This window comes from Acomys minous (assembly GCF_964271855.1).
Source record: "Acomys minous genome assembly, chromosome: 19".
NCBI lineage: Eukaryota > Metazoa > Chordata > Mammalia > Rodentia > Muridae > Acomys > Acomys minous.
Window position 1 is genome coordinate 34,942,806 of NC_140499.1, and position 71,415 is coordinate 35,014,220.

At 44.1% G+C, this 71,415-nt stretch overlaps 2 long non-coding RNA genes across 3 annotated transcripts; both read left to right on the forward strand.

Annotated features, from left to right (window-relative positions):
- Positions 1-17,331: 17,331 nt before the first annotated feature.
- Positions 17,332-18,238, forward strand: LOC311590553. Its single transcript, XR_014776914.1, has 3 exons — positions 17,332-17,479; positions 17,638-17,794; positions 18,104-18,238. It is a non-coding gene; the product is annotated as an uncharacterized lncRNA (long non-coding RNA).
- A 511-nt stretch (positions 18,239-18,749) lies between these two features.
- On the forward strand, positions 18,750-32,719 carry LOC311590552. 2 transcript variants are annotated; one of them, XR_014776912.1, is made up of 4 exons: positions 18,750-20,186; positions 20,515-20,701; positions 24,005-24,172; positions 30,415-32,719. It is a non-coding gene; the product is annotated as an uncharacterized lncRNA (long non-coding RNA). The 2 variants fall into 2 exon arrangements; XR_014776913.1 differs by lacking the exon at positions 30,415-32,719 and having other exon boundaries at positions 24,005-26,336.
- Positions 32,720-71,415: the final 38,696 nt, after the last annotated feature.

Consider the following 71,415-nt stretch of genomic DNA (forward strand, 5'->3'; position numbering starts at 1 on the left):
CACACACACACACTTGTTGGCTCTGTTTCTTAACAATTAAACTTTATTATACAACCCAACTATCTTACACAAGAGGGGAAAAGGTTAAAGGGAAACAAGAGTGAACCTTCTGGTATCCATTCCATGGGACGGGTCCCTAGGTGTCTCTGGCCTACACGCTGGTCCAGCCTGTTCACTGATCCTTTTTTCGATCCATGTGTGCTCGAGCTCAGTCTGAACCTGCTGCCCCTCTCGTGGAGTCCCCCCCCCCCCCCCCCCCCGTCTGCTTCCTGAATTCCAGGCCCACGATGGATGCACCCAGTCTATCTCATGGTCAATCTCAGGGAGTATCCGTGGTGTGTCCAAGGGCAAAGCCCGCCAAGACTGCTTTCACCTGTGACAAAGCTTACACTCCTTCCCACACTGCAATGTGTGATTTAAGAGTTAATAATGGTGACTATTATTGTAATAAGAGAGCCTATGATACAAACAGCCAGCACAGGTCTACTTGGTAAATTACAGCCAATAAAACCAACGCAGCGTATGCATTTAATGTTACTCCATAAACGCTGGCATCGTGGAAAGGCACATACATTTCTGTCTATGTAAGCTAGCACTCACCTTACCATTCTTTTTTCTTCACAATCTTCATAAAGGTTTCCGGTAAAGCACCAAATTAGCATGTTATGTAGCTGGAGTCCTGGGCTAGAGGCTTGACTCTAGAGGGGATTACAGCAAATTAGTTCTAACCATGTGCACCAGGAAGTAATGGTGGCGGTTAGGAAAGATGTGTAGTCAATAACTTTGTTGGAAAAATGGAGACCCATCGCCTAGACATCAACTTGGTTGGATCTGGAACCACGAAAGAGACGTACAGTCCTCTAGTGAGTCTCTACAGGTATTTTCTGGAAGGACTAACTGAGGGAGGGGACTACATTCCAGTGGAAGGCCTGATGTAAGGAGGTCCAAGAGAAGCTCATTCCCTCTGCCTGCTCACCTTTGCCCCTTGCTAGTGAGGGTATCTTGTAAAGACCAGAACCCAGTTTCTAGCCTTTCCAAAGTGGACAGAGACAAGTGGCTCTCCAGGCATCCTCCAGGCCTTCCTCACAAGATTGGGATTGCTGAGGACTCCACCATCATGGGCCTAGCATGGACTAGGCTGTCAGCCTCTGCAGTGTGCAGCCACTCTCAGACTGCCAGGCACGCATCGTCTAAGTTGGTACAGCAGTTCTGCTTCTCCAGAGAACCCTGCCTGATGCAATCAATACGAGCTTTTAGCTTCAACAGAGAAAGAATTCAGCAGAGGGTTAAGAGGCGTGCTTAATGTAGTAGTCTTAGTCAAATTGCCATGCCATCTAGTTAATCCTGGTTTTGCAAGGTGATTTTTTTTTCCTGAGACAAGGTTTCTCTGTTTAATGAGATTATTGTTCCTACTATGTTCAGAGTCATCCCCTGTTTCCACCATGGGGTGACCTGTCTTTGGAATGTTACTGTTCCAGTCTAAACTAATAAGTTTAGGGCAATAACTGGGTACTTACAGAGACGTTTTCAAAGGTCTAGAGCAGAATATTGTAAAAGATGACAGTAAAATACCTCAGTGGCTTGCCTTAACTTTGTGCCCTTTGGCTATTAGGGCATGAGATGGTTAGGTACCACTAGGTTTTAGAGATATGGTACATCATTAGGTAATGTGCCTTTCACCAGTATCTTGCTTTGGATTCTCCTCAGCTCCTTATGATTTCCATTAAAAGACTGTAGAGGCAGGCTGGAGAAATGACTTAGCGTAAAGATTGTTTGCTGCTTTCACAAAGGGCCCGAGCATCTATGTAAGGTGGCTCATAGCCTGTGGAAACTCCAGCATCACACAATCAAATATGCTGGCCTCTGCAGGTACCTGAGAACACACACACACACACACACACACACACACACACACACACACACACACACAACACTGCAGGTACCTGAGAGCACACACACACACATACAATAAATAATAAATAAATAATAAATCCAAAAACCATTCAAATTAAACACACAAAGGGTAGTACAGTAATAGGCAAAGTTCATTACTAGGATAACATAAAGTGTTAATATATGATAGTGGCATGCAACCAATCTGGTATACAGAAGTTTATTTGGAGGAAGGCAAGCTGAAAGGAGTTTGGGCCTCCAGGAGGAGGCATAGAGGTGGATGAGTGGACATGTAGACAGACAGACAGGTAGACAGACAGACAGGCAGGCAGATGGGGACAGAGCCATGAGAGCAGAGGGAAGAGAGAAAGAGAGACCAAAAGAAAGAGACCGAGAAGACAGAGGGAGAACAGAGGACAAGAGATTGAGAGAGAGACTGAGACAAAGAGAAAAATAATGAGAGGACAGAGGGAAAGCGGAGAGGTCAAGAAATAGAGAGAGCTGGGGAGGTGGGCGGGGTCCGTTTATCTGGCACACATTTGGCACACATCTGGCGATGGCATCAGGTGATAACGTAAGCAGTTGCTAGGACTGTAGAGGAAGTTTAATGGAATCACCTGTACACTAACATAAAACACTCTAAAGAGTGAGCACAGGCCATGGATCCAAAGGCTCCATCTGCATTTTAGGCAGGTTTTATACTGTTTTAAATTCTCTGGAGCAGAAATCATTTCTGGAGTTGTTTTCCTGTCTAACTAATTGATAAGCCCATTTGGACTGACTTGCAGGAGCTACCAATGGCTCATCCTTTCCCCCCCCCCCCACCCCCCACCAGAAAATTTCCTTCTAGACAATAATATTTGAGGGTTTGAGCTTTGGAGATGTGTTTAGATTCCTCTGACCAATAATTACAGTCTCCGGTTCCACTCCTTGGTTATACCAGCTGTTGATGAGGGAGGGTTCTAACCCTTATGTTTTACAGTCTAGTTTTACTGCGAGTTTTTCACAACTTGATGACAGAGACTCTAACTTGAAATGAAATTTCTGCAAAGCCACATAACAGAGGAAGAAGAGGGAGGGAAAAAAAAATCAAGATTCTGATTTAGGATAGGGAGATGGGAAACACTGTGTGGAAAGCAGGGGTTTTCTCAGGTTGTTTGTGTTACCTCATCTTAAGAAAACAGAAATGAACAGCTGAGGCCGCCAGAGAGGGTGTTTGCACATGAGGAGAGGCCCCACAGGCAACAGCAAAGACGGAGTCACAAAGAAAACGCTTCTCAAGTGAAAAAAAAAAAAAAAACATGAAAGGGGAGGGTGGCAGAAGGTGCCACTAATTGAAAACTGGGGATCCAAGTACTTGATGTACTTGAATATAGGGCGGTTTAACTCTGTGCCCACCAGGAAGTCCTCTAACCTCCCTTACAGGTTCCAGGGGTTTCTCAATAAAACGTTTGTTGAAGTAAACAGACACTCCAAGAAATCCAGAAATCCGGGACAACGGGTGTTTACCGCATAAGCCTTGAAGGGAGCAATTACTTGCTGATTGTCTTGTCTTTTGTTACTAAGTCAACAAAATACAAATTGTTTGTTTTCAAATGTTCTTTGGTGTTCTAGCTGTGTTTACATTACCCACAAAGAGATAATTGGATAAAGACAACAGTGGAAAAAAAAAATCTTAGGCTTCGGCAAAGAACAGGACTGACTTAGAGTGCGTGCCTCAGCCCTGGCCAAGGTGAAGACTGTCTCTCTGGATTGCAGCCTTTCAGATGGAGACATAAGGGCTCCCAGCAAGGGAGAATGGGGGGGGGGGGGGGTTGGTGGTGGAGGGGGTGGGGGAGGGGTGAGGTGTGGGACGGTGGCAGACGGCTTGAGATATTCCTGGTCCTTGGTAAATATTCAGATTACCGATTCTGCATTGCTATTTGGTGAGCTTTCAGTATGATGTTATTATGCACTTGGAAAATAACATTTGTGCATTTAGGATCCTCTTGGGGGACAAAATAGCTAAAAGAGACTAGGGGCTGATATGGGGCAGTCTTACTTGCTAAGGCCATCTGAAGTGGAGCCTAAGGAGATCCTGGAGTGTATATTTATTTGCTGAAACAAACTACAGCACTCATTAGTGGGCAATCCTATTAAGATCATGGCGAATCTAACACAGGGCACCCCCTTTAGAACAGTGGTGCTATCTATCCCTTCCTAATGCTCCAATACTTTGATATGGTTCCTCGAGTTGTAGTGACCCCAGCCATAAAACTATTTTCATTGCTACTTTATAAGTCTAATTTTGCTGCTGTTATGGATCAGAATATAAATATCTGTGTTTTCCTGTAGTTTCAGGTGACCCCATGAAAGGGTTATTCGATCTCGACCCACAGGTTGAGAACAGCTGCTCTACAAGATCCCAAATATTGTTTGTCTGTAGTCATAAAATAATTGATAGATTTGACCAGCTACTGCAAGAAGTCACAACAAAAGTCATACATATTTTTAGCCCTTGGGAAGCCAAGCTGTTCCATCTCTCCCCATCTCTTCCCCAAACTCACTGTGTTCCACTCACTCTGACGTCCACGAAGTCACTCAACATTTCCAAGTGCTTGCGAAACTATAGTACACATCCTTTCTACAAATCCTTAATACGGAAAGAAATGAGCACATTCCTTGAAAAAAAAATGTTTTTGTCTCACCAGGTTCAATGTTACCCTCCCAGGAGGCATTCATCCATTGGTCACGTGTTCACTGAACCCCAAGTTACTTCTCCCAAGGTTCTTGTTCATTCGTTTTGTTATTAATACCGTACAGGTTCCCAAGAGGTGTGGGAACCAATGAAGCCTGGAGCATTTGTTCAGTCTGTTTGCCCTGTTCCAATGCACAAATTTATGGAAACCCTTTACACTATAATTTTAAGAAGAGAACAGCCGGGAAATTTTAGAGAGAACGTTCTCAGGGAAATCTAATTAACTGGGCAGATTTGATTCTCAGAAAAATATTGCCTTTGTCCGAGTTCTCTCTGGGGTCCGTTCTACAAAACAAATTAGGCCCGTGAAGAGAAGTCCGGTGGAATTCAACCCCAGAGGAAGCTTGTTATTTTTAAAAGTAAAAGAAAGAAATTGAAACTTCAGCATTTTTATAGTCATAAGTAGTGACCAAGCAGAATCTTTACAGTGGAAAAGACATCGGAGATTACAAAGGAAAGTCATCATGTTGTTAGTGAAAGGCAGCCCAAATACTTTGCTGAGTTGGCTCATGGTCACACATACCCTTAGCACTGGGTGGAGAAAGAAGCCAAGGACTCCATGTCTAAGGACCGGTCTCTCTCTGTCCCATCATGACAGCTACCTTAGGCTACCATGTGCTGGAGGTTGGTCTGATGTATTTTGATACCAATTACTACTTGCTGTCTCTGTACCCCAAAGTTGCTATGTAACCTTGCCTGAGAGACTCCCTGTTTGACCAATAAAGGGCCATCACACCTGGGCAGGGCAAATGGGGTAGGCGTGGCTAAGGTTCCCGGGCTTTGGGAGACAGAGAGAATCTTGGGAAGGAAAGAGAGGAAGAAGGAGGTTGCACCATGGGTTAGGTGGGGGAGAAGCACATGGCCAGTGTTGATGGAAATGTGGTCCAGATGATAATTAGCAAGTATTTGGGATTATGGATCGGAGGTAGCTCGATAGAAATTGTTAGAAGCAGATAGCATAGGATTGGGGCAGGGTATGGGATACACCTGCCACAATATGGGCTGTAGTTTAGGGAATTAATATCTGCCCCGCCCCAGGTTAACTAAGGCTATTTTAAAATATAACAGGTGTCTATGTCTTGATTGATTGCTAGTGGGTTAGAAAATACTGCTGTAATAATTATAGGCCTGATAATAAACATTATTAAGCCATACTGCTAAGTTAACCAGAACAACCATGCATTTTCAAGTAACGCCTTTTAATAGTTACACCTTTTGGATAGTCAGTGAGAACCCTGAGGGTCAGAACATACCACTCTATGTCTGCAGGAGGCTAGAACATGCTAGAACATGCTACCCTAAAATATGTCTGTGGCATATTTTCAGATCATTAGTTTCAGAAACTATAGACAGAAAAGTGTCTCTAAAAAGGTACCCTTTATAAAAGAACTTACATTTACAAAAAAGTCTAGGCTAAGTACTGGTTAACAGGGAAAGAGCTGCTTTAAAACAGACAGATTGTCCTACCTGACAGTCACTATATATTCGTTCCTTCACTGTTAGGTGTTTTGTCTTCAGCACCACCTGAAGCCATAAGCCAACGTTTCTTCACATAGCTCAAGATGATGTGTAAGGCTGACTCACCGGGCCCTTTCTCAGTCTTAGATTTTTGTGGGAATCAATCATGTGTGGTGTGGTGTGTGTGTGTGTGTGTGTGTGTGTGTGTGTGTGTGTATAATTAAATTTATTTCTTCTCTAATCTATTTTATGTTGATTCAAATTGTAACCCAGCAAAAGAACCGCAAAAGTGTAGGAAAAAAACATTTCTTCATTCTCTACAATCACAAACCTAACAAAAACGCATTTTCTGAATTGTGTTCATCATTGCATTATCAACTTGCTGCATTACTGTCCCTACAGAGAGACATAGAAAGCTTTGCTCACCGATGCTTTCTGCTATCTTACCTGTCTATGGTAGGTCTATAAAACAAACTTTGACAAAGTAACTGTCGGTCATTGTCCTAGCACCTACAGAGTCTTTAGCAACAGTCATTATTTAGAAGCAAATACAAGTCCCCTTTGCCCAAGAATCTATACGGGCTCTATATAGATTAATTGGATAATATAATTCATATAGATATATTTGATTAATATAATAGAGAAGACACTCTTGTCCACCTTGTCACAGGCACTGGCTTAAGGAGTTGTGTAGGCTTTGAACTTTTTCAAACCTACTTTATTTGGGTTTCTTTAATATTTATACCTCCCTTCCAACCCACTTACCTTAGATAAGAGAGAAAAGAGGTTAATGGGAACAAGAGAAGTAAACTTTTTTAAACTCAGTTCCTTGGAGCGATCATAATCAAGATTTCAGCAGACCTATTAAACAGAAAACCAGCAGCAATTCAGCAAAGGTGACTGAAACCGAGCAGCCCAAATCCAGAGCAGCAGCTGGAACCAAGAACCTTGAAGTGTTCTCTGGAGAGTTTCTCTCTAGGAACATCTCTCTCAAAGTGGAGTGATGAACAGCCAAACAATAGAAAACTATGCCGAGACCAAAAAGCCAAAACCACTTGTTTTGGGGCTCACATATATACTCTCAGAGTCGGTACCAGGGTGTTTATCAGTTGGCAAAAGACCATGCTCCTGTAAGAGGCAGTTCCTCTTCTAGCAGACAAACATGTTCTCTCACAAGTCTGTTTGCAGCAGACAAACACTGCACACCCTCACACAAGTCTGTTTCACATCCCACACTTGGGATCAAAACAAAAACATGCTTACATCCACTACAGAGCTGGATATGTCTCACTGTGGTACTAGTTCTCTTTGAATACTCTGAGCCCTCATATAATATCCGGCCAGCCATGGTGAATTCTTAATGTTGCAGCAGCCACATGTTGTACAGGGATTTTAATACAGCAACATGGCTACTCTGGCTTATTGGCATAATGTTCTTATGGACTGTATACAGCTTGCCCTTGTTCATTCAAATGCTGCTTTCTCTACCCCCACTACCTGGTTTCAATCCTAATATTGCATTGTGATGTTTATTCTAAGTATCTCCTGTTTCAAGTTTGTGTAAACATGTTGCCAACTAGCTGATGCTGAGCAATAGCAGAGAACAGGATGGGACTTCCTGTTCCAGTGAGTGGAGGAGAAAGAACAGGAAGGACAGAAGGGATGCTTGAGGAGAAGACTGGAAAACATCAAGAGAAATAAACCAGGCCTAGGACATGATTTAAAAGCAAGTATAATGTGGGAAATCTGAATGGGAAAAAAACTATACTAGCATGGAGGTTTAGGATGGAGTAATTATTGCACAGCATTGTGATATAGGCTAAATAGATCCTAGTCTCTCTGTGTGATTATTTTGGTATAAAGCTGATTAAGGAGTACTGCTGATATCACTAAAATAATAATTCAATATTAAATATTAATAATCATTCAACACTGGCTAGAATACAGACACACCCTTAGTAGACACCTTTAACCCCAAACAATGAAGGTAAAGTTAGTTTGTAGAAGGAAGCACCATGTTTCAAAAATGATGTTTAGTTGAATGACAAAGTGACAAATCAGAAAAAGATTTGACAAAATAGGATATGCCCATCTCTCATAAGAACAGATAGAAAAGGGAAGTTACTTGAGGGAGCAGTGCAGGGAGAGGGAGGAGGCAGTTTTACCGGGAGAGTTTTACAGAGACAGGTTGGAGAGAGAACAAGATAGACACAGGTAAAGACAGAACAAGCCAGAGAATGAGAGGGAGCCAGAAGATTAGAACAGATTGCTAGAGTTAGTTTGAGGCCAGGCAGAACAAGTCAGTGAGAGGCTGAGAGAGAAGCCAGATTGAATCAGTCAGCTTGGGGATGAATTTGAGCCAGAACAGCTGAGTTGAACCAGCCAGCCAGAGCTCAGAAAGAACAAGAACGGGTGAGCTTATTCGGCAGCAAGAATGAAAACATTTTAGGCCTAGATTAGACTGAACAGAGGCTAGAAGCTTCCAGGACTAGGCCTAGGTTAGCAGACAGAGGCAGTAAGCCTCTGAGACAACAATTGAAACAGGCGAATAAAAGTTACTTTTATAAAATGTGAATGCAGCTGGGAGACCCTGTTGATCCCTGCTCTATGGATTTTGCTGCTGAGGCACCAGCCATGGGAGGAGCTGCTGTGGACCAGCCTGTCTACCAACTGAGTATCACTCAGTGCTTAATCCAATTTAGAGAGAAGAAAAAATTTCTAGCTGTCACTACCCAAGATCTGGACCACAAAGTCAGGAGACACAATGGCTGCGGCTTTGAGTCCTAAGTATTTAGAGTTAGTAATAGCCAGCTAGAGTAGGCTCCAACCAACATGCCCCAAACAAAACAACCCCAACTCTCTGTAATTTTATGCCCACTTCCTAGACTTCTTTCTCACTACACTAGCTCTACAAACAAACAAAAGAACCAAAAAACAAAAACAACAACAACAACAACAAAAAAAAAAACCAAAAAACAAAAAAGCAACGAATTAGTGGATTAAAGAGACAATGGAGTCCAGAATTTGGCAGACAAAATCAGTATAGTTCCTCCAGGCTGCACACAGGGATTCATGCCCAGCATCCTGCCCCTCATGCACACAGGAGGACACAGTATAACAATGTTCTAAGGGGCGGGGAAGAAGCAAGGGAAAAGCAATAAGGGAACAAAAGCCCCTTAGACTGCCAAGTAAACTTGCTTCTCCTGAGCACTGTGCCCCGTGACTTCCTGTCACATTTCATTGGCAAGATAGGGGTCCATGAACCGTGTCTAGCTGCAAGGGACTCTGAGAAGGCATTTGTAGCATGGAGCACCCATCACCTTCACAGTCATCCACTTCTGTAGCAAGGAGGATTCTGGAGTCTCAACTGAGTGATGAGTCCTGCCTCTAGCTCCTGAGTCCTTGTGGGAAAGTGCTCTGTGGCATACATGTCACGAGAAGAGTAGGTGAGAGGATTTGTCTTAAACTGGGCTGTCATAGACAGTTCACTGTGTTTGCCTTATGTTGTATATTTATTTAAGATGACTTGGTGAAGTCTATAACAACTTTTTTTTTTTTTTTTTTTTTTTTTTTGGTAAGGACAGTAATGTCCCTTCAACTTGTCAAGCATCCATTGGGCCACTGGAGATGACACTTTCTTCTTGGGCAGTGAAGCAGCAGGCTGGTCATTATTAGTCTAAGAAACAATTTTAAAAATTTGCTCTTCACAAATATAAAAGGCTTTAATAACTAGGCCAACCTGTAACAATTACTGCCACACGCCTTTGCATGACAAATGAACAAAGATGTGAAGCCGCTTTCAAAAGCACCCGCAAACACAGAAACTCATTACAAAAAATGGGGGCTTGTCATGTTTGGCACAAAAAAAAAAGAAAGAAAGAAAAAGAAAAACCCAAAACCTTGTGATCACTTGAATGTGTAACATGGCCTAAATGTTAATGAAGCAATTTGACTCACTCAGCAGGACGAGCAACAAAAGGAATGCTTTTCAAGATGCAGCTGTCAACAATTACAGTCAGTGGGTTGGAGCTGGCTGATAGTCAGCATCTTAAAGCTCATGGAAATGTGGGGCCTATTTGACAGGAACCCACCCCTGACTCCCGGGAAGACAGTAAACCCATGTTTACTTGGCAGGCTCGGGAATGGAATATTCTGGTTAGCTAGGCATCCCCACCCAGCTCAGAAGCAAATGACAGGGTTTTTAAAGGTTCCGAATGTTTTAAACACACACACACACACACACATACACACACACAGAAAGACAGATCCAGGATTCACCCCACCCTTTCTGCATGTGGGGGTTCAGATACCATTTCTTCTTTTTTTTTTTAATTTACTTATTTATTTTTATTTTTATGAGTATGGGTGTTTTGCCTGCATGTATGTCTGTGCACCACATGTGTGCCTGGTGCCCACAGAGGCCAGAAAACAGTATTGAATCCCCTGAGACTGGAGTTACAGACAGTTATAAAACTACATGTGGGTTCTGGGAATTGAACCCAGGCACTGTAGATGAGCTATCTCAAGGTGATGGGTTATCTATCTCTATCAATGAAATGAGCCTATACTAGCCAAGTTAGGGTATACAGATGCAGGCTTATGGAGGGCAGTTCTCAGGCGGGCTCACCCACCTCACAGGTGGGGGTCAGTGAAGAGGGAGACAGACACATGGAGGCAGGGGTGGAGCTGAGAGAGAAAAAGTGGGCTGCCAGAAAGAATTGAGGAAATGCAGAAAGGGACAGAAGGAGACCAAAATGTCTGGAGTATATAGTGAAGAGCCTCTGGGGTAGAGGAAGTCCCGCCCCTGGCCTGGAAAGTTCAGGGTAGACGGTGAGATATGCTAGCCATACCCTGTAACAGAGGGACTGAGGAATGCTGGGAGAACCTGGGGACCAGGTCCACTCTGGCTAAATGGGCACCTCAGCCAATTGTCCTGGGTCTGAATCACAACGTCCCAGCCTTTTGTTGATATGATTGTCTATGACTACGTCCTGCTGACATTGAGGTATGGTTATTGGGGGGGGGGGGGCGGGAGGTGGGAAGCTAGAATGTTGGCCAAGCACAGGAAGAGCAGGCTGTTTTACTTGCTGTCCAGGCTGGGGGACCACTGTGGACTCGCCAGTTTTGGAGCTGTCCTGGATGCAGATGTTGAAGAAACACCTAGACCTTGCAGGATGCTGGATACATTATGGATGGAAGACAACGTTAAGGAGTTTAGGGGGAATTTTTTTTTTCTCGAGAGTATATTTGAAACTTTTAGGCCCATGGTCTTGGTAGTTGGAGGAGGGGGTGTCCCAGGAGAAGAAGAATAGATCCCAGGCTCAGAAATAGGCAGGTGGGGAGGGAAACAGGCTGCTGACTGAAAGTACTTACCTGGAGTCCATTTGACTTGCGAGAGGCGGATTTGAGTAGATTCCCTAAAGCTTACACAAGAATCTTTTCAAGCTGCCTCACCTTCTCCTCCAGTTTTCCTGAGATGAGATCTAGAGGTTGGGGGGGGGGGGGGGATGGGATGGGACAGTCACATGGATCATCTCAGCAGGAGGACAGAGTCCTGGGTCAGTGTGAGCTACATAGTAAGTGCAAGGCCAGAATGGGCCACATCAACAACTCTGTCGCAAACAAACAAGTAAACAAATACCTAAGCTATCAGGAGGAGCATGTGCTAAGTGAAAAAAATAGAACAAACCACGCAACCCCCGAAGACACACCCAGTATGGCCTCCTGGATTCCCCACAACCCCCGACAGACACACCCAGCATGGTGGCCTGCAGTTCCTGCCTCTATCCCATGAGGCCCATGGATGCTCCATGCTGTTTTCTCATAGCTCCCTATGCATTTACCTGCCTAAGTAACCTAGCTTAGATGGGTTGTGGATGGTGGCAGTTCACTCTCAATGTGTAGTCTCTCTTTCTCACTGACTGACGTCTAGTTTTATTCTCCAAGGAAGAGTTAAAATAAAGGTCACGACCCCCAAGCCTTTCTTGTAACAGAAGTTGACAGCAAAAAATTGGGTGGGACTTGGAAGTCTTCAAGAGGGCGGACTCTTATTTTCTTCTTATTGTGTGGAAAGCAGGCATCTTTACTGGAGTTCCACAGCCACCTGTGGTCACGGCGCAACACCAAGGTTAGAATTTAGTGCTAAGCTTGGTGCAAAAGAGAAACAGAAAGGGCTGTAGGCTTTGTGCCGAGGCCCTGGGTGAAGGCATACCACTGCTCAGGTCGTATACTCAGCCAAGAGTCCCCTGATTAGGGAATGGTCTGACCCACAGGTAATATGGATCTTCCCATATAATTAACTTAGCCAAGATAATCCCTCACAGACATTCTCAGAAAATAATCTTAATCTGGAAAATCCTTCAAAGGTGTGCCTGGGTGACTGCTAAGAGTTAAGATGAAAATTGGCTCTAATCACCACAGAGTACAGTTGGAGGAACTAATAGTAGATCCCCCCCCCCAACCTGTTGGCTCATTTTTCTTAACCAATATATTGTATTAATAACTTAGTGACTGAATATACGTCACTTATAACCCGACTAACCAAAACAATAGGAAATGAGGATTAATGGACACAATAACAAAACCTTAAGGGTATCAGTTGCGAGGAATGATTCTCCGGGCGTGAGCCACAGGATTTCTTCTGCTGGAACCTGGGGTAACCAGAACCCAGAGCCTCAGCAGGAGCTGGAGCTCCAAAGCCTTCCCTCAAGCGGTTTTCTCTAGGAGTGTCTTGAAGTGCAGCGATGAACAGCCAAATCTATCCCAAGTCTCCAAAAAGCCCCGCCTCCAGTTCAAGTAGAACATTATGATAGGCAGATTTGGGCCCAGGGGTCCCGCTCAAACTAAGGCACCAGCCAAGGACAATACAGGCGATAAACTTTAAACCCCTATCCAGATCTAGCCAATGGTCAGAACACTCTCCACAGTAAAGTGGAGAGTGGGATATGACTTTCTCACATACTCTGGTGCCTCACCTTTGACCATGTCCCCTGGAGGGGGAGACCTGGTGGCACTCAGAGGAAGGACAGCAGGTTACCAAGAAGAGACTTGGTACCCTATGAACATATACAGGGGGAGGTAATCCCCCTCAGGAACAGTCATAGGGGAGGGGAATAAGGGGAAAATGGGAGGGAGGGAAGAATGGGAGGATACAAGGGATGGGATGACCATTGAGATGTAACAAGAATAAATTAATAATAATAAAAAAAGATTACTTCTATATATCTCCTCCCAGAGTCTGTTCACAGGATCTTTTCAGCCGGCAACAATTAAGCTCCTGCACGAGGTGGTTGCTCTTCTAGTGAATTAACCTCACCTGTTCTCTCACGAGACCGTTCAGATCCCGCACTTGGAATCCTAAAAACAGGTTTATCTCTCCTTCATCAACCCCCCCCATCCCCTAGTTTTCCAAGACAGTGTTTCTCTGTATAACAGCTCTGGCTGTTCCGGACTCACTCTGTAGACCAGGCTGGCCTCGAACTCGATAATCTTTTGATTGTTAATTTTCTTGAGAGTAATGATAGCATTTGGATGCTTACTCTTCTAGGGAAATGTTTGCTGAAGAATTAAGAGGCCATGTAGTATGTCTGCCTCTTGCTCTTAAATCAAGAGTAAATAGTTACACAGACAGACAGACAGACATTTTCACCCAGTTATGGCCATGTACAGACAAATAAAGATGGAGAGAGAAAAAAAAGCCAAATATGATTAGAGAGAGAGGAAAATATTAGTAATCGTTTAAAACCAGATGGAGTGGAAATTGCCATGCAACTTCATCTTTTTACATGTGAAAAAAACATTGAGAAAATAAGAAGTTGTGGTTTCATTTCAATCTTCAAATGCAAACCAAACCAAATAATTTTGTTATTACTTTTAGAGCCCCAACCTATTGTTTTGATTTTCCCCCAAATAGTACTAGTTACATTTTCCTGGTTATACATAGAGGCTTTTTTTCTTTCTTTCTTTCTCTTTTTTTCTTTCTCTTTTCTTTTTAATTTTGACTTAAGCACTGGGGATGGAGCCCCATCAGTGAAGTTTTGGTTTACAGTTTAATAATCCTTGTCAGATTGGCGTACATTTCCTCAGACCCACAAGGGGGCGCTGTTCACACAGGCAACTTTGGGAATTCAGCAACTGCTGCAGGTTCTGAAGGGCTCCTCCCAGTTCCCCCGGTGTGGGTGAGTGGGTGAGTGAATAAGTTAGGCCCAGGCCAGTCCTACCCCTGTGGCCCATCAGCCCAAATACACTGCAGAGAGTCCTAGCTGTGTTTTTACCATGGCGAGCTACGGTGAGGCAAGCCTTACCGGTCAATGTGCTATCCTGGCAGTGCATGGATCTGCCTCCATGAATGACCCATCAGGCGCTACGTCCGCATGTCAGCAAGTGCTGACCATCCGTAAACTAGCCCAACGGGTAACATCAGGGTGCAATCGACTTTGTCAGACACAGGCTTCTTCATACCTCCAGTCCTGGAGAACAAAGCCAGCGACTGGGTCCCAAGTAGCCAGAAACCACACACTGCTGTCCTGTCCCTCTGGGCTGTCCCCTGTAAATGACTATACCCCTCTCTTGCCATCTACCCAACCCAACGCTGCAGATAATGGAAGAACTACTACTTTTGCCTAAGAACAAACCTAAGACATGATAAGTAATTGTCCCAAAGCTCCAGTGCTCGTAAAGATAAGGACAGGACCTGAAACTCAGCCCATCAGAGCTCTAATTCATGATCACTGCTGTCTGTGCAGACACACCAATGTGCACAGCACCGAATATCTCCAGGCCTCTGTCTTCCCACTGAAGCTTATGTTTTTATAGGCATTTATGGGTAGACCTATGGGCTCTTGCTGCAGCATGGATATAACTGGATTCCCTCAACAGGACAAGCCCTAAGATAATATTGTTTTAGTAACAGAAAATGCACAAATACAGATACAACCCCACACACACACACACACAAGGGATACAAGACTAGTAGAGATGTTGATTCCAACAGCAAGGAGCCTTAAAACTCACCATATTCACTGTTGGATGGGCATCCACCCACAGCACACTGTAAGCTGGTGACAGGGTGTTTGAAAGCCACAAGCCTGGCTCAGTCCCTGTCTCAGGGTTATTATTGCTGTGATGAAACACCATTACCAAAAACAAGGTGGAAAGGAAAGGGTTTATTTGCCTTACATATCCTGACTCACAGTCCACCAAGGGGAGTCAAGGCAGGAACTCAAGCTGGGCAGGAACCTAGAGGCAGGAGCTGATGCAGAAGGCACGGAGAGGTGCTACTTACTGGCTTGCTCCCCATGGCTCTACATGATCACTAGCCCAGGAAAGGCATCACCCACCATGGGCTGGTGCCTCCACCTCAGTCACTAATTTTAAGAATGCCTGTCAGGCTTACCAGCAGCCTGAGGGAATTTTTCTCAGCTGAGGCTCCCTCCTCTCTGAAGACTGCTCGACTGCTTGTCAAGTTGCCATAAAACTAGCCAGCACAGCCCTCCCAAGCGATGATTTTGAACAAGATGTTTCAGTCTCATTTATATGACAAAAGAGGGTGGGGTAAAAGAAACAAACCATCCTGGGGATTGGCCAGTGCTCGTGATAGCAGAGTGAGAGCTCTTCCATCTTCCCAAGGCAAAGTCAGTCGCGCACGGCCACTCAGCGTGACTCAGAGTGCTTCAGACCGAGCCGGAGTTTTACTACTCAAATGTAACATAACTTTAAAAAAATGAACTTTTAAAATTTAATCTTTGCGTCTCCTGAAGGAATCTAAGCATGACTAAATATAATATAAAGTAGAACTTTCTTTTTATTTGACTTTGTATTATTTATTTGTGTGTGTGCGTGTAATATGTGTGAGTGTCTGTACATGTTGACAATTGTGTGTGTGTATGTATGTGTGTGTGTGCAGGTGGGTGCGAATGTGTGTGTGTGTGTGTGTGTGTGTGTGTGTGTATGTGTGTGTGTGCAGGTGTGTGTGTGTGTGTGTGTATGTGTGTGTAGGTTCATAGTTGACAACAGGCGTCATCCTTCATTCCTTTCCTTTTCAGTTATCTCGGCAGGGTCTCCCACTTAACCAGGAGCTCACCCGGTCCAGCTGGCCCACCTCTTCAGTATTCTGTTCCCTCTCCTTCCTGGATTTTTCAGTTGTTTGTTTTGTCCATTTGCTAGCTTGCTAGCACAGCTTTGTGATGCTGGGATGGTGTCCAGGACCTCACGCCTGCCAGGTGAGCATTCAACCTCTTCTTCACTGCCCTCAGTCTCCCCAGCCTCTCTGTCCCCAGCTCTTCGTGATACAGATTTTGACAAATCCACCATCTTTCTTTCCCCGAGTCCTTTCCTTTTCATCCCTCTTCCCTCTCCCCCAATTTTTTTTTTCATTTTTTGTTTCTTTTGAAAAATAACTAAAGGAAAAGCTTTCACTGTGTGGGGAAATCTGCCTTCCGTGACCTCGACTCTTCGCTGCAGCGCATCTTCAGTCAAGAGTTCTTGAGGTACTGGGTGACGGTTGTTACCCCATGCTGAGTGGAGAGTGTTTAATGCTCACTCAAGGCCCCGGGGTTCTTGCTTTTAAATGCATCAGCGTTTGCTTTATATGTTCCATGTGTTCAGTAAATGGTTTAATGCAATCACTGCCCTCTATGGGAATATTTTTCTAGCCTGGTTGTCACCCTCTTAATATGTGATTTTGTAAGTGTTACACTCAGCTGGAAATGTGTGGTTTTATTTCTCCAGGGATATTTGGAGACTTAAAAAAAAATATTACCATGATAGCAGGGGCTGGATAAAGTACCCTACTAGGTGGAGGGTAAGGTTGCTGCTGAAAGTCCCACAAGACACAGGACAGCCCCTACAGATGAGAGTTATCTGGCCAACTGTCAGGAATGCCAGCACTGAGACACAGATTTGTATTAATTAATGTGTCCAGGGTCTAGTGAAATCAATGCATTTAAGATCAGAGAGTTTTCTAGGACCTGCCTTGTGTGGAGGCTCCCGGTCAGTCTATATTTCTTTCACAAGGTGCATATTCACTCCTTACTCTTTCTTTCCGTGATAGAGAAAAAAGTTGGGTTAATCCTGAGATACTCCAGAGAAAAACCAACTCCAGCACTTTGTACCAAATTTGAAGTGAGTAAGCTTTATTAAATATTAAATACTGAGCAGGATGGATTTTGGCCAGGACCACTCCCTGGAATTTCCCAGCTGAGTGAAAGGGGTTTATAAAGATAAACCTATAGGCCACTGTACTTTCCCATGAGGCTTTGTTATTTTCCAAGAACTACAACTCCCAGCATTCCAGGAAGTTACCTGGTCCTGGAGCTGGTGGGGCTTGCAAGTTTATGTTGGGTGTTACAGTGGCTCAGCAGTGATCCTGGTGTCCAGTGAAGCATCAACAAGGTACAAGGTACTCTCTGTTTCCAGGGTGGGGGGGCTAGGTGGGGGGTTGGGGGTGAAGGCCGGGAGTAGGAGGGATGATGTGGGATGTGCCAATGTGTTAAGTTTAATGACTTGAGCCTTTTGCATTTCGAGCTTGGAGCTGAAATGTCCCCTTTTAGGTAGGTTTCAAAATGAAGAAGCAGGCCAGTGGAGGACAGGGAATGCGCGGTGAGTGGACGGAGGCAGCACAGAGCCTGTAACACAGTGCATCCGGCCAGCACGAGGCCACAGCAGAGCTGGTCGGGAAGCAGCGCATCCCCTCGATTCTCTTAGGCAGTAAGAGGAGAACGTTTTGAAAATGGACTTATTCTGATGCTACTGGGGAGACCGAGAGGTTTCTTGGCTCTCTTTTGCTCTAACACACAGTTAAAATCAGGTCATGATTAAGGCCCATTGTGCAGAGGGAGCCTCTAGATCTGTGGTTCTCAGCGACCATTATAAAAATATGTATTTCTGATGGTCTTAAGACCCGAGGCACAGCTCAGTAGCAAAATTACAGTTATGAAGTAGTAACAAAAATGAATGTATGGTTGGGGGTTCCTAAGGCCACTGGAATTATGTGCTTTCTGATTGTGTGACCCACAGGTTGAGTCATCACACGGCCGCTTCTCTCTTTGATAGTGAGGTTGCACACTCCCCCATTCTGTGCAGAATCCCACACTCTGGGACCCAGGGTTCCCTGGAAAGTCCTCCGCAAGCCATGCTGAGGTTGCTTCTATGTTCAGGTGCGCACAGCTGCCTCTCTGATAGGTCTTCAAGTGTGGGTGTGCCTCTGCATTTTATTACTGAAATATATTTGTATCTCTTTTTATAAATCCCTTTATTCTCCTTATTATATACCTGTGATATTTTAAAATTATGGGTATAATTAGATCATTTATCTACTATGAATTTTATTCCTAAGTGGAAAAGAGAGCAGGCAAGATTGGGTTCCCTGCAGCTGTGGCTGCACAGAGAGCCCTACTTCCTTCTGGAGTCTAACTGGGCCACTCTCAGTAGTGAGGAGCTGCCCTCTGGGCCTTGCCAGGTTTCTGGTCCCATAGACCCTCTTACAATCAAGTGGCTTGCTTTGTCCTAGCCAGAAGTCTTGTGATCCTTTATCATCTTCCAGAGGTCAAGGTTACACAGGAAAGGTTCCTACTGTGTCATAGCTGAGTATCATCCCAAATCACAGGACTGGTACCTCACCACAGTGACTTGACTCACATTCTGCAGGGGACCATGAAGCCACACATGCGCGGAAGCTATGCTCTCCTGCCTGGCACAAGAATGGGGGCCTTCTATCTACTTCTACTGTCTTCTGCAGAACCTCCACCCACAGCCTCAGCAAAGCAGATGCTGGTCTGTGTGAGACCAGAGCATCTGCGGTGTGGGGCAGGAGTAAGTGGTGGTGGTGGCGGCGGCGGCGGCGGCGACGGCATGAATTAGGTGCTCTGCCAGCCTGCCATCCAGCTGCTCATCACCAGCAGCTCAGAGTCAGCACCTGCCACTGCCAGGTGTGCCAAATTTCCATTGTTGATACAAGTTGCTTATTTTCCTGTGCAACTTGCACACCTTTTGAAAGGCCCCCCACTGGAGACATTATGATGCTCTCTTGTTCTCTGTCTCTGCCTCTGTCTGTATGTCTGTCTTCTCTATCTCTCTCTCATGTCCCTGCTCCAAGACAGCCTTTCACTCTCTCCTCCCCCAGTAAGCCTCTTGCATCAGATCTGTGGCGTGGTGTGATCTCTTAGTGGCACACATGGGCTCCAACCTGCCGAGGTACCTTTTGAAGCTTATCCTAACGGGGGGAGCATCCTCTCAGACAGGACATCAGTATAAGAGCGTGTGCACAGATGACATGGTACTTACTGTAGAAGGAATGACAGTTGAGGTAAGGACTTTGCATGCTGAAGGATGAGGGACAGGGAAGAAGAAACTCATGGAAGAGCAAGGTGAATATCAGGAAGGGGCAGACAGTGAGCCTTTCAGGGGAAGAGACTTCCCACAGCCTGCTTGCTAGAAATGCCTGAGGGACTTTGGCTCTCACTGAGAAAGCGTCTGCCTCCACTCCAGGCTCCGCATTCCCCCCCCCCCTTCTCTGGCTTGTGGATAACAGTAGGCATTTTAACTTCCTTAATTATTTCTTTATTGGCCACAGACAGGGGGCCAAAAATGAGAACACAAATATTTCTCTGCACCGCAAGAGGTGAGCCGGAGATCCCAGAATGCCCAGAGATCCTAATTTGGAGCCTTTTATGCACAGCTGCACAGTGGGGACACAGGCAGGGCAAAAGTAGACACACCCGGGCAATGTCTGCCCTGTGGACAGGAAGCAGGTGGCATCATCTAGGCACTGATCTAAGTTTAGCTGCTTGAAGGGCTCCTGCTGAGACTCTGGCCAGGCGGGCAGTGGGATACTGCTCACCATCCTTCTGCGACTTCCCCTTACCTAACCTGAGGAGGGGAAAGGAACCCCAATTTGTGCATGGTTGCTGCTATGTCATTTACCTCATGGCGTTGGAGGAGGGCTGTCCTCATGAGCTGGAAAATGGAACCTTGACCAAGTTGTCCTTCTGTGGCCCCTGAAGCCACGGCATGCCGCAATGGCAGGCATTGGAGATGGCGCCTGCGTCCTTAGTCACCACTGTCGCTCTCAACCTGTTCACTGAGAGGACTAACATCAGAGGTGCGTAAACCGAACCTATGAAACGAAGATCGAGGGCTGGTGGGTTCTAGTTACGGTGATGAAGTGAGATGTGCTTTAAGAAAGAAGCTTACAGTAGCTATAAAGGAAGCAAGGACAATCATTATCCCGATCTCTAACGACGGGGATGGTTCTGTGGTAAACTGACTTATCTGTAGCTGCCTGAGCAGGTGCCTGGAATAATATTGAGGAGGACATATTTCGTTTACTGTTGCCAACCACCTTTTTTTTTTTTTTCCTTTTCATTATCTCATTACTGTGCTCATCATTTCTCTGTGAGGGAACTGACCACTCTGGGCTTCGTCATTAGGATAGGTTGAGCTGAAGAGTTCAGAAGTGGGCTACCAGCCTGAACCAGCTGGAGGCAGTATGAAGGGGAGGAAGCCAGAGGGAAGCAGCAGGCATGTGGTACAGCATCTCTGACCTGGTCCAACCCTCTGATCACCCAGGCACTGGCTAGCTTCTGGATGGATGGACCACTCAGGCCACAGATCTAGGTCAGAAGGAAGAAAGCATGCTTATAGGTTGGTTGTACCTGCTCTCCATTGGCTCCCCAGTGCCCAGCACGGAACCTGGCATACAGTGACCCTCCATGCATAGGTCTCATCTGCATCCATGGAGAACTGGTCCAAGAACTAGGCCCAGGATTCCCGAATCTGTGGAATATCCAGGTCTCATATATAAATTGCCACAGTGTTTGCATATAACTTGGTCAAATCTTCTCATATATTCTAAGTCATCCCTGCATCACTTATATAATTACCAGTGTAAACACTATATAAATATCTTGTTTAAGGGGATGTCGATAAGAAATATTTATCTGTACAGGTGAATGGTTTTTCAAGTATTTACCTGCAGTTGAATACATGGAAGAAGAGCCATCTGGCTTAAAGGTGGGGTGGATGAATGGATGTAAAGGTGATTTTTAACAGGATAAATCACTATTCCTGCCCTAGAGGACCAAGAATCTAGCTCAGAATGCAGCCATCTCCTAGAGCAGATGGCACTGAGCCTGCCTCCTGGGGCCTATCCGTTTATAAATGTGTTTCTAAGAAGGCATCCATGGCTGAAGAAATAGGCTAAAATACCCAAGGTTAGGTTACACATCTATTAGCTTCCATTTTTGAGAACCCTCTTGTTCTTTCTGGGGCACAACAGCTGCCATGTGACAGCCTGTCCTATGTGAAGACTGACACGGCAAAGTAATAAGGGAAGGAAGGCTCCAGCCAACAGCCCAACCAAGAGTGAGGTCCTCAACCCAACAACCCACAAGTACAATCTCCTGCCCACAGCTGTGTGTGAAGGAGCCAAGGAGATGATTCTCTGTAGCAAGTCTTCAGAGGATGGCAAAGCCCATTGGTGCAAGATATTTGATTACATTGTGAACCCCAAGATTGTGAACTGTAAAAATTTGTTTTCTAATTGTGGTATGCCTCAGTCTTTGATCCTAGAGCTTTCTGTTTACTGTAAACAGGTACGAGTGGTGTAGCTCAATCCTAGCTCCTAGCTCACATCTTTAATCCAAGAGCTTTCTGTAGACAGGATTAAATAAAGTTAACCCTAGGTCAAGAGGCAGAGCAAGCAACCGGATTGACAGGAAGTGAACTTGGGAAAAGATCATAGAGAGTAAGAGGAAGTCCAGAGGATGGATAGAGAGGTGCACAGGAGGTAGAAGAGAGGGTTATTGAGTTGAAGGGTATTTAAGACAGTACGGAGAAGAAGAAAAGGTCAGGGATTTTTTTCCTTCTGGCACATGAACCGAATAGGTAGGCCTTTTTGGCTGAGTAGGAAGGTCAGCTGGGTGCTTTCTCTGCCTTTCTGAGCTAGTAGGTTTTCACCCCTGCATCTGGCTCCTGAGTCCTTATTGGTAAAATAGAATGACTGGGATTTTCTATTTTTAAAACAACATCCCATCACCTCCTGGCATGGTGGAAGAGGAAGCGCCCCACTGGAACTATGCTCTGACATATCAAAATTGCCAATGGGATGGTTTGTTGGCCGTGAGGGTGTTGGCAAGTAAGTGAGAGACACTTAGCTATGAGAACTGAAGTCCAGCAGGTGCCCACTCATAAGGCTCATCCACCTGGTCATTAAAAGGACTTTCTGAAATTCAGAAGAATTTGGCACTTGGCATAGAAACAGGAGGAGGATGTTGAAGGACAGGAAGAGTTGGGTTATACTGGCACAAGAACTTCAAAGTCCACATGACTAGCATTCCTTTAAAGATTGTCACCTAGGATGGGTAGGTGCTGAGCTCCTGCTACTGTTATCGCAGCTAAGCCAGAACAGTGCTTAGCTATCTCACATACAATAGCAAGTAAGTTGTTGGCCACGTCGTAACAATAACCTATAGTCTAAAACAAGAACCCTACCACATCTGCTTCCTGTGAGTGTGGGGTACCCCAGAGACCTTCAAGAGAACTTGAGCCCCAAAGCCAGCTGAAGGCGTACAACACACTCAGCCCTATGGCCTGAAATATCCTTTCATTTCTCTGTCAGAGGAGCCTGTTGAGTGGTTATGAATGAAGCCAACTCCTTGGACTCAAACTAAAGACAGCTCCCCAGCTCCCTGTGGACTGGAGCCAATAACATACTCTCATGGGTCACTACAAGGCACAGATTTCCTAGGGCCTCCTTATGGGCCCTAGAGCCAAGGGCATCACAAGTTACACAGGTCTTAGTTGCTTGTTGTGCAACCATGAACTCTGGGTAGTACAGGAGGCTCCCTTATTTGGGCAGTTTCTTCAGTACAGAAGGCGGGACTGCCTGTCTGAACAAGGAATCTAGTTAAATGCCAAGAGAGGCCAGGCTGAGGGACCCACGGTGTTATCACCAAGGAGTGGAGGGATTTGTAGCCTCTGTGGCCCCCTGTCTTTGTCTCCAGATCCCTGAGACACGTCTACTGTTTATTATGTGCTACTTACTGATGTGTGTATCTTCAGAAACCCACAGCCTCTTATTTTGATATATATATTTGATCTTGAAGCATTCCACTGCACTGAAAGTCCATCCCCCCCTCACAGGAAATACCAACATTGTCTTTGTTAATGAACCAAAGAAAGAATAGCTGGGTTCTCTTTTATTATGATTTTTGAATGTTGTAAAATCTTTGAATGGTTGTAAAACTGGTCTTAAAAATGTCATTATCTTGAGAGTCATAAAGTCAGTGACAGTAATGACGAAAACTTCACGCTGCTCACCAGTTAGTCTTAAGGAACTGCTGCAAGGAGTTAGTTAGCTTATGCATCAAATGCAATACAAAAGAATCAGGGGCGTGCGAGCGAATTGAATCTGCTTATTTAAAACGTCAGGGGGTCTGGAAGTTTCATACAAATCCAGAACCTACTAGCTCATAAGAAACATACAGCAGATTTTTCATAAACTCCCATGTAGATAACTCCAAACATCCCTCAGTTCCAGTCTGTGTTTTAGTTTTTTCACACAAATGTTGGCCCTGTCGATAGTCTTGTGTGATATGCAAATGCTTGACCATGCAAAGAAACAAACGTATTTAACCACCTTGAGAGAGGAACAAGCAGAGGTGTCACCCAGGTTTCCAGAAAGCCTTGAAGTTGCCCACAGGCAAATCCAACTGAGCAAAATCCATTTTAACATGGCTATTAACATTGATTTTGGGTTTGTTTGTTTGTTTGTTTTTAAATGGACGCAGGTAATTTCTTAGACAGAATGCTTTGAGTATGTCTGCAGCAATTATATTGGTTCCTGTGGTCTGCAGGAAGAGTGTCGGCTAGATATGAAATTTAAGATGCTTAATTAAAATTATTCTTGTTGTTTTCTAGCCGCCTTAGGGGCTTCCAAGATGGCTTTACCTGGAACGTAGTTCTGACAACTCACTTTATAGCCCATTCAGGGCATTTGTCTTCAGGAAGGCCTGGAAATGACATCTTAACAATAATTCCGTCAAGAATTATTGTGAAACACTGACCCTATCTACAGTTTGTTGCAAGGTATTTGATCCCATTGTGAACCCTAAGATTGTGAACTGTAAAAACACATTTCTAGTTGTGGTGTGGCTCAGCCCTAGCACACATTTTTAATCCAAGAGCTTTCTGCACACAGGATTAAATAAAATTAACTCTAGGTCAAGAGGCAGAGCAAGAAACCAGCTGACAGGGATTAAATACTAAGGAAGGACTTGGAGTTGAAGGGTGTTTAAGACAGCGTGGATAGAAGAAAGGGTGCTGCCTTTTCCCTTCTGGGACTTTGGCTGAGTAGGAAGGTGAGCTGGGTGCTTTCTCTGCCTCTCTGAGCTAGTAGGTTTACTTTCACCCCTGCATGTGGCTCCTGAGTCGTCTTTGGTTAAATCCAACAACTGGGACTTTTGTTGTTTTAAAAATAACAGCTGTTAGTTCATTTCTCTGAAATTAAAGGCTAACGGTGGCACGCTCGGCAAGGCATTCAAACTTACAAGAGAACGACGGTGCAAGAGGCCAGCGGTACGCACGCCCATGTGCCGGCACCTGCATGGCGACCATCATAAAGCAGAGCACAGGAGCCACAGTGGCCTTTCCTGAGCCCAGAGTAGCTGTGGTGCCCTCTCATCTTGCTCGCTGCTTTGTCATTTGCTCGCTTTGCCTCAGATGTATGAGCCTATTCACTCTTTACACATCTTTTCCTTTTTTGGAGGTACTCAAAATCCAGCTGGCACCTGACCATGCTAACCAAACGCTCAGCCCCTGAGCTATGGCCCCAGCTCCATTGATTTACTTGTTTGGTTTTTCTTGAGACAACATCTCATATGGGCCAGAATGGCCTCAAACCTGAGCTATGCAGCTAAGAGTGACCTGGAATTCCTGATCCTCCCATCTCTACCTTCCAGACGCCGGGATGATAGGTTTGAGCCACAGTGCCTGATTACGATGAATTCTTATGAAAACCACGTATACTTAACTTTTAAAATTCACAAGAATATAAAGTAAAAGAAGTCTCCACATAAAAAGTTTGGATTGATCGAAATGTTATCACAACTCCGCTTTAGCTCACATTTCTAGTTTTTCTCAGGTTCTCCCTGTCCAGCTCCCTGGAGACTTCCTCACTCCTAACTTGAGCTTTCCTCATATTAAGTCTCATCTGGGTTCAGTTGAAGCTCTTGGGGGGGTCCTTGCCAGAGGCCACACTTTTAAGCCTGGCTCTTCACATTACTGGCTCCCTCTTGTGGCTATAGGAGGTCATTGCATACACACTACAGCGCTAGGGCTCAACCCGTGGTGAGTGCTAAGCGACAAATAGATTCCAGCTGGTGTCTGACTGCAGAAGCAGGGGACCGGCTAGCTCCAGCCAAAACCACGGTTCCAGAACACCGCTCAGCAATGCCCCCAGCACTGTGGCCACTGGCCTTCTACCACATCTCTCCCGGAGACTTCCCATGTACCTCCCCATTTGCTCTGAGTATGCTCCAGATCTGGTTTGTTAGTTTGGTTGGTTGATGGGATATTTTTGCCAGCATGGTTGCCACCGCTGTCTCGGGATGGCCCTTAGCTTAGTTCTCTGGCACAAAGCTGGGCTAGAGACTGGCAGTGCCTAAGCTGTATCTCAATGCCGGTGGCTGATCATGTGAAGCCCCTTTTTCTCTGCTTAGGCCTCTTAGGGGCAGCTATTGAGTTAAAGTCCCCAGACTAGCCTTCTGCAGTGTCAGATCCATGAGGTGGGAGCTCTGGGAATAGCCCACTGTAGTGGCTTTTCTTGGCTGTCAGCTTGACTACATCTGAGATGAACTGCAATCCAGGTATGGAGGGCACAGCTGTCAGAGATTTTCCTTCTTGGTCTAAAGTGGGCAAATCCACTTCTAGTCGGGGCCTTTGAGGTAGGAAGACACACCTTTGATCCGTATCTCGAGGCAGGGGTCACGCTTTTAGGCAGGCCACCCCTTTTGCTGGAAGCCTGTATAAGGACGAAGAAGAAGAAGGATGTTCTTCCTGTTTGCCTGCTTGCTTTAGCCTTGGTGGTACATCCTGCCTTCGCTGGCATTGGAGCCTACTTCTTTGGAATTCCAGTTTATATTGAAGACCTGGTTGAGACTTTTTTTTCACAGCTGGCCGTTGTTGGATTAGCTGGACTTCGGCCTGTAAGTCAATCCAGTAAACTCCCTCCGTGTGTGTGTGTGTGTGTGTGTGTGTGTGTGTGTGTGTGTGTGTGTAGGGACAGGGAGAGAGAGGGGGGAGAGAGAGGGGGGAGAGAGAGAGAGAGAGAAAGAGAGGGAGAGAGGGAGAGAGAGAGAGATTTATAGTCCGCAAGTTCTGTGACTCTACAGAACCGTGACTAATAAAGCCAGCACTGCCTACTTTCCCAGCGTGACTGACCCCCGGTGTCTCACCTGCTTGATGCCTCTTCATTAGCTTCCTTCCTGTCTGTCTCTACTTCTGCTTGCTCGGACCCCTTCGCAAGCGACCTCTTGCCCTCAAATCCTTGTGTAGGACACCAGTTCCAGGAAAGGCCAACCCAAGACAGCTAGTGCTAGAAGCATTTCCAGGAAACAGACACAAAGGGGGCGGGGACTCTGGAACTGGATTCCTCACTAGCAAGGAAGGAATGGATTGAGGCAGAATCCCCGGGGAAGGAGATGCTCTGGCTTAACACAAGAGCTCTGGTACTCTAGGGTGGCAGTGGCGAATCTCAAGAGTAGGCCAGCTGGCGCTGACTGCAACAAAACCTCCCAAACCAACCAAGACTAAGAGCACAGAGTGGAGGGCCGCAGGCTTTTGTGGCAGCGCGTTGCCACTGCGTCGCCTGCAGCTGGGAACAGAATTGTGAACAAGATCCAGTCCACAGCCTGGTGTCCAGAGCAGGAGAGTAGTAACGGAAGTTGGGTTCCCACTCCCTTGCAGTCCTTCCATGGGGAACTGAAGGCTGTGATGAAGAGCAGGACCTGATATACAGAATGGGTAAGGTGATGTTCTAAAGGATGTTGGCTAGCCCCGTAGATCCCTACGAACCTCTAGGGGCAGAAGTGTCCTGGACCCCGGAAACAAGTACCTACCTCCTAGGGAATGTGTGCTATGCTGGCAATTGGTCTCTCCTCTCTAGTAACTATGGCCACACCTCAGTAGCACTTGGGATAGATAGAGAAGGAGTTCTGGGGGCGGGGGCAGGGGGGGAACACACAGATCTGCAAGGAAGCTGAGCCATGGTCTTGTCCTTAGGGCAGCACTAACTGCAGGGCACGGCATGCTAGAATTTGGCTTATTGTTCAGCGGTGTTACTGTTCTGTAATGCCAAAGGCTAAGTGGTGGCTCTGAGCCGGAGGCGAGGTGGGAGTAATTGTCACACAGCAGAGCAAGACAGAAAGGCAAGCTAATGCTTTTCACCTGGAGCGACCTCCGAGCGATGGCCAATAGGACTTCACACGTGCTAGGCAAGAGCAACACCAAAGCCTACGTCTCAGGGATCTAGGTAATATATAAAGCCTGGGAAGGCAGGGGCTCTTTGGTGAAAAAAGACTATTACCTATGTCTTGCCAAGTGTAGACTGATATCCTTATCAGCTTCCAGAAGAATCAATTGCATAGTCCCTTGGACAAGGGCCGGTTTTTAATGGCAAATAGCGCATATGGAGTCAACAGCAATTTGTGTTAGCTGACCCCACACTGGCAGTTATCTTTGCAAAAAATAGCCGGCCTCAGGGGAAGGTGTTATGGCTTCACCCTCTCCCAACGGCTCTACTTTCTCTTATAGTTCTAAGTCTCTTCGCAGTTTCAGTCCAACTTTCCCCGATACCATTCTTCACCGTCCACCTGCCCGGGACACAGCCGGATCTTTCTTTCCCTCCACCCTTGCCCATTTAGCCCAGTGTCTCTATGGTCAGAACAGCCAACCACAACAAGGCTTCAACTCTCCGGAAACAGTCTTCACACTCTTGGGATTTCCTATTATGCGATGCGCAGCCTTTTTCCAGAAACAACTGAACCTAAGAATAGAAACTGCCTGGATTTACCTTCAACTCGACACAATGACTCCGTGGCCCGCTGTTACTGGCCTTGAAGGCGCGCCAGGCACTTTGAAATACAGAGCCTCATCAGAGGAAATGAGGGAAGCGCTTCCAGGGACTCTCAAGTGAGGGGAGGCAGCTGTTTGCTTAGCCTCCAATCTTTTGTTATGTTGTTGGCTTTTGCCAGGAAAGCCTGGCCAGGAGGAAGGAAAGCAAGTAGTGGTGGAGGGGATCAGAGGGGCGGAGGAGATTAGCAGGCAGAATTGGTGACTCTGAGGTAGACTAGATGACTCCAGAGGAATTAGGTGAACTTTTCCAGGAGGGGGGTCTGAACTGGAGAAGAAAGGGAAGGAGAAACAGATTGAAAGAGGATTTCCAGCGGGCCACATAGCCGGAGTGTCTGGGCTTTCGCAGCCGGCTGGTGACTTCCTGAAATGGAGAAGGAAGGCAAGTAGGTTTTAATGTCACCTGCCAGGTTCATCGGTAATTCACAATCCCCTTGGGGGAGGGAGGGGGGCGATGGTGAGGAAGGGACAAAAAGCTCGAGAGGACTAAAGCACCTGCCCATCCATCTGGTGGGCTGCAATTAAATGGCGTACACCGGCCTCTCCATAGAGACCTGGGTTCCGCTGGAGTGCGTGATCCCAGAAGAGAAACGGGAGTTTTCAATAGTGACGCCAAGAGGCGCAACCTGGAAATGTAAAAGCAAATGGTGAAGAGACGACAACCCAGGAGAGACCCGAGCCTGAAGTTACCCTGGGAGAAACAAGGGCTTCCCAAACTCAACTCAGAGCTAAGCAGCCCGCGTTCTAAGCCCAGTTCTTCCCAGCAGTAGCCGGGTGCTTCGGACGTGCTTGTTTCACCGTTCGGGGCTGACACCCATTTCGTAAGGTGTTGGTGAGGATCACGTGGGATGGGAAGGAAAAAAAAATATCTCTATTTCCATACATTCTGTTCAGGGGCTTTGTGGGTAGAGCCAAGATGCGCCCAGAAGGATGCGGTTGGCAGAAAATAACATTCACACGACCCAGGATGGAGAAAGAAGACAGGGTGGGTTGTTGGAAGATGCAAGCTGGAGTGAAAGCGTCTTGTGCGGCCGAGCGTGGTGGCGCACACCTTTAATCCCAGCGCTCTCGAGGCAGAGTCAGGCAGGATCAATGTGAGTTCGAGGCCAGCCTGATCTATAAAATGAGTCTAGGATAGCCAAGGCTACACACACACCCCCTTCCCCCAACTCCCTCGACCCACACCCCGTCTCAAGAACACCCTTCCCCGCTCGAGGAAAACAAAAACAAACAAACAAACAAAAGTATCTCATTTGCTCAAAGAAGAAAAACGTACTGGGACTCTAAGGAGCCAAACCAGGCACAAAGAGGAAAATTAGCAGTGGGGAAGGAGCCAGGGGCTTGTATACATTGTGCCTTGGGTATTCTTCCCTGTAGAAGCATCCAGGAAACATAAAAAGATCAACAAACCAAATTACCACCGTTTTGCAGCCTCCTAAGAAACAACGGAGCTAAACAGTGACCCTTATGTCAGTTATTAATTTATTGCCTTTCACCCCTAAATCCACCCTTCAGCGCCTCCTCAGAGGTTATTCATAGACTGAACGCCAAGCATTTCTCTTTCACAATGGGCTTCATCCGCAGCTTCATCAGTAGAGGGCGCTAAAGAGACACTGCAGGAAGAAGTGGGCTTCTCCGATTTTACTTCTGGTGTCTGGCCTCTGGCAGTGCACACGTGGGTTCATCGGCCATGCTCTGTGCCGTCAAGATCCCTACAGCGTCCAGTCCTTCTGCATCCCCAGAGGCCCCGCCTGGACTCAGGGAGCCCTTCCCTTCATCCTTGTAACGTACAAGTTTCACATCTACAATGGAGTCCAACCTCCTGCCCACTTTCCACCACAGCTGGCTGACACTCCAGGACTTTGTTTCTTAAAGCTTTCCAAGTGAATGTTGCATACCAGGCCTTACACCTCCTACTGTGTGCAGTAGGTAAACAGGGTTAGCCTCAGTATCTCTGTACCTACTGGGCTCTTCCTTTCTTGCATGGCACTAAGAACACGCTCCTGCCACGTGGCCCGGTGTCCCCAGCTACCAGCTGTTGTGCCTCAAGCTTTCCTCCTCAACATTGTCCAAGTTCCCAGGCTTAGGGGGAGCCCCTACTTTAGGGGTGTTTTTCTTTGATATTCTCCTTCAGGTAAAGTTGCCTCTAAAGGTGACTTTGCATTTCACGGCTATTATTTTAATAATTCTGTTTCCCAAAGTAGGTCCAGTGACACAGGCAGAAATGAATGGCTTGGTAACCTCACGGAGAGGGGGAGAGAAAAACCATGTGACTTCGCTGGCGATCTACAACAGAGCAGTTCAAGTGCCCTTGACGAAATATCAGGCCTGATTCTGGCCAAGCCTTGGATCTAACCAAACATGCAGAGAAGGAAACATGTGACACGACATCATCAGATGTAATCACAAAATAAAGGCTTAAGGGAACTTCATAGGAAAAACAACCAGAACTCTTCAGTGAAGAGGGGAAAGAATCTGCCTTTCTGTCTATCTGTCTATCTGTCTGTCTATCTATCTACCTACCTACCTACCTACCTACTTATCTATCATGTGTCTGTCTGTCTATGGCTTTTTATCCAACTAGGATTAAGAACTTCATTGAACACTGATCCCACCAAATAGTTTTTAAAAATTGAGGCAAAAAAATTAACTGTCTAAATATTTGATATTGATTATTGTTTAAAGAAATAAGAGATAATAAAGGAAATATAAGTGCTAGGAACTTGCTGACATTATGAGAATTCTCCTTATGTTTATGTCTGATAATAATTGTGGTACATGGTAATTTTCTTCAGAATAATAGTCGTATGGGTAGAAGTGGATGAGGGAGTGTATTGTCCAGGAGTAAGTAATAGTGAGGCTAAGTGATGAGCACGTGTGTTCATTAAGACATTTTTTTTTAATTTGAGATAGAGTCTCACTTTATAACCTAGGCTGGCTAGTTTCAAAGGTTCAAAAAACTAAGGTGTGATTTTTTTTTTAAGGGTCTCAAGCTCTGTACTGGGAACAGCTACTTTTCCCTTGCTCTAACAGGGCACATGACAACTCAAGAGAAGAAAATGCATTTTGATTCATAGTTGAAGAGAGATTTCATCCATCCCAACAGGAGAGGTGTAGGCAGCTTTTCTTTGACTATTGATTGTCCGGGAAACAGAGCTAGGGGCTGGAGCCACAAGCAGGTCTGAACTTCAAAGGCCTGTCTGTCCCTAGTGGCCCACTTATGCTAGCATCACCCCCCAGGACTATAAAGCCTTCAAAATAGCCCCACAATCTGGGGGGAATCAAGCTTTGAAAACATAAGACTAAAAATGACTTTTAGATTCAAACCAAAACAGGCCGAAGAGTATGGCCAGGAAAGCAGTTAAGGTTTGGGGACTACGTGAGAGAACAGCAGTCTGGTTAGAAAATGCCTGCAAAGTCACCTTGTAGCCTTAGACAAAGGGCTGGCAACTGGTGACAAGCCACCACAACCAGGATGGAGAACGTGAGTTACCCCAGACTTTGAACTTTGTAGGACAGCAGATTTTTTTCTTTCTTTTTTTTTTTCTTCCTGCCTTCCCTGTTCTCTATCAGGTGATGATTTCAACTATGGTCACAGTGCTAAAGGACCTGCTAAATTTGGCCTTGCTCCTGCGTTGGCAGGCTGCCACGCATGGCCAGGATGATGGAGGAGTGTGTGTGTGTGTTTTGTTTTGTTTTTTTTTAACAAGTATCGTGCCCTAAGAACATTGTCTTCATTCTGTCTGATAAAGCCCAGAGTCCGACGGTATCAGGGAAAACACAGGTCTCGGTTTCATTCCAACTCCAGTGGTGGGATTGGCCTACTCACCAAAAACTTCTGAAAAATTCCAACTTAATAGTTGTAATTTCCCAGGTTTGAGAACCCATGTAGGGATAAAAGCGGGTTTTCACTTTGAGTGGCCAGAAGCCAGACACCAGGAAGAAGCTGATGGCTATGCTATCAAGGAAAGCAAGGTTTACTGGGGGTGGGGTCCTGCTGTTGTGGTGTGGCCTGGGGTGCTATCAGGGACAAGGGCGCTCTACCCATGAATGGCTCCTGCCACCATGGGAAGGGAAAGAGAAAATGTGGCACACCAAGTTCTCCCTCCCTGTGCACCCAGTTATGATGTTTAGCTTCCATGGGAGTGTGTTACTGAGGGCAGGATTTGAGGTCTCAGATGCTCAAGCCAGGCCCACTGTCCCTCTCTCCTGCTGCCTGCCGATCCAGATCTAGAACACTTGGCTCCTTCTCCAGAACCATGTCCGCCTGCACGCCGCCATGCTTCCCGCCATGATGACAATGGACTAAACATCTGAACTGGACGCCAGCCCTAATTAAATGTTCTCCTTTATAAGAATTGCCATAGTCATGGTTTCTTTTCACAGCAACAGAGCTTTGACTAAGAAACTGTATAACCTAGACTGGTCTTGAACTCACAGTAATCCTCCTGCCTCAGCCTCCCCAGTGCTGGGTTTACAAGTCATGTGCTGCTCTATCTGGCTGCAGCTTGAACATCATTTATTTTGTTTATATTCAGGAACATGCAGTATAAAGTAGGGCAAGTGGAACACACTAAAAATTACAGGAGTAAAAGCTACTTAATGAAATTAAGCAACAACAGAAAATTTGATCGCTCCTTCTGCCATCATCACTTCTGTTTTCAGAGGAACCTGAGAGGCAAATTAGGACCCTTTTGAATAAGGACCAAAAGGTAACACATAAAACCGTTTAACTCCTTTTTGACGTTTGAACCAATTTGTGGCATTCAGGACTTAGCAATATGCCCTGTGGAGAAGGAGGGTTGGACTTGAGGGGATGTGACAGACGCCACCGTGCAAGCCCTGAACCACAGGCAGGAGCAACACTAACCTGGCTCAGTGAGAACACAGATGATGGGCCTGCCTCCGAGGAACGCAAGGCCAGCTGGGGTTCAGTTTCAAGCACTGGTTCTCATCGGCGATCCCTCAAGCCCAGACATAAGACTTGGGGCAGGCAGCACTCTGTAGTGGATGAACACGTTAATGTTTTCTAACTGAGTTAAGAGGGAACCAACAAGCTTCTCCACAGCTGCAGCCTTTGAGCGCTGAGGCCACGGTTTCCATTTGCCTTAAAAACAATTCAACATTTTTGCTGCATTACCAAGGCCACTTTAATTTATCACTTTGTTTTAAAGAACTGCACCATCCCAAAATAGCACAAAATTACTCATTCTGTTGGAGGGTACTGCAGCCTTACATAAGACACGAACTCTTCCACTGATTGGGCCGGGCTGAGCCCAGGCTTAGCCTTCGAAATTCTAGCCGTCACCAATGGAAGCTGCTTGGTTTTGTTGTTGTTGTTTTTGTTTTGTTTTTTTAAAGCAGACTGTAAGTTTTGTTTCTGGTTTGAAACAGGACCTCATGTAGCCCAGGCTATCCTTGAACTACAAAAGTTGTCACAGATGACCTTCAACTCCTGACCTTCAGCTCGTCTGCCTCCGCAGTACTGGGATTACCGGCTTTTGGCAGCACAGCCAGTTGTTTGGGTTTTGGGTTTTGTCTTTTGTTTTGTGTCTTTTAACCACTAGTGTCACAAAGAATGTCTGAGGAGCCAGAGAGAAGCCGTGCAGCTGAGTCCCACCTTCCCCCTGTGCTACTGTGGAGGCTTGGCTGGTTCCCCAAGCCACCTTTGTCCCAGTTTTCCTCGACGTCACCTCGAGAATCTATGAATCTGCTTCTTAAATGTTGAGTTTCTTGTTGAATCTCATGTCTTAAGTATATAAAGGACTTAGCTTGGGATTTCACTGAAAACCAGAAGACAGTATTAAAAGCGAGTTGTTTTTTTGTTTTTTTTGTTTTTGGGTTTTGTGTTGTTGTTGTTGTTGTTGTTGTTTTGAGAACTACAAGTCAAGCCTGTTTTCCAGAAGTTTTGCTGGGGTTTGACGGTCATCTTCCTGCCCCCTCGGCCTTCCATTGCACCTGTGTGCATAAGAAGACAGCCTCACAGTCTGTCTCGAAAATCATCATAACAGAATATATACAAGGATCAGGCAGAGAAATGCCCGCGCTTATTAAATTTCAGTATTACTTTTGTGTTTCTCATTACCCTCTCCAGTGTGTTTGTGGAGAGGAAGAAGTCTCCATGTCCTCCTCCTCCCCGCAAGGTCAGAGGAACCTCACCTGGAATCAGGCCTTACTGAAGACTACAATGTTATCCACTTCTGTCCGCTTTTAAAGTTTTCTATCTTAGCCAAGCTTGGTGGCGCACGCCTTTAATCCCAGCACTCAGGGAGACAGAGGAAGGTGGATCGCTGTAAGTTGGAGGCCAGCCTGGTCTACAAAGTGAATCCAGGAAAGCCAAGACTACACAGAGAAACTCTGTCTTGAAAAAACAAAAACAAAAATCTATTTTAGAGAAGGCTTTTGGGAGATTCTTGTAATGAATTTCTGCTAAGGGGGGAGGTCTAATAGTTAGTGCCGTTGTTAAATGCCCCCAATAAACCACAGACTCCACCATTCAACCCTTGTCCCTTGCGAGCTCAGAGAGCTGCAGGCATTTTACTGTATTAATCCTTACATTCTGTGTCTGTAGGGAAGGGGGATGTCAGACCACTTTAAATCAGGGCTTCATAAACAGTTTTCACTCACAACCCCTTTCTACCTTAGAAAATTTTAAGTGACCCTGCATACAGAGGTATCTAAAATAGGTACATAAATCAAATGTGCAATGGTGCTAAACAGTAACTTTATTTTAAAACAATTCTTGAATATATATATCTTTACCATTTAGTAAAAATGAAAGCAGATTTACATACTAACAGATGAATGTGATTTTTTTTTATACAAAAAACGAAATCTTAGCTGAATATTTATTTGCTGCTTCAGGACACAGAGCATCTTCAATATTTTCCAGAATTGATTAATATTTTGATTTTATAGTCATCGATTCAAAGAATGCCACTTAACATAAATATAGAGCACAAAATTACAGAAGTATGTGTTGGGCTATTTCCATTTCGGAAATTGTTGGAAATTCTGTCCTAATTCCAAAATTCATTTAACAATCTTTTAAATGAAATTCAAGTCACCAACACAAACAACACTTGTTTTCTTTGCATTGATGTTTGTTTTGTTTGTTATGGGTACTTTTTCTCAATGTTTATTTATTAGTTGTAATTTCACACATTTATACAATGTACGTAGATCATGTACACTCCCTACGACCCTTTCTGGCTCCTCCCCGACTCCTTAACAACCCTCTCATAGGCTCTCCCCAACTCCTCACACCCCACCACCACAACCCACTCCAACTTTATAAATTTTTTGTTAATAATCCACTGAGTTCAATTAGTACTGCCCACATGTGCATAAGTGTAGGGCCACCCATGGGAGCACGGGAAACATACCATAAGCCAATTTTCTTCAAGGATTGGAGACAAACAACGGTTTTTTTAAAAAATCAAGCATTCTAACAAAACGCAGTCCAAAGATACGCTAATTTGATATTTAAATACAAAAAAAAAAGGTGGTAGAAAACATTGAAAGTCTCTTTTCCCCATAATTAAAGCCACTGTTTCTGTAAGACCAGACAATTTTGTATCTATAATAAAAGACCATAATTGATAGCACAGAAAAGCTTTGGATCCCAGTAGAGATTTTCCAGGCAGCATTATTTGCCATTGTGTGGTGTGACAGCGTGTCAGTGCAAAGTGTGAATAGTGTGGGTTCCTTTCCAATAGTGTGTGAAGTCACACAAACAACATGGGTGAGTGCAGAAGAAACACCCTTGTTTCATTACATGGCTGTTTTTCAATGTATTTTTTTTGTCATTGGACATTCAGAAAAACGTTGACAATGCTTCCAGACCCCTACAGTCCATTGCACAGCCCCACAGGGATCACACCCACGGGAGGCACAGGGTAAGGAGTGGGGTCTATATGATGCTCCTGCATGACTGTCATGGCGCCACGTTGATCTCCAGTTTCTCATGCAGGGATCATCCAACTAAATAGAAAAGTGGAGTTTTTGCAAGGTTAGAGGGAACCTGGTTAGGCCATGAAGGCTGTGGTAGCTAGACAGTGTACAGAGTCATCTATTATCAGGGAACTAAGAAGGAACGCGGGGACAGCAAGCAATCCAGAAGCTCACAGATGAGCTTGCGGCCCATGCATATCTTGCTCTGAAGCACATTCCCCAACTTTCCACTGACACATCTCCCCCGGCAGCGCCTTCGCTTTACAGCCTAATCTGCTGATCAACCTAGACTCAGCTCCCTGCACCTGCCAAGAGGAACCTGGGTCAGTGGGAGTCTATAGTTGTAGGAGTGGTCAGCGCAGGACGTGAGCAATAATGATCCACTCTAGCTTGTGGCTCGAGTGAGCACGGACACTCTTGACAGGAGAGTTACAATTGTTGAGCTGTCTATAGCGAAGAACAAATCTTCTGAAAAGTGAGAAGCCTTCACAAGCATGCGTGTGTGCATGCACATGCACACGTGCATGTATGCGCGTGACACACACACACACACACACACACAGGCTTGGAGTTTCTCCCAGACCTTTATTAGGCCACCAACTCCCTTTGTTCGATCTACTTTACAGAAATGATTTTCTGCATCATTTATGGCTTTTGTGCGTGCATTGGCTAGAAAGATGGGAATCAGGGAGAAGGTAGCGGCAGGAAGAAAAAAGATGGCATTCACTAACATCTCTATTCTTTTCTCCTTAACTCATATTCCTTCATAGGAACAGAAGAAGTACATTTAGGGATAGGTTTAATAGCTTAAAAATCTAGAGTCCTGTTTCTAATAGCAACAATATAAACCGAACGCTTAACCTCCAGACAACATGAATATCCATCCACAAACAGTTGGATACAGAGCATTTTGCGTAGAGAATAGTATGTAGTCCTTAAAAACGAAAGAGCTCTGTGTGTAAACATAGTGAGATGCCTGGGAAAATATTAAGTAGAAAACCTAGATCTCTAGGTGTGGTGGCTTAGGCCTGCAATACCAATACTTCAAAGGCCGAGGCAGGAAGATTGCCACAAGTTCCAGGCCAGCCTGGCTTTAGAGTGAGACCATGTCTCAAAAGGCAAAATGAAACAGGGGAAAAAAAAAGCTGGAAAGTTACATGTGTTCCTGCTTATATAAAGAAATGTGTACTGAATGGCAAGGAACGTTATTTTACTTTTTACTTAAGACAGTAGCCTGTGTAACGCAGGCTGCCCTCAGACTCTCAGCCCTGCCTACTCAAAGTAAGTGTGCTCCAAGTGCCTTTGTGCTTCCTTACTTGCCTCCTGTACTGACTGTATCTTTACTTGAGACTATGGTGGTGGGTCAATATTTTTAAGTGAGAGGGGAAAGTAACTGGAAAGAAATACGCGCCTCTTTAGGTCACGTGTGTGGCTCGTGCCTACAACCCAGCGGGAGGGAGAGGCAAGAAGAGAGGAGCCGCACCGTCAAGGCAGTCTGCGTGTCAGGGCTGGATAACGAGAGCCTGTCTCAAATGAAAACCAAACAGAAAGAAGGGGTAGGGAAGAAGAGGAATGGGAGAAGAGGGAGGGACGAGGAGGGAAGAGGAGCCTTCTTGAAATCTGGACACTCACTCTCCTGAATCTAGAAGAAGACTAAAGAACCCGATGAGATATGACAGAAAGATAAGGGAGGTTAAGAGGACCCAGTGAAGGAAGCACTTCACTTAGAAGCCTTTTTCTCTAACATTTCTGCCGTTATCCTGTCTCTGTCTCCTTTACTTGGGGTGAAGGTGCCCCGTTGTCTGTAACCTTTTCTTTGAGTCTTTCATAGAGCAGGAACTCCCAGGATCGATGCCCCCTGATGAGGGCGAGTGCCCACCCTGCACCCTGGAGAGAGGGAAGCACCTCCTGGGAGTAACCCAGTCTCCCCAGGGACAGGATTTCTTTGATCTCCATTATGAGACCTGCTGCTGTTCCATTTTACAAAGCAACATTGGCCTTTGTTTTGAGAGCGAATGGAGATGCTGAAGGACTCCCTGTGTACAGAGACACGTCTGCGGCCATCCTGGCAGGAGAAGCATCTTATGAAGAGAAACACTTGGAGCCTTCCCTTCCGCTGACAAATTATTGAAATATAAGGGTCCCTAAGGAATTGGAATTTCCTCAGAAATCTTAAGCTGAGAGAAAGTAAAGGCTGAAGCCTGGGGTCGGTCATAGGAGAAACATCTCCCAGGAGGAATAGCTCATGTAATTCTGACAATTTAACAAATCACTTTGCAAAACAGAATAGAGCCGAGATAAGGCTGCGTCAGTGACAGCTGAGCCTCCGCCTTGACCAGGGCTGCTTGTTTATGTATGATTCTTGCCCTCTGAACTTAAATCTTAGGTCAGATCCATAAAGACGGACTTGGGGATGGAGTTAGAACTCTTTGTGGCTGCATTAAATAAGGTAGGTAGAGACTGAACTACATTGATCTGGACTATTTCCCAGCTACGTGCCCCGTTACCTGCCATCTAGCCGTGCCTTGGCCATCTTGCCTATCTTTGTCCTCATGGCTCCACACATGACCTTCTCCATGACCTTCTCTGCCCTACCCTGTCCCTGGGATCAGAAGTCCTGCCTCAACTCTCCTGCCCAGCTATTGGCTCTTCAACTCTTTGTTAGCCAATCAGAGATGATGGAGAACACATTTTACACAGCATCGAGACAGGCGATTCTTCATGGAAGTGGCAATGCCCGTGTGTCCCAACTGCAACCAGATCTCGGGGCACATAATTCAGCATATGAATACACAGTGCACAAAACCATCTCCCAACAACTTTCCCCCCGCCCCTGCTTTTTATTCTTATTTGTGTCTTGATGTCTTGGGCTGCGTTGCCAAGCCTAGCTTGTTGGGGCTGCCAGAGTCCAAGCTTACACCTAAAAGCTCTAGCAAATACAACCAAGTATCCAGCACCAACGGGGAGGCACAGACTGATAATAATTTATTCCTTGTGTAAAAACATTCCAATCTCCCGTAAAGTTACCAAAGCATACTGGACAGATGGCATTTGAGTGTATCAAAACCATATTTAGAAAACCAGGTCCAAAAACTCATCAAACACACCAGTCTAACAAAGCGTCTAATATTTACCCTTGTCTGGATTTCTACAAAAGACAGCTAAGGCTTCGATGGTGAGCACTCCACTCACTTTCTGTTTGACCATCCCAGAGAATTCCTGACTGTTCTGGGGGCTTCCAATTAGCTTGCTCTCCACCGATTGACACATACCACTTGAACTATTGTTTATCTATTAATCTATGGTCAGTTCACCTATCTATGAATGCAGTCATGTTGTCCTTACTCTCTAAGGCTCTTCTGGACCCACAGCTCAGCTCTGTGTGTATTATAATATGTAAATAAAGGCTGCCATGAAACATGTATGGTATAAAGGTTTATTTGGGGGGAAGGGAAGAGTAGAGGAGTTAAGGCCTGAGTGAGCCATGAGGGCAGGGAGAGAGAGGGGGGGGACAGAGAGACAGTGGGAGGGCATAGGAGGAGAGAGAGAAGGAGTAAGAGACAAACAGAAGGAGAGAAAGCAGGAGACAGCAGGAGAAAGTGGGAGAGATAGGGTGGGTGGCGGGCCAGTTCTTATATTCCCACACACCTGGGGCACACTTGGTGGTGGCAGCTGTGATGATGTCAGAGGTTGCTAGGCAACCTAGAAGCAGGCTATCAGAACAACAGAATGCTTCTAGCCCCTCTTTATCAGAGCTTATTAATATGTTATCTAACAACTTGCAGTAACCCTCTCTGCACTAGCTCTGCACCTCTGCCTCCAGTAGGCCTTAGCAGTCATGTCCTCCTTTTTGGTTTTGGACTTTTTTTTTTTTCTCTTTTTTTCATTCATAAAGGAGCTGGGAGGAGTAGAAGGAGGGAAAACTGTAATCAGGATATATTGTGTGAGAAAAAAAAATCTACTTTTAGTAAAAATAAATAAATAAAACAAACCTGTATGCAAATTTAAAAAGAAATCATCATTATCACATACATCAGAAATTTTAGAAACTGTTATATACTCAGACTATAACCTGATATATTCTTTTACTGCCTTATTTAGAGACAAGTACATAAACTTCACCAGGCTGCCAAAGGGACCCATTCCATAACTACCATTAGAAGCCTAGGATCTAAACTGGGGCTGATGGCGCATGCCTTTAATCCCAACACTCAGGAGGCATGTGCAGTTATTCCTGAGTTTAAGGCCAGCCTGGTCTACAATAGCGAGTTTCTAGGTCAGTCAAGGTTACACAGTAAGACAGAGAAAGGACAGACAGAAGGAAGGAAGAGAGGAAGGGAGGGAGGATGGAAAGGAGGGAGGGAGGAATGGAGGGAGGGAGGGAGGGAGGAAGGGAAAGCCTCTAGATAGGATTAGAAACCTTGTGGTGTGTAATCCCAGTTTGGGAAGGCTGAGGCAGTACAATTCCAAATTTGAAGCCAGTTAATACTACTGAGTGGGACCCTGTCTGATAACAAGCAAAAATATAAACGGGGATAAAGTGGGGTTTTCAAATGTTCCTCAAGGCCTGCGGTTTCATTGTCTCTTTATTTACACATTCCTGGGCTCAGCCTGCAGCTCACTGAGCACTCCTAACCAAACAGGCTAAGGAAGACTCGAGGTCTGTGTAAACACTGTCCTGCCCCAGTGTCAGGTTGCCCCTGGGTTGCACAGTTGCTTGAAGTCAATGGCACCAGAAAGGTCAAATGCCCTGTGTAGCCAAAGGAAGAGCATGTGTGCCTCTGCAGTTACAGTTGGGCATTCTGTGTTTTCTTTGTTTCAGCTAAGTGTAGCCAGCGAATGTTATGAAAATGAAAGAATAGATTAGAACCCTCTAAACTGTAACAGGTAGGGACTGAAGGATGCTGGGATAGGATTTGATAGGATTAGTTTCCTTGCGGGTATTAGGGTGCCACTTAATAACTGCTAAGAGTTAGAAGTTAAAGCTTCCAATAAAGGCCAGGGCCTAGATGAGGCATGGCAAACAGGTTTCAACCAGATCAGAACCGTTCAAAGTTCTGGGAGGGGTGGGCTTCTGAGCCAACTCTAGGCACAAGGAGGGAGAAAAAAATCTGTGATTGCCTGCTGGTCTGTGCTATGGAGAAGGGGACATAGCTATGAACATGCCCTATAATTGTCTGGAGTCCAGCCCCAACTGGGGCACACAGCTACCTTTAGTAGACACAGGTAAAAATACACCCCTGAGCATCCCTTCCACATGCCATGTGCGCTGAAGAGGAAACTTCCAGTCCTTCTCATTATTTTTGCTAACTTACTGATTTTAGTAGGTTACCAGAGAAAACAATTGATTGAATTAGATCTTTTAAAAATTGATAACAGAGAGCACAAAGTATAGCATAACATTCTGTAAGACCATCTTAGAGAATTATATAACATACATAAATTATATATATACATAATTTATTCACGTGACATCCCAATTGTAAGCCCCTTCCTCACTTCTCCCTCATTCTTCCAGACCATCCCCCTCCCCTAGTCCTCTGTAAAGGGGAGCCCTCCTCCCCTACCATCTGACCCTTCATTAGGACTGTCAGCATCCTCTTTCTCAGTGAGCCGGCAAGGCAGCAATGCCATGGGAGAAGTGATCAAATAGGGGGACCAGAGTCCATGTCAGAGATAGTCCCTGCTGCCTGTACTAGGGGACCATCATGGAGACTGAGCTGCCCATCTGCCACATCTGAATAGGGGGTCTAGCTTCTCTCCATCCATTGTTGCTGGTTGGTGCATCAGCCTCTGCAGGCTCCCTCGGTCCAGATTTGTTGGCTTCGTTGGTCTCCTTGTGGAGCTCCTGTCTCCTCTGGGCCTTTCTATCCTCCTACTCTTCTGTAAGACTCCCAGTGCTCTGCCCAAAGTTTGGCTGTGAGTCTCAGCATCTGCTTTGATCCTCCACTGGGTGGAATATTTCAGAGGACATCTATGTTATTAGGCTTCTGTCCTGTTCTCTCTCTTCAGCCGCTTCCTGTGTCTACTCTATTTGCCCCTCTGAATGCAAATTAAGCATCCACCCTACGGTCCTCCATGCTATTTAGCTTCTTTAGGTCTGTGGATTGTAGTGTTGTTATCCTGTACTATGTGGCTAGTATCCGGATATAAGGGGGTACATACTATGTGTGTCTTTCTGGGTCTGGGTTACCTCACTCAGGCTGATCTTTTCTAGTTCCATTTGCCTGCAAATTTCATGATTTCCTTGTTTTTAATAACTGAGTAGTATTCCATTCTGTAAATGTATCACCGTTTCTCTATCCATTCTTTAGTTGAGGGATACCTAGGTTATTTCCAGATTCTGGCAATTATGAATAAAGCTGCTATGAGCATAGTTTAGCAAATGTCCTTGTCATATGGTGGAGCATCTTTCAGACAGATAGCCAGGAGGGGTATACCTGGGTCTTATGGTAGCACTGTTCCCAATTTTCTGAGAAAGCACCAGAATGATTTCCAAAGTGGTTGTACAAGTTTATACTCCCACCAGAAATGAAGGAATGTTCCCTTTTCCTCACATACTCACCATCACGTGCTGCCACTTCTGATGGGTGTAAGATGGGCTCTCAGAGTTGTTTTGATTTGCATTTCCCTGATGGACTAGGGACATTGAGCATTTCTTTAAGTGTTTCTTAGCCATTCAATATTTCTCTGTTGAGAATTATTTTTAGCTCTGTACCCCATTTTTAATTGGATTATTAGGTTTGGTGGTGTATAATTTCTTGAGTTCTTTATATATTTTTGATATTAACCCTTTGTCAGATGTAGGGTTGGTGAAGATCTTTTCCCAGTCTGTAGGCTGTCACTTTGTTCTGTTGACAGTGTCCTTTGCCTTACAGAAGCTTTCCAGTTTCATAAGGTCCCATTTATTAATTGTTGATCTTAGAGCCTGGGCTGTTGGTGTTCTGTTTGGGAGGTTATCTCCTGCGCCAATGAGATCAAGGCTTTTCCCCACTTTTTCTTTTAACAGATTTAGTGTGTCTGGTTTTATGCTGAGATCTTTAATCCACTTGGATTTGTGTTTTGTGCAGGGTGATAAATACAGACCATTTGTGGTTTTCTACATGTAGACATCCAGTTAGTCCAGGACCATTTGTTGAAGAAGCTATCTTTTTTCCATTGTATGGTTTTGGCGTTGTTGAAAATCAAATGTCTATAGATACAAGGGCCTTGAATTCTATTCCATTGATCCACCAGTCTGTTTCTATGCCTGTACCATGCAGTTTTTATCATTGCTGCTCTATAGTACAGCTTGAGAGACCCAAGATGGTGGCGCCAATCACACACTGTGTCTGATCAGTAGGACAGCAGTGATTGCACAGCTCCTGACAGACCGAACTGTGGGCCCCAAAACACCAGCATTTCTTTCTTGTCTAAACCAGCAAGGTATTTGTTGATTTCCTTTATCCTTTCAAAAACTTAATTCTTCATTTTGTTAATCTCTTGTGTGGGCTTATTTTTAGGCCCCATTTCATTTCTTTCTCACTGATCTAAGTTTTTCTTTCATTGTAATTAATTTTGACTTGGCTTGCTCTACTTTTCTAGTGTCCTGAGTTTATCAGTATATGGTTAATTTAAAATCTTTTTTGTTTGTTTTCATGTAGGTGCTTATTCCAGTAAACTTCTCTCTTGATACTGATTTTTTTTTTCCTGTAGCTTATGTGCTACAGCTTTGGTATGTTGTGTTTTCATTTCTATTTGTTTAAAGAAAAATTAAATTTCCTTTTGAATTTTTTCATTGACTTATTCGTGTTCCAGAGTACATTGTTTACTCAGTTTCTGAAGTTTTTCTGCTCTATTTCTAGTTTTATCCCACTGTGGTCAGAGAAGACACATAATATGACCTCATTTGAAAAATTCTTTGAGACATTTTCTTGTGGTCTATCATAGTTTATCCTAGAGAATGTTCCATATGTTGATAAAACAGAATTGTGTCCTGCTGCTGATGGGTGGAATCTATGGCAAACATCTGTTAGGCCCATTTGGTCTGTCATGCAGTTTAACCTCTGTAATGCAGTGTTACTTTGGTGACATGTTTGGAAATGTGTGAATGATCTGTCCGTTGATGAAAATGAATATTGAAGTCTCTAAGTATTATTATATTGAAGTGTATCTCCCTTTAGTAAAAAAAAATCTGCTTTATAAAATTGTGTGATCTGTATAAAGTACATATATATTTATAATTATTATGTCCTCTTCTCAAGTTCACCCCCTTATTTTATAGTAACTTTTCTTTGTCTAGTTATAAGTTTTGATATATCTATTTTATCTAAGTAGTTACTTCTGCTCACTTTTGTCTTATGTTTGTGTGAAATACCTCTTCACATTTTTTTTTCACTTTTAGAGTGTTACGAGGCTTTTGTAGGCAGCCCATTTCTCATTCTTTATCTCCCATTATTTTTATCTTAGGTGGCTTTCTCTTGCTTTCCTCCTTTGTTGTTTAGACTGATTTTCCCTGGACTCTCTTGAGTGCTGGGACTACAGTTATGCGCCACTCCAAAGTATGTTTTTGTTTGCTTGTTTGTTGGTTTGTTGGTTTCTGGAGACAGAGTCTCAGCACGCATCCTTAGCTAACCCAGGACTCTCTATATAGACCATGATGCCTTGAAACTCATGGAGATCTGCCTGCCTCTGTCTACCTCCTGAGTGTGAGGTTTAAAGTACAGTCTAAAGTTTTTAAGTGAAGGATGTAAATCTATTTACATAAAGATTATATTGATAGATAAGAACTTAACCCTGGCATTAATTGGTTTTTTGTTTTGTTTTGTTTTGTTTTGTTTTTTGTTTTTTTCCTTTCTGGCTGTTTTGTGTATTCTTTGTTCCTATCTTCCTCTCCTTTTGATTATTTTTGAGGTTTGATGGTTTTCTATATTGACAATACTTGACACATTTGCCATATTTGAGGGTTCTATGCTTTCATGTGTTGTCATAATTTTAGTTGCCTTTCTTTAACTTCTAGATGCAGTAGTAGCTCCTTATACACTTCCTGTAAGGGGCAGTGGTGGTAACGGATTCTCTGTTTTTTGTTTGTCTCCTAATGGTGTCATTCATCCATCACTTCTGATGGATAGTGTTGTTTTGGTGCCAAATTGACATGAGCTAGAGCCAATTTGCAAGGGGGAACCTCATTTAAGAAAATGCCCCCATGAGCCAGGCCAAGCCTGTGGTGCATTTTATTGATTGATGCCTGGTGTGGGAAGACTCAGCCCATAGTTGGCTGGCGGTCCTGAGTGCGATAAGAATGTATGTTAAATAAGCCATATAGGTCAACCCAGTAACCAGCACTCCTTGATGGCCTCTTGCATCACCTCCTGCCTCTAGGTCCCTGGCCTGTCTCAGCTCCTGCCCTGACTTCCTTCATTATGGACTGTTGTAGAAGGGTAAGCTAAAATAAACTCTTCTTTCCTAAGTTGCTTTCGGTTTTGGTGTTTTATCACTGTAATAAAACCCTAACTAAGGCAGACAGTATATTTTTTTTTCTTTTGTGGAGGCCATGCCTCAGTATCCTATTTTTAGGGGATTGTGAGACTGCCCCACTAGCTGGGCTATAACTCCCTCAAACAGGGCAGATTTGCTAATGGCTTTAGGAACTGGCCTTCAAGGAGGCTACCAGAGGCCTTCTGCTTACCTTTTTCCTCTCATAGAAAGTGATGATTCTAAACCCTTGTCTTTGTGATCCCAGGGACAATTCTTGAAAGAAAAGACACCTAAGTTAGAGGCTTGCTAGGCACAGTGGTGCAAATCTACAGCCCTGACATTTGGGAAGTGGAAGATGGAGGACTCCTGCCAGTTTGAGGCTAGCCTGAGCTACCTAGCCAACTATACCCGCAGTATGGGACTCTGATTCAACCCCTTCCACTGCCCCCAAACAAATATAAATGAATAAATAAAGCTGTAGAGCACAGTAGGATAAAACAAGGAAGATGCACAAGGGAAAGTTTTAAAGTAGGAATATACTCATGTGAAAAATACCTGTAACACCAGCACTCAGAAGGCCCAGAAAGGAGGATGATCAGTTCTAAGGAAAGCTAAGCAACATAGTTTGAGTATAGCCTAGGCTAACATAGTGAGCTCCTGTATCAAAAATAAATAAGCAGAGTTGTATGTAGTGGATGTAAACATGTTTTTGTTTTGATCCCAAGTGTGGGATGTGAAACAGATTTGTGATAGAACAGTGTTTTCCTACTAGAAGTGGAACTGCCTCTTACAGGGGCATGGTCTTTGCCAACTGATAAACATCCAGTATGGACTCTGAGAGGAGATGTATATATATGAGCCCAAAACAAGAGGTGAGGCTTTTGGTCTCGGCTGTTCATCACTCCACTTCAAGACGCTCCTAGAGAGAACTGCTCCAGTGAACACTTCGAAGCTCTGGATTCCAGCTGCTGCTCCAGGTTCCAGGGACTGAGGTTGCAGTCACCTTCACTGAATTGCTGGCTTACCGTTTAACTGATCTATTGGAATCCTGCCAACTATGCCAGTGGACTCGCTCCAAGGAACTGAGTGTAAAAGGTCTACTTCTCCTGTTCCTAATAACCTCTTTTCTCTCCTATCTAGAGTAGGTGGGTTGGAGGGGAGATAATAAGCACTTAAAAAATCCAAAATAAAACAGGTTTGAAAAGTTTAAAACCTACAGTTGCAGATATGGCTCAGAGATTGAAGAGCGCTAGCTGTTCATGCAGAGGACCCAGGTTTCGTTCCCACCAGCCACATGGCCGTGTACAACAGTCTGTAACTCTAGTCTCAGGAACTCTAAGGCATCTGACACTGCCTTCTGGCCTCTGCTGGTACTGCCCACAGGTGGTACTTTCATATACATACAAGCAAAACACGCATACGCATAAAATAAAGATAACTCTTTAAAAACAAACAAACAAGAAAGTATACAAAGAAGTGAATCTAAGTCAAATAAGAGTATGACAGGGGTGATATGAACATAGATAAGGTAGTGAGGTTAAAGTTGCCATCTAACTTAAGGATCTATTGCTGTGAAGAGACACCATGACCAAAGCAATGGCAGCTGGCTTACTTTCAAAGGTTTAGTCCGTTATCATCACAGACTAATCCATGATGATATATCATCATTTATTTGTTTTCTTGGGGTACTGGGGAATCATACCTAGAGCTTTGCCAAGGTTAGGCACTCTACCACTAAGCTACAGATTCCTAGATTATGGAGTTCTGGAAAAACAAGATTGTGAGTAGGAAAGCCAGTTTCAATCAGGTGACCCATGCTGGTGCCCTAAGTATAGGCAAAAGAGTAGACATGGAGGAAAAAAATAACTCAAGAACCCAAAGAGGAGTATATTCATGTCACGGGCCAGCCTTTCTAAGTCCCCTTCACTGGGTTGCCACTTTCAGACTGACTTGCTTTGAGCTGTTCCACCTGCCTTTGAGCTGTGGAGCCTGAGCACGGAGCTTTGCTGTTGATAAGAACAGTGAGTCTTCAGGAAGGTTAATTTTGGGATCTCAAGTCCAATTAGTAAATACATTGGGCTTCATTATGGGTGCCAATTCTGATGGTAGTGGCCGAGATAAGCATTTTAAGTTTATTCTAGGGTGCAGGGAAATAGTGAGACAGAGCAAAGTCTTGTAACGTTCATAAACCCAAGCTTCACAGACTGCTGAAGTGCCCTCTAAGGGTGCACAGGAACTGCACAGGTTCAAGAGAAATATGTTAGGCAACCTTTTCCTCTTCTGTTGTTGGGCCACCATTAGCGAAAGTATCCTGAGACAGTGCATTGCTTCCACTGCCTGCCATGTCTGCACTGTGGTTTCAGCCTCTCCTGCTATAGCAAAGTTTCCCCATGCCTTACCAACACTGTCTTCATGACAAAGACTATAGATCACCTTCAGTGACAGATCAAGTACAGAACTCCTATAAAAAACTGTTATTGGTTCTACGTGGGTCACTTACCTTGAAGTCAGAGGATGTAATTTATTGAGACTAGGGGTTTCTGCTTCAACCGTGTGTTGAACCAGGATGTTCTCTAAGAAAGTGACATGTGACATCTATTAAAAGCCTATAATGGTTTAGATGAGAAATGTCCCCTAAAGGCTCAGGTATTTGAGAGTAACACTTTTGGGGAGAAGGTGCAGTCTTGCAGGAGGAAGTATGACATTGGAGGCCGGCTTTGAAGGTTCATAACGTCATTCCACTTCCTGCTTCCTTTCTCTCTGCTTCCCTTTTACAGTTACTATGATCTCTCAGCTTCCTGCTCTGGCCAGCATGCCAGCTACTTGCTGTAGTGAGATTCTCCCTTGCCATGATGGACTCTTATCTCTCTGAATCCATAAGCCAAAATAAACTCTTTCTCCCATAAGTTGGTTTTGGTCATGGTGTTTTTATTAGCACAACAGAAAAATAACTAGTACATAACCTATAGTAACTTTTCTGAGGAGGAAAAAAAAAAGGATTGGCAGACTTTATCAAGACTCTTTTAGTAATAGATTGTCAGTCATATTTCATTGCCTCTAAGCAACAGAAGTCACCCCTAGCAAACCTAGGTAAAAATTGGGAAAGAAATGAACAGGGAGCCTGGCTTATGATGCAGGAGTCATGTAAGAGATAGGCTTCATGGCAGGGATCATTAGCATGTACCTGTAAAAGGAGTTAATCATCCTGTATATATTAATTAAATGCAAAAAAATAATTATGGTAGCAGTCATTCCTAAACCAATTATTTTCCAAATAAAACACACAGAAACTTGTTAGATTTATAATAAGCCTTAAAGCACTAGAGCTGGGTATATACCAACTGTCTAAGCTATCTTGTCTGCTTCCCAGCCCAAATCCCCACAAAGGCTTGCACATGTTTCACTTGGGCTGCTTCTGCTCCATCTGGCCAGTCCTCAGAGCAGCTGTTCTCGGCCACAGGCTCCTGGTCCATGTCGCCCCATGGCAATCTCCTGTTGTCCTCTCCCTCTCTCCACCTCTCCTTCCTCTTCTCGTGGTTCCTCTCAGACTCCCACCCAGCCCAGCAACCTTAACCCCACCTACCTCTCTTCTGCCCAGGCTAGGCTGTCAGCAACTTTACTAGCCAATCATGGATAATTGGGGGAGCATTCCTCACATCCCATGGTTACAGGGGATGGTTCAACATTCATAGCAATGCCTACAGCAGGGTAGTAACCAGATCTCAGGGCACTGAAATCAGCATCTGAAGACACAGTGCAGGAGACCCTCCTCCAACATGTACCAAAGAGAATAAGTCTTTTCACATTAGCACAGAGATGGTAAAAGTATACAGAACACAAGAGAATCATCCTAAAACTCAGAACAATGGCTACTTTAAGAGTGAACATGTGGGCCTTGGAGAAAAACTTAAAATGTGGATTCATTGGTTCAAAAACTATAGATTTCCTAGGAGAACACTACAGAGTGTTGAACCAAGCATGAGAGAAGAGAGCCATTTGAACATAGAACAACTGAAGACCTTACATACCCATGAAGTTGTCCTGAGAAATGGAGGGGTTTCCACTGGTAAGAATCGCGCAGAGAAAACCGTTGAAGGCTGAAGAGCCAGATGATCCTGCGACATGAACCCTTGCTATTAATTCTTTGTAAATCTTTCATGCAGTTTTATGCCCTCTTCTCTAAAACTGCCTCCAGGCAGGGCTCCCTAGAGGAACAGAATGGCCAGAATGCATAAACATTATAAAAGGAGATTTATTCGCTGGGCTTACATGCTGTGGGCTGGGTAGTCCAACAATGACTGTCTGCATGCTGGCAAAGCTGCGCATCTGCTAACTCTTCTCCTGCACAGCTTCGGTGGTCCCAGTCTGGTGCTGGAGGCCTGAATGGTCCCTGCAGACTTGCTGATATTCAGCCCGCTTTGAAAAGCTGAATCTTATGTCAGTGGAGGATGGCAGCAGTGATGGCAGTGGACACACTCAGTCTGGAAGAGGTGACGTCAGGCTAGCCACATTAGGGTTTCCTTTAGACCTCTTTATATCTGGGCCATTTATTGGAACGCGCCATGCAGTCTAAGGGCAGAGCTGATCCCTGCACTCAATCCTCCCAGGAAGAACCTCCACAGATGTATCCCGAAGTTTGTCTCCTAGGAGGTTCTAGATCCTCTCAAAGTGGCATCAGTGTCATAGTTCACAGTCTAAAGAAAAGCACGTTCTCTGTCCTCATGCCAACTACATAATGTTCAACAAGCCAGAAAAGGTCTGAGTGGCCACGTTAGGTCGAATACCCTTGTCCTGGATGTCCATAGGATGGTAACAGTAAGAATAAAACCAATAATGAAGCCAGAGCAGACAGAAGAGCTACACTTGGTGGCACAGCAGCAATAGCAATGGCCCATTAAGGGAAACCGAGGTTCTTTTGGTCAAGAGGGTAAAATCTCTGGCCTGGATGAGACAACACAGCATACTACCCAGAACATAAACAGACAAGCTAACCCGATCAGGCCAGCTAATCCCCTAGCCAAGGGACCACCCCTCAGGAAGGCGGGACCATCCCATGAAGTCTGAAGGCCGGCTCACCTTAAGCTAGCCTAAAGAAATAGGCAATATAATCATTCCTTTTAATGAAAAGCTATATATTTACTTCCCAGAATCTATGCCCTGTAGCACCGTCCCTAGAAGCCACCACGCCTTCTCTCTTCCATTTTCCTCCTCCAGCTAGCTGCAGAGATTTACAGCATGTCTGCCTTTGAACCCTAACGAAATTGTCCTCTTTGCATAAACTTTGGCTTTGCTTCACTTTCAAACTTTTCCTGCCTTTTTTATTCTTTAACCAGTGGAGAAAACAAAGGTCTATGATATACATATGACACCTCTATAAGACAGGACTTTTGTAAGTAGTGTATATTAATTATACAAATAATGGGTTTTGCTATGACTTTTTATACATGCACACAATGCACTTTAATATCTCACCCCATCACCCTTCCTTTTCTTCTTCCCTTGTCCTCTTATCCTTCAACCCCACCAATTAATTATTCTTCTAATTGAATATTTTTGTAAGAAAAAATATCTAGATCCTGTACATGAAATAAAACGTATATTATTTATACAAAGAGCAATTTTTCTTTCAGTTCCCAGAGTAGGAAATGGGTGCTCAGATTAAACTACCAAGATCTCACACAATGAGGAGGATACAGTTCTCTAACGGGAAACCAAATGTTGGAATTCAGAATGCACTGTGAGAAATGAGAAATAACAAATAAACACTATGCAGGGCAGGTAAGAAAACAGAGCTTCATGCCAGTCTATTGAGCTAGTCTTCCATTGGATAATTATTTATCGGCTTTAAACTTTGATGCCCAAATTTGAGAATATGTAGAGAAATGTTGAACAAGACAACAATTTTGAGGTTCTAAATCCAGTAAAGGAAAGGGGATAGAGGTGGGAAAATATCGTTCAAGTTCACACACTAAGAAATAACATATGACGTTCTTATAACTAAATATGTGATAAAGGTCATCAGATCCTGACTCTGAGGATGGTTTTAGTCCCTTAAAAATTGGACTCAGAAAGACCAAACCTATGGAATGTCTGCCTTCAGATTTAATATAGCCATGCCTATGGTCACTTGCTAACCAAATTGGAACAACTGAGGAGCAGCACTACACACAATTAGAGCACAGATAAGCGTCTCCGCCCCACACACGTAATTTTAATTTTTTTCTAATGATATTTATATACTGGCTTATGGGAAAGATGACCATTTTAGCCTCAGACTTTTATTTATTTTTATTCAGCTTTACCTTCCACAAAGAGGTCATTTAGGACAGGATAAATTAAGTCTGAAAGTGGCACAAATAAATGTGAAAATGGAAAGTCATGTGACCAGAGAAATCTAGATTTAGAAATTCAACCTGGAGATTAAACTGCTAGAAATATTCTTAATGTATATGTTAGTGGGAGATTGTTGGCATTCTTTCCGTGCTTTCTGACCTCAGACATTCAATCTTCTCTGCTGTGGTTAAGGGAGAAATTCAGGAATAGATAACTTTAGAAAATTAGGGAGACAGTGCTTTGCCTGTGGTTAGGAAAAAAATGAGGAAAGGAAGAGAAAGGGGAGAAGGAGGGAAGAAAGGAGAGGATGAAAAAAAGAGAAGAGAAAAGAAGGCTGTATTTCACTTGCTTCGGATGAGCTGGTGAGAAGCCAAGATGAGAAGGTAAAGAAGGGCTCCAGAGAGGCCACATCTTCTGCTTGGGCTGGGCCAGGGGGACACAGATTTGCCATCAAGTAGCCCAGGCAGAGTGTTAGAACAGTTGGTGGGGAGGGGGGTGGTTGGGATGGACTTAGGTATTTTATACTAACTGCAGCAAATCAAAGCAAAGTGTAAGGGTGGATGAAGCATTTCTGATCAAACTTTAATGCCTCAAAACTAGTAAAATAATCTTCAAAATACATCCTCAAGGAAAAAAAAAAAAGACTTGCCTGTTTATTGTAGTGTCACATTTATGGCCCAGATGAATCACGTTCAGCGAGCAACATTATAAAACTGTGATGAGCACTTACATTGAGTTTTTCTATTTGGACTCCAAACTTGACAAGACCCTTTTGCATGAAAACCTTGAACTTGAGAGCTTTGGGAACTGTGGACAGCATGGTTTGCCTGTGGTGACAGTTTTACGTATCTCCTTTTATTTTTCTTGGAATGAGAGTCACATGCATAGGGTTATGTTTTTTTTTTTTTTAAATAGAATCTTATGGTTTCCACCATGGCAGTAGTCAGCTAAAAAGACTTCGCCTGGCCTAGGACCTCTAATAAAATTATGAACTAATCATTTGAACTGATCCCAGATGGAGAAACTGTGACTTTGAAAAACTGAAACCTTACAATATTTTAGTATCATCTTGGTAAACTCATCACGAAAGCACACATTTGTGAGGTTAGGGGGACGAGGGGAGAGCTGACAGTTCTAATCCTGCAGATGCCTGGCTTCCACCCCGTCCTGTGGAATCTAGAAAGACAACCTCTTTCCGAGCCAAGACCTGCCTTCAGGGCTGCCCACAGCTCTGTTCTGGGAAAGCCCTGTAGAAAACAATCATTTTAAACAGATCATTTTCAGTTTTATTAAAAAACCAAAACAGCTGGGGCATTGATTTGCAAGCTTTGTAATGCCATTGGTATGTCTGATCTGGCCAAGATATTAAAAAAGATATTTAAGGAGATGTCAGTAAGTGCCTCTAGCCCAAGCTTTGGCGTATTCAAACAGTGTCATGGCGCCTTGAGTAATGCATCTTTCTTTATGTTTCTCTATGCAAAGAAGAGGGGAGGGAACATGTCCAGCATGATTTACTGTGACACATCCATTATAATGAAAGCATGTGCCACTTGCCAGCCCTCCTGGACAATCCTCCCCCTCCCAGATGCTCAGCCATATGTCCCAGGCTTTATGTGAGCAGGCATTATGTTGGTGGAGAAGGCTTCTAGGATCTGAATGCTTTAACAGGAATCCCAGAAAGCTCAGGGGGGTTGGGGGATTGGGGGTGAAGAGGCTCCGGGAGGGTGTGGGCGGGCTCAGGTGAAGAGAGCAGCAGGAAGGTCTGATCAACTAGGGCCTAGGTATTCTTAAAGGTGCTTAACTGGGGGCTAGGGATTCTTAAAGATGCCTTCACCCTGACCATGAAGTAAGGTTGACTGTCTCACTGGGGCCAAGAGTCATGCTGAGAATTGCTCAGGCTTAGTTTTTTTGCGTTTTCCATCTTCCTAGGCTCAAGTTTCCTGCCCTGTTCCCCCCCCCTCCCGCCCCCACTCACCCCATTGCTCTTTAATCTCTGTCTGCTTACAGCAGCCTAACCCTTGGTTATCAGAGCTTTGGCCTGCAAGCTGTTAGCCACACAGGTTACTGGGCTATGAGAAAGCAGCAGCTGCTTGGCCATTCATGTTTGGGACCTCCTGCCTATAGCAAAACTAGTTCAACTGCCTCTGCTCTTGGGATAAAACCAACACTTATGGAACAGCTACTATATGGATGACATCCTATGACACTCTGAAAAGCCAGATAAAATGTGGCATATAATGGGTCTTTGCTTGGAAAAACCCTACAATCTCATTGGGATTTAGTAATCTCTATGTCCTAGTAAACTTTTTAATCAAGTCTTCTAAACTCTTTATCCTTCAATGTCTCCATAGGCAAAATATTGTACAGAATTGCTGTAAAATAATATGTATAAAAGGCTTAAAACAGTATATAACACTAATGAGCACTAGTAAATTTTCGCTAGTTTTTTGTTGTTGGGTTTTTTTTGTTTTTTTGTTTTTTTGTTTTTTGTTTTTTGTTTTTTGTTTTGTTTTTTTTTTTTTTTTTTTTTTGGCCCTTAGCAGTAGGAAAAGGGATAATAAAATTATTTATCTGTCACAGCTTATATTAAGAGTTTTGAATTCTCAGTGTGCCACGCAAGGTGGGCAACGCTGCTACCCACTCATTTTTTAAAATGCAGGTATGCTTTGCCGGGTTAGTAATGCACGTAAGCTTTCCACATTGACAAAGATAACAGTCAGCGCCAAAGCTCCGTGGTGACAAAGCTCCCGCTTTTATAAAGACAAATGAAATCTTTAGTAGTGTTTCTAAGACACTAGAGGATATATGATAATATGACAGCCAACGGATTTCCTAACAGGCCTTACGCGAAGCCTCCGCAATAAAACTGAACTTCAGTGCAGTGCTACCAACACCCGATTACTCCACTCATCCTGGCAGTAGGCCTGAAGGGGCAAGGAGGAAGGAGAAATGCCCGAAGCCCAAGAACGACAGATGTATGCGGAAGGCTGTGTGGCAGAAGCTGCCTGTAACTCTGGGTAAAGGGGCCCATGACAAGCAGAGAGGGAGCCAGGAACATAAATAGCCCATCTTACCCTTCCCCCCATCTCTCCTTGCCAGGGCCCTTGGGCAAGTAAGCTCTTTGCTACTGTCCTAGGGACAAAGGGGTCCGGGGAGTACAAGACGGTCCAGAGAGCTCTGTAAGGAGACCAGGCACCCTGGCAGCACAGGACCGCTAACTAGGCTGGCTCATGCTCGCTCCCGTTACTTTCCTGAGTTGGGTGGCCTGTGTCCAGCCCAGCTTTTCTGGGCACACAGTAAAGGAAGAACTTCCTGTCTTTATTATTTTTGTTGTTGCTGCTTTCAGACAAGGCCTTGCATATAGCCCAGGCTGGCCTCAAACTCCTAATTATCCTTCACCATACCTAACCAATGAAAACATTTTTTAATTCGTGTAGCTGTATTATCTGTGGCTCCCTGAAAAGTCCATTGAGTGCCTTTGCCTAAAAACAAAACAAAACCAAACCTCCGTTTCTTTTCTTTCTTTCTTTTTTTTTTAAAGGAAATTTTTTTAAAAAAAAGAAGTCTTGGAAATCATCTTTTTAAAACCCAACCTCTGTGGCTTGTTTCACTGGGTGTTCTCAACAGAGGAAATAGGCCTGTTTGTTTGCATTGCTATGCAACAGGAGGCACTGAGCAAATGGTTTCCCAGTTTTTATTATTTTAAACTTCACCCAGGAGAAAACTGATCCAAGCTTAAGAAAGAGAGCAGAAACAGAATCTAATGTTTTCAGAATTTTACTTGTAATTTCAAGGAATAGACAACATTAATAAACAGGAGGGAGAAAAAAAAACACTTAGTTCTCACTTTCAAGGGAAAAGCCATAGAAAGCTATGTTTTTGCTTAAACAGGTTATTTTACAGCCAACTTGTATATTTCACACTAAGAAACTGCTGGAAGTTGGAAATGTGTCACTTGTAACCAGATGTTAGCAGAAAGCTATGCAGCTGTAGAATTCTTTTCTTCTCTCTCCCTGACCCTGAGAACACATACCAAACGCCCCCACAGAAGCGGTCACAATCAGGGAAGGAAGAGGGGCAGATGTTACCTCATATCCCACGTGATTTCACGGTCACCCCCCACTTTGCCTGTAAAAACTTCAAATTCCCTCATTGAACTGTTTTCATAATGCCAGGAGACCTTCGGCTGTCATGCATGTCTGTGCTGACTCTATCAGATTGGCAGCCTCCCTGCAGTTTCTGGACTTTCTGTTCAAGCTAGAAAATGTACACCAGTGCCCTGCACTTGGTTAAATCAGACATCTGGAAGCCAAGGGTGGGGAAAGGGAGCAAAGGTTAGGGGAAAATAATGCTCGGTAGCAACCAGCAAAACAAACTTGTCTGGAGCAATAAGAAAGCTATGTAAACCAGCATCAGCCTGGGCATAGCTCATCTTTTACACAACGGTGTCCTCCTGCTTTGTAATTCGAGGACATGGGAAAGAAGTGAATAAGGCCACCAAAATGCCGCTATCCATGGGCTCATGCCTTCATTCATTTTCCCCATTTCTTATCCATATGCATTTTATGGGCATATGCATAAGTGTGATCAAGGAGAGAAACAACAAATATTTTTAACCCAAAACTCGGAGTTATTATAAGCACACAGTTTTGTGTGTTTAGATATTTTCCCCTGCTACTATGTAGTCTCAAAATGGTTGTTTGTTTTAATTAAGTATAAAATAGTTCCTTAGCCAGGCGAGGTGGCACATGCCTTAAATCCCAGCACTCTGGGAGGCAGAGGCAGGCGGATGACTGTGAGTTCAAGGCCAGCCTGGTCTACAAAGCAAGTCCAGGACAATCAAGGCTACACAGAGAAACCCTGTCTTGAAAAACAAAACAAAACAAAACAAAACAAGGAAAGAAATAGAGAAAAGAAGTCAATAAATAAAACTGTTCCTCCTGGAATATAGCATAATTTATTATAAAAACTATGCTGGCACTCACATTATCTCTAGCTTTTTAATGTTTCAAATAATATTTTGGAGACTATCTTTAAAATCATCGTTGTAACACTGTGTATAGGACAAATTCCTTAGAGTGAAATGAGTGGGTTGAAAAGCATTGAAGCTGGGCATGGTGGTGCACACCTTTAATTCCAGCACTCAGGAGGCGGAGGCAGAGGCAGAGGTAGGTGTGTGTCTCTGAGTTCATGGTCAACCAAGGTTATGCAGTGAGACCCTGTTGCCAAAAAAATAAAAAAATAAAGGAAGGAAGGAGGGAGGAAGGGAGGGAGGGAGATAGAAAAAAAAGGAAGGAAAGAAAAAGGAAGAAAGGAAGGTAAGCAAACATTTAAAATCTAGAGCTCAAATCATCTGGAGAAATTATTCCATGCTTTGTCCTTCTGAGCAGCTTATACAAATGTGTATTTCAGGCCATTGAGGTGGCTCAGAAGGCAGAGGTGCCTGACTGTCTGAGCTCCCCAGCCCTGGAACCCACATCAACATGGAAGGAGAGATTCTACAGTGTCCCTCTGAACCACGCCCCCACACCCTTAGACACACATAGTGCATGCACACACAGATACGTCACACTCACACAATAGTCATACTCATTTTAAAGGAATGAAGGAAATACTAGCTTCATTTACATCTGGCTGATCTTGAGGGTCGTCATCTTTAACATTCTGAGTCTGTTTGAGAAGTAGAAAATGGTACCTTCAGATTTTAAATTGTCATTCTCCGCTTAACAGTAACTCTGAATATTTATTTACCATGCAAACTTAGCTTTGAAGCAACTGATTTCTTTTTCTATAAACTAGTCCTTGAGAAGAGCCAACCTCCATCCTAGGACATAAGACCACCTTCCTAATATAGGCCTCGCAAACTCCCCAGAGTCCTTCATTTTTAACGATTATGCCAAACTGTGCTTCATGTTGCATTTTGTAATATAGTCACATCAGCTTTCAAATGCTGACACATCTTGGAACGATAAGCATTGATTTTTCGCAAGAAATGCTGGTCACTATCCAACCAAGAGTGACAAAGGAGCACCTCTGTCACTCTGAGCCCACAAGGGCTCAGAACTTAGTGACATTAAAATCTACTGGCAACATGTCACTCACTCACTCCTCCCATGTTAAGGGCCCTGTCGGGTTAAGTCTATAGACCTCTTACAATGATCTCTATTAATTCCTTTGGTTGTTGTGGTGGTTTGAATAAGAATGGCCCCCATAGGCTCATGTATTTTACTGTTTAGTCACTAGGGAGATGCACTGTTAGAAAGGATTCGAAAGATTAGGGTGTGTAGCCTTGTGGAGAGGAAGTTTGTCCCTGAGGGTGGGCTTTGAGGCTTCAGAAGCCCAAATCAGATCCAGATCTCTATCTGTGTTTGGAGAACAGGCTGTAACTCTCAGCTGCTGTCCCAGTGTGTGCATTCTACCGTGCTTGCACCCATCTGAAACTGTAAGCGAGCCCCCAATTAAATGCTCATCGGAGTTGTCTTGGGCACGAGATCTCTTCAGAGCAATACAACAGCGACTAAGACAATTTTATTAAGTAAAACATAATTATAAAATAATCTAATTATGTTAAAAAATTAGAAAACATTTATAAAAATCTTTGGTATAGTGGCATATATGCTCATTTATTAACATCAAAAGCAAAAACACACACATACCTGTATAGACTTAAGGACTACCATAACTTAAAAGTGGTAATGAAGGTAAAGGTATTTCAGCATATTACATCAATGATGCAATATAGACTTATTTCTGTGACAAAGTCCAGGTCCTGAAAGCACTGTTGTAGGCCACTGCCTGCCTTGTTTCACTAATAAAAAATGCCACTGTGCTCTCATTACAATATGCCTGAGTTCCCTCCATGGAAGCCTGATTAAGAACCTAATAGTCACTCAAAATGCTCAGAAGGTAAAAAGTTTGAAAAGTCACTATTGCTACCTCCTCCCCACTACTAGAAATCTGACATTTTCTGTGGCCTCTCTTCTTTGCTTTTTCTTTTCTCTCTAATTACCCTACCATTCTGGAAAGTTGTTGGAACACTACAGTGGGATTAGCTACAGTGAAAGGTTTTAGGCAAAGGGTTGAAGTCACCCTAGTTAAAAAAAAATACTGTACTTAGTAAGGCTGCAGACCTGTGTGCTCTGATCATGGGCTCTCCTGAGCCACACTAATTACACTGTGAGTTAACCCTTCATTTTTGCCACAGAAGCCCAGAGATGCGGGTACAGAGTTGTACTAACTAGCTGTGTGACAGGGAAGCCCCCTGATATTTCTTAGTCTTAGAGTTTTCTTCACTCAAAAATGAATTGGGCAATGCACTGGCTCTAATAAACCACGGCTGTATAAAGATGTAACCTTGGAGGAAGCTGCAGAAGGGCATAAAGAAATTTTGTAAGCCTAAAATTATTTAAAAATACAAAATTATATATGTTTGAAACTTCGCCTTTACCATTAAAAATACTAGTAACTTGGAGAAGAGTTTATTTCCCCTTCCAGCTGCCACAATGTTTGGCTTTGAAACAGTTGAAGTCCCATGGTACTTCAGTGATGACCTGTTCTCTGCAGGTGAGTACTGGAGTATCCAGGACAGAAATCCGTTCTTGTTTTCTGAAGCGTCTAACTCCTTCATCTCTCTGCCAGTCCCCTTTTTTCGTTTTGACTCTTCCTCATTCATGATATAAAATGAGTCTGTTCCTTTCCTGGAAGCTACAGAACCTGAACTGACTCTAAAGCAGATCTCAGCGCTCTCCTGACCTCCTGCCTGGCACACTGTTCTCCCCTCAGGTCCCAGACACAGGGTCCATTTTAGCACTGGTCGCTATGTGCTTTGAAGCTCCTGCCTCCCTCAATAGGTCAATTTACATCTTGTGCTTTTCTTTTCTTTTCTTTTCTTTTCTTTTCTTTTCTTTTCTTTTCTTTTCTTTTCTTTTCTTTTTTAACCTCTGAGGTCCTCAGCAGAGATTTCTTTCCGTGTTATGCTGCTATGCTCTCAGAGACTACAGAGTAGATATTTCCTATGGCTTTTTCTTCTTGCATCACACATTGTAAGCACTTGGCACCCTGCTGTACTGAAGCCCTTGAGCCCAGATTGAGGGCGTGCTCTGAGTTTCAGGTGTCAAAGAGAACAGGGGTGCCAGCTGAAGCGGGTGGCCTGACTGGGACAGCATGGGTTTCTGGACCTTAAGAACACGAACAAGGCCCGAGTGAGAGACTCAGAAGCAGCCTGCTCTTGGCAAGCCCGGGCAGAGTTCCTTCCCTTTGATGTGAAGTCTTGCTTGATCTTGCTTTGTGTGAATTTGTCCTTGGCAGGCAGAAGGCGGTTCCTCTCCAACAATGAGGTGCCCTTGAGTATTACTACTGTCTAGTAAAGCGGGGCGTAGGCAAGCAGCTTCCAGGGGATATAGTAGGCTGGCAAGGCTAGGGTTGTGTCTGAAGGGTATGGCGCAGACATTTAAGAGACCAGAGCTAAGGCTTTTAGCAAGGAAGCTATGGCAGGCCTAGGACCAGGGCTTTTAGAGCATTTGACCGATTTGACTTGATGTGGGGGATGATTTGAAACGAATACGGAGAAATTAGAAGCACAGTGGTGAAAGCGGTTTCATGTTCCTAAAGCGCAAAAGGATTTACAAATGCCAACTGCAATTGTGTCGGGTTAGTCTCATTAAGACGCTGGCCTGCGAATATGGTGGTTTGAATGAGATATGTCCCCAGTAGTCTTGGGACATTTAAACACTTAGTCTGCAGGAGGTTGGAAGCTAGTTGGGAAGGTTTAGCAGGAAGTACGTCAGTGGGGCGGGACTCTGAGGTTAAAAAGCCTCACGGCATAGTAAGGGTTTCGATTGCTGCATGAAACGTTATGACCCAAAGCAAGTTGGCGAGTAAAGGATTTATTGGGCTTACATTTCCACGTTGTATCCCATCCCTGAAGGAAGCCAGGACAGGAACTCAAACAGGAACCTGGAGGCAGGGTGCTGCTTCGTGGCTTGATCCCTATGGTTCGCTCAGCCAGCTTTCTTAAAGAACCCAGGACCACCATCCTAGGGGTGGCACCACATACAGTAGGCTGGGCTCGCCGTCGTTAATCACTCATTGAGAAAATGTCCTACAGGGTTGCCTATAGCTGATCTTAGGAAAGCGTTATCTCAATCGAAGCTTCCTCCTAACTGATTGCTCTCGCTTGTGTCAGGTGGACATAAAGCTAGCCAGTGCACCTCACACCGCTCCGAGTTCACTCACTCTGTTCTGTGCTTGTGAGGGAGGGTGGCCCCTCCACTCACAGCTTTGGCCACTATGCCTGCCTAACTTGGTCATGCTTCACTACCATAATGGACTATTATCCGTCTGCAACCACAAACCTAAGCAAGCTTTCTTTTTCTGTTAGTTGCCTTGGCTGTGGTTTCTTATCCCAGCAACAAAACCAGTAATGAATACAGCAAATGTTAGTCACAGCAACTGGCAGACTTCTCTCCCATCCTGGGTGAACATCATCCATGTCCCTCGTCTGTTTCTAGGTTGTCTCTCTTTCTACTTCCCGGGCTCCTTGTGGCTGAACAAAATCATGTAACTGGTTGGTACAAACAAGTAAAAATGACGTAGGTTGCTTTTTGTTCTGTGTTTGTTTGTTTTTGTTTTTCCTGCAATTCAATGACTGATGCAAGGCTTTCCAGGACCCTCTTCTCTGGAACGGAGGACACCAGCATGAGAACTCTGGAATGTCAGAACCTGCCGGTCCACCTGGAACAAGTAGCAAGGGTGGGAAATCCACCTGTGCGGTTTGAAGTTCCTAACAGTGTTGCTTATGACAGCATGGCCTGCACAGCTCTGAACTGGCAAAGACCCAGGAGACTCCCTTTCTTTGTCTTGTCACACCCACGGTACACACCAGCAGGCCTTATCAGTGTGGACCACAAGTTAACAGAGTTCGGATTGAGTGGAATATGGCCGTTTTAGACGTAGGTATAAGATGAAGAGAAGTTCGGTGACTGACGATGGCCTGATCGAAGATTCTTTTTGTAATCAAGTAACTTAGCTGGGTGCGTGTACTTGTTATCCCATCTGCTAGGGAGACTGAGGCAGGAGAGCAGTGTACTATGAGGGGTCTCTTCTGCATTTCACCTTCCATATCTTGTGGGAGGGGACCTCGTTTCCTGGACTTCACTTCAAATGCTGCAGGAAAGGAGCCTGGAACATGTAGCTCCTAGTCTTATAGCCCCTGTAATGCTGGAGTCTGCAAGAGGATAGGGTGGAATGCTAAATGCTCATCTCTGCTTCTCCCCTGAATGCTCTCAGACTTTGTCAACACTTTCCACAGACAACTTTTTTACTGATACATTTGTGTGTGTGTGCTTTTAGAGAAAGTGTGTTATCCAGGGCTCGCCTCAAATCCATTACATAGCCCAGGCTAACCTTGAACTGATAGAGGTCCTACCTACTTCCTTCTCCCCAAAATGATGCAATTACAGTGGTATACTGCTATGCCCAGCTGAGCTGATGACTTGTTTCATCCAGTGAAAAGCCGTTGTGCATTTATCATATTGGAGCATAATGTGAGGTACTTTGAAGTACACAGTGATGGAATGGTTCAGGTCACTTTGACTCCTCCTTCTCAAAAATATGTGATGACAGCTCTTGATGCATGGTTTTGCCTTCCATGGACCAGTTACCTATGGTTGGCTAGTGTTCTAAAAACATTAGATAGAAAATTCTAGAAATGAATTAATTCTTAAGCCTTAAACAATATATTTTATAGTTCTGTATTTAAATTTTTAAGATCGCATTTATTTATTTCATTATTCATTTGTTTATGTGTATGGGGGCACCATTGCTCCAGCATGTGTGTGCACTTCATAAAATAGCTTTTTGGAATTGGTTCTCTCTTCTACCACGTGGTTCCCAGGGATCAATCAATTGATCGCCAGCCTGTTAATTGTTTATTACTGTTTATGTTTACTATTTAACAATATTGAATGTTTATCATTATTATTATATTTTATAAGTTAAGCTTTATTATGCATGTAGGTATACGATAAGCCTTTGGTGTTATCTACAGCTTCGGGTTGTATCCCCCTCGAAACTATAATATGTTCAGTGTCTTTAAGGTGCTCAGAAAACCATCCATCACAACCCATTATCTATCAAACAAGGTATCAAATCAAGTATCTAAATTCAAACCTGAAAGACTGTCTGGTCCCTAGCCTCAGCCCATGCTTGAAGCAGTATCATCTTCCAACTCTGCACTTGAGCGCTCATGGACCAGGGAGACCGGTGGGCTTCTTTCTTTCTGTCCTTTTCTTTTTTTCTTTTCACAAAGACCTCTCCTTTTCCCCATCAGCACTTTCACTGACACTGTTTCTCCCCACCCCCTCCCTTCTCCCTCTCCAACGTTCTTCTCTTCTCCATATGACAAATGCTGCTGATCCCTTCATGTCAGATCAAGTGTCATACTGTAAAAATTTGTTTCTGACACCTTACAGCTAGGGATCACTGTCCCTCTCTAAGAACACTCGAGGTCAGAGCAGGGGCACAGCTCAGTGGTGGAGTGATCGCCTGTCAGATGCAAGGGCCTGGTGTCCAACCGCAAGTTAAAAGCTAAAACAGAAGAGCAGCCAGAGCTTACTCTATTTTGGTGGAGGTGTTTAGACCAGCCTATCTTCTGTGATAGTGTTCTGTTTTTATTTTTAAAATAAATACCACTTCACATCCTTGTTCCTTTTAGTGCCAATGATTATTGAATTAGTAAATGAACAACTAAAAAACAGTTTTATTCTAGGAAAATGTAGTATCTAATAGTGGAAATACAAATACATGTTTCCTGACATGGCATCTATTTGTCTTTGCCTAGAACTTCATTTTTCCTACATAATTCACAGTCCTTTTTTCAGTTCCTTAATTTTTGACAACAAACAAGCTTTTTTTGTTCTTTCTGCTTACCTTGTCCAACTTTCACTTTCCATTGTTATTGCAATTAAATGTATAATTTGAATCATATTACTTCCATTTGCTACTAAAACATAAACCAGATGAAAATGTCTTTGTGCTTATGGCAATAGAAACAGTAAATTCTGTATCTATTGTTCTAATAAAAAAACCAATTAGTCAAACACATTAGCTTAATTATAAGTGCTGGAGAACATGTTCACAAATATACTTTCAAATTCTATGTGAGGAAAAGCCACTCACCAGTTATTAACACCTCTGAGTATAAAAATAGGTCTTGGACTTTGCCCTGTCACCAAAGCCAAGGACTTTAAACTAGAACCACACACAAGAGCATTGCACTAACTGATAGCCTTTTCTACCAAAGAGAGTTTTACTCAACAGTGCTGAGCTTTGCTCTCATTTCCTTTCACACAACTTCAGCCTCCCTCCCTCCCCCCCCTCTCTCTCCACACACAAACACACACTCAAGGTTCATACATTCTTCAAGGGAAGGTACAGTTTCTTTCCCATGAGCCTTTAATCTCTAGGGTTCTGTCTACTTTCTTACTACTCTTGTCTTTAAGCAGTAAATTTCCAAACACTTAATATCTTGATTGTAAGAAATTATTACTGGTTATAGCATGAAGTGCTATGTCATTAATACCATTATGCGAAGCTATCCTCCCAAGTATTCTTCAAATATCACCTACCATTCTCCATGTCCAATACAAGAATGCTTTTTTAAAAAAATTCTCATAATTAAACCTAGGTCTGTTATATAAAAACACACATGCCCTGCTCTCTGACACTTCTGTATACATTAGCTCTATTGTCAGCTTTAGCACGGAAACTTCTTTTAGCCATGGATGGCGATTACTGCAGAGGCTCATAACTAGTCAGGGTTGAAAGCTGAGCCCTGAATGAAACACCCATCACCCTCCACGAGGCTCAGAGAATATTTCTGAAGAGGAGGTAGAAATGTCAGAGCCAGAGGAAAGGGTGGAGTGCTGTGGAATTCCGTTTTCTGGGTGTGGAATGGCCACTGCACTCTTGAAGTTACAGTACCTGCATTTACCTGTACAAGAGCTGCATGAGGTTAGGCCCCTCAAGATCACAGCTTGGAGGGGCCGGACCACAGGGCCTCACAGCTGAGGATTTATAACACAGCTAATGGCTGCTGGGAGCAGGAAAGAGACTTCCTCCAATGATACAGCCACTGATAAGTTGCTCGTGCTCCTGTAAATAACCTCTCATTCATACTCCTGCAAGTTACTCTAATTAAATTTACTGTGTTACACACACACACACATGTAAAAGAAGGGATAGTAAGGAAGGGAAAGGGGATAAGTGGGAGTGAGAGGAGGAATATAGACAGTAATGGGGGAAGGTGACTGTGGTCAGAATACCATACATACATGTATGACAGTGAAATAGTGAAATCCATTACTGTATGTAATTGATCTTTGTTAATCAAAAACTAAGAGAGAAAGGTAACATAACCTTGAGCAAATTGGGTATGGTGGCACACACCCAGAATTCCAGTACTTGGGAGGGAAAACAAGAGGGTCAGGAGTTTTGATGATCTTCAGCTACATAGTGAGTTCAAGGCCAGCCTAGGCTATTAGAGACCCTATCTTAGACATACACACACACACACAGAGAGAGAGAGAGAGAAAGAGAGAGAGAGACAGAGAGAGAGAGAGAGAGAGAGAGAGAGAGAGACAGACAGACAGACAGACAGACAGACAGACAGAGACAGAGACAGAGACAGAGACAGAGACAGAGACAGAGACAGAGACAGATTATGATCTGATCTAATGCACTCTAATTCTACCACTTGATTGATAAAGACAAAAGGGTCAGGACCTGTGGTTGGTTTTGGTTTGGTTTGGTTTGTTTCAGTTTGGTTTTTGTTTTGTTTTCTTCCTTTTTTTTTTTTTTTTTCTTTTCTTTTCTTTTTTGTTTGGTTTTTCAAGACAGGGTTTCCCTCTGTGTAGCCTTGACTGTCTTTGTAGACCAGGCTGGCCTCAAACTCACAGCAATTCACCTGCCTCTGCCTCCCAAGTGCTGGGATTAAAGGTGTGCACCACCCCCCATCCCCCATCCCCCCACCCCCACCCCCCGTTTTTGTTTTTCAAGACCAGTTTTCTCTGTGTAGCCTTGGCAGTCCTGGTCTTGCTTTGTAGACCAGGCTGGCCTCAAACTCACAGATATCTGCCTGCCTCTTCCTCCCCAAGTGCTGGGATTATAGGTGTGTGCCATCCTTCCTGGCATTAGTTGGTTTTATGTCAATGTGACATGTGCTAGAATCATCTGGGAAAATGGAACTTTAATTGAGAAAAAAATGCTTCTTATAAGAGTGGTGGCCTAAGGGAAGTCTGTGGGGGCATTTTCTTGATTAATGATTGATGTAGGAGGATCCAGCCGTCTGTGGGTGGTGCCAATCCTAGGCGGGTGATCCTGGGTTCTATAAGAAAGTAGACTGAGTAAGCAAGCTATGAAGACTAAGCCAGGAAGCAAACAGCGCTGCACTATGGCCTCTGCTTTAGTTTCTGCCTCTAGGTTCCTACCTGGATCTCTTCCTTGGCTTGCCTCAATGGACTGTGATCTGGGATATGTAAGTCAAATACCCTCCTGCCGAGCTTTTTTTTTTTTTTTTTTTGATCAGTTTTTTATTCACAGCAATAGAAACCCTGACTAATACAGGAGCTTATAGCAAGTTTGGAGACAGCACACACTACATGAATCCCCTGGAGGGAAAGTGGGGGAGGGGAAACGTGACCTGGGGAATACAAAGGGAAAAGATTCACAGCCACCTAGATATGGTTGGGCTGACACACTGTCATTGAAATCAAGACAAATTCTAGAGCAATCTAATAGAAGAAGTAATAATTTCTTGGGCTTATCTTAACCGGCCACTAACAGGCACATATCAGGCATGCATCTTGGTTATGCTGCTGAATTTTTATGAGGCTTCTTTAGCACTCCTCTCTCCCAGAGAGCAGCACTGCAGGATTTTGCAGTCCAGGTGGGTTTGCACTGGAAGTCTACAGCCTTTAACTCCCTGCGGCCGTATCGTTATTCAAAGTCCAGCTGTAAGAAATATGTTTACAGAATTGTGACTCTAGGGCACTGCCGTCCTTGCGTTCCAGAGACAAGCTAAACGTAACCCTTCAGTTACCTCAGATCATATCAGGGTTGTGCACCTGAATATATTACTTGGCTGTACCGTCCTCTTGGGTCCATGAAGACTTCCTTTGTCCAGATCTGTGCATCAGCCTGAGCCATCAGGCCAGAGAAGAGACCATGAAGCTCCAGGGCATGAGATGGAATTTTCCAGTGGGTCATAGTCTAGAGTCCTAACCTAGAGCCCAGGTTCTCAGCCTTCCTGCCTGTGACTCTGAAATACCACTCCTCATGCTGTGGTGAGCCCCAACCACAAAATTAATTTTGTTGCTACCTCACAACTATATTTTTGCTACTGTTATAAACGGTAATGTAAATATTTGTGTTTTCCGACGGCCTTAGGTGACCCCTGTGAAACGGTCATTTGAACCCCATTAGGGGCCGTGACCCAGAGGCTGAGGAACACTGATCTAGCGCATCAGCACGGCACCGTCTTTCCCTGGCCACTCAGGGGTGTTACAAAATTTCCAAACCATATGCTGTGCATGGAAAGGACGAAGCTTAGAGCATTTTCCAAACCATCCTCCCTACACCGCTTTCTTTAAAGACACCAAAGGTGAGTGTGTATCTTCCCCAGTGCCTTGCAGGAGAAGCGGAAATCCACAAGTGTGTTTCTAGGATAGCAATTGTTTGGCAGTAGAAAATACAGACGGAGGAGGCACTGGACTCCCGAAAGCCCTTGCAGCCGCCGATGGGAGCCAGTAGGTAAGGCAGCACACGAGGCAAGGGAACTGAATGGTGTGAGAGCCAAAACCCCAAATGCAGCAGAGAGAATGGATAGGCGAGGCCTGTCTTTGATTCGTGACAGAACAAATGCTTACCTCCAGCTTATCTCCATGGACGTAGCCCTGAGGTGGGCTTCCTGTTAATTTTTGCTTACTGTATCCTAGCCACTCATACAAAAATTAGATTCATTTTATTTTATAGTTGGTTTAACTCTTGCCAGTAAGCCTTCTTTGGGCATAATTGTGGCCACCAGAAAGTTACAAAGTCATAATTTATATCTGTCTGGGCAGTATGACAGTCTCTTCACCTTTGATCTCGATTTGAACATTGGTTTTTTTGTTTGTTTGTTTTGTTTTTTAAACGCCCAATCCAACTCACTTAATTTTGTTTGTATTATATGCATTAAAAAATTAAATTACTGCATGTGTGATGTGTATATCTGTGTGCCCGTGTGTGTGTGCGTGTGTGTGTGTGTGTGTGTGTGTGTGTGTCTGTACAGACTACAGGAGGAATTGGATCTTTCCTTTGAACATGTGGGACCAAGATCCTGGGACAGAGCTCAGGTCCTCAAACATGACAAACATGTCTTTCCCACTGAAGCATCTCAAAGGTGCACTCTCTGCATTTTAATTTTCTAGATCAGGACAACATGAATATAAATAAACAAAAAGAATCCTGTTGAAGAACTGAGAATGTTGTTTTTGTTGAAGGTTTCAGAAAGGGGGCACTTCTCTTCCTGCCATGTTACCTAGCTTCAGTGATTTCTAAGGCTGTAACTATGGCCTAGTTAAAAAAAAAAAAAGTCTCTTAAACTCACTTTTCGTCTAAATGAGGGGACCTACAGTCCGATTTAAGAGTCCATAAACCCTCTGACAAAAGAAAATGTTGTTTGTACACGCAGACAAAAATGTGGTTTGGGGATCTAGATCTAGATTTTTCATAAGATTAGCCAGTCTTGCTGGGCGTGGTGGCGCACGCCTTTAATCCCAGCACTCGGGAGGCAGAGGCAGGCAGATCGCTGTGAGTTTGAGGCCAACCTCGTCTAGAAAGCAAGTCCAGGATAGTCAAAGCTACACAGAGACACCCTGTCTCGAAAAAACAAAACAACAACAACAACAACAAAAAACATTAGCCAATCTAATATACTGAAATAGTGGTTTAATACAAGAGTAGCGGAGCACGTCACATTTGTCCCTTGGAGGCCTTCTTTACCCTGTATCACCACTGTGGGTCACTGGGGGGGTGGGGGGGGCGGTTTCTTTTCTCCAAGATGCCCGATACATGAGTATTCTGGGAATGCACACTCAATAAATATTGGTTGTTTTGTATTTAAACGTTGGTTGATTTCTTTAATTATTTATACGGCATTTGATGTCTATTGGAATGTCAGTTTCCAGTTGTTCATTCTAGAGGCTCTGAATCCATTGTAGTTTCCCAGTGGGCTCAGTGAGCTGCAGACACACAAATCAAAACAGTAAGAGGGAGGAGGAAGCCCACCCCTATCCAGCATTATGCATTTTTCATGAGAAGCAGGTCATTAGCGGCCGTCACAGTGGTGTGTCCTCATTCTGATGTGTCCTCCTTTCCTTCACGTCGAAGTGTTTTCCTTTCTCCCTCTTCTTCTGTATCTCCACTCCGTTTTATGATCCGGTGTGCGACGGCTTTACCAGTTCCTTTTTTCACTAATAAACTTAACGGTTTCTACACGAGACCCGTCTTTGAACTGTTTCTTATGTGCTTGAATCTCTGTTCCCCTTTTTATCACCAGACATCGCTGTCTTCCACAGCTGCTGCATTTACACTGTCACATTACAGCTGATAGATGGCGGATAGTTTCACAAATTTATCATTTCAATTCCTAACACATAAGGAGATCGGCTCACATCCTGTTTCACTATAATGTATCGATTTTACCCAAAGATTTTAATTTTACTGTTCATTGTAACCCTTGCTGTTTCTTTTCAGGCCCGTGAATACAAACCAAACAATTTACTTACACCAATTCTCTATCCTGCCATGCAAATGCTGTGGCAGTTTCTTCGCAAATGTTGCGATGGAAATGATTGACCAACCCATCCCATTCCTCAACTCAGCTTTCTCACTGCCTCTGGTTAAAATTAGGAAGAGATTTAAATGCAACGGATTTTTGACGACATGTGTACTGAAAAGGACATGTGTACAGGGATGCCAGCAAGAATCATTCTATAAAAAGCACCTAAATATGTTATAATTTTCGCCTCAATTTAATTTCACACAGAGAGTAAACATCTGGAAATTATCTTGGTAATCAGTATGAATTTTTATAGTCGATCAGAGGCCTATAGGCTGTAAGAGAGTTTAGAGAGAGCAGTTGGAACGGTTTGTGCACTGTTCTTTGTTTTAAACATCTTTAAGAAATCATTAGAATTCAAGGCAGTCATCAAACAGGAAACTTCCCACTTCATTTCTTTACATATCTCTCTCCGGGGACAGCAGTGTGGTTGGAGGCTAAAATCTGGTATTGGGTTTTTGTTTTGGTTTTTAAAAGCTAATTTATTTGTGAAAGTTGAGAGGCAGTAAGGATCTTAAGTCAGGCAGGTAGATGGGAAAACAATAAAACTCAAGAACTACCCAAGCATGAAATCCCCTTGGAACAGGAATGCTTTGAACAGTGAGTGCTCCAGGAGCACAAGCTGCCGATGATGGCATCTCAAAAGTGGGTTTAGAGAACAGCCCATAATAGGAAACTTGATCATATAAAATTAGCCAAACCTACCTCTTACTGTCCTAAAATAACAGCTTAAGCCTCTACCCAATAGGACCTAAATAGCAGCCTGCATCTCACTCCCATAATGATTTGGCTCGAGGCCAAGAATTAATACACACATGACCCTCAGAACTGCATTCCAAAAAAAAAAAAAAATTACAGAGAAAGTGGCATTCCCTGTCTCCAGAAGGATCTCACAGAACACTAAGCCTCTGGAGCAAGGTCAGCCCTTAGCTATGCTCCCTCCCGGGTGAGAAGTGTGGGGTGACCACGCCCTTCTCTGGGATCCAGGCTCCTAGTTGCAGCCTAAGCAGGATGCTGCTCAAGTGCTCTGTTCTAGAAACAAGGAGTCTTCACTCTGAAAGCTGAGGCCACAGAGCACTGAACTGTTGACACCGGAAAATCAACCCAAGTGAAATACAAGTTGTTTTATGTAGTATTTAGGGTTTTGTTTTGTTTTCTAGTTTGTGGCTGAGTCAAATGGATAAAAGCCAACAACAACAATAATAATAGAAGGTAAGAAAATAATAAAGACCTCAAATAAAGGAGTGAGGAGAACTATGTTCTAGTGTCTTTGGTACGGAAAGATGCTCTGCAGGCTATCAAAAAGAAAAAACATAAACACCAGAAAACCTTTGACCTACAATCTGTCCTGCCTGAAAGAGATGCTAGCGCAACAGTGGTCCAGAACTTGTGGGAGTAGTCAACCAATGTCTGATTTTACTTAAAGCCCACTCTGTGAGATAGAGCCCAGACCTGGCACCGCTTGGGTAGCTAAGAACCAGAGACTATATAGATAGTCCAGAGATTTAGGGTAAAATCAAACGCTACTGGTCAAAACAAACAAACAGTCAATTAAATGATTCCTAATGATACTCTGCTATAC